The 72,089-nt window shown below is 42.2% G+C and overlaps 1 protein-coding gene and 2 long non-coding RNA genes across 3 annotated transcripts; 2 read left to right on the forward strand and 1 right to left on the reverse strand.

Annotated features, from left to right (window-relative positions):
• Window positions 1-39: 39 nt before the first annotated feature.
• LOC135497679 (putative nuclease HARBI1) lies at window positions 40-1,074 on the forward strand. Its single transcript, XM_064787511.1, has one exon. The coding sequence runs from the start codon at window positions 40-42 to the stop codon at window positions 1,072-1,074; it is 1,035 nt and encodes a 344-aa protein (XP_064643581.1).
• A 19,466-nt stretch (window positions 1,075-20,540) lies between these two features.
• LOC135498203 (uncharacterized) lies at window positions 20,541-23,615 on the reverse strand. The gene is made up of 4 exons (XR_010449019.1): window positions 23,509-23,615; window positions 22,072-22,164; window positions 21,338-21,386; window positions 20,541-20,803 (listed from the first exon to the last, which is right to left on the reverse strand). It is a non-coding gene; the product is annotated as an uncharacterized LOC135498203 (long non-coding RNA).
• An 11,484-nt stretch (window positions 23,616-35,099) lies between these two features.
• On the forward strand, window positions 35,100-41,476 carry LOC135498446 (uncharacterized). The gene is made up of 4 exons (XR_010449056.1): window positions 35,100-35,236; window positions 37,056-37,148; window positions 37,848-37,905; window positions 41,247-41,476. It is a non-coding gene; the product is annotated as an uncharacterized LOC135498446 (long non-coding RNA).
• The last annotated feature ends 30,613 nt before the right edge of the window (window positions 41,477-72,089 follow it).

Consider the following 72,089-nt stretch of genomic DNA (forward strand, 5'->3'; position numbering starts at 1 on the left):
CCCTTTTCTACAGCGTCCGTTTTGTACCTAACTTGCGCTATGTTCATGCCCGTAAGAGAAGTGAAGGTTTATAAGAGTCGGATAGATCGAGCTGAGATAAATCCAGCGACTTACCGCAAGTTATTTCGATTTGGGAAGGATAATGTTGAATGGCTTGCACAAACTTTTCTACCTGAAACCGTCGAGACTCGTGGCGGATGTCTGTCTCCAGTGGAACGCATGGAGGCAACTTTGCATTATTTGGCAGCTCCTGGATACCAGACTACTGTTGCAGAGGTGATGGGCATAACGCAGCCAACGGTATCGAGGTACGTTGCGAGTACCTTGGATTTCATATCGGAACAGCACCCAAGGTGGATAACGTTTCCTAGTTCAAATGCAGATTTGGCGCGGGCAAAGGAACTTTGGGCAGAAAAGCTTGGTTTTCCATTCACACTGGGAGCTATCGATTGCACGCATGTACGCATTGATAAGCCACACGGCCGATTTGGAGATGACTTCATCAATCGAAAGAACTTTGCGTCGTTTAATGTTCAGGCGACATGTGATGAAAAGTGTACCTTCACGAGTGTTGATGTCGGATGGCCAGGGTCTGTGCACGATTCTCGAATATTCCAAACATCGGACCTGCACAGGAAAGTTGCAAGGAATGTACAAGGGAGTCTTCTTGGCGATTCAGGATATGGAATAGCCCCATACATGATGACACCCTACAGTAACCCAAATACTGCAGCTGAGAGACATTTCAACCGAGAACATGCAAGAAATCGTGTGGTCATCGAGCAAGCATTTGGACAATTAAAACGACGTTTTCCGATACTGCGTTACGGCATTCGTCTCAAACTGGCAAACGCTCCAAAATGCATCATTGCCTGTGTTGTATTGCACAATGTCGCAAAGTCACTTAATGACTCAGATGATTTCGGTGATGATGAAGAGGAAGAGGCTGAGGATGGTGTAGAACCCGAGGCTGCAGATGCTCCTTTGGCTGTACGCCAAATTCGATTGCAAGGTCAGCAAAGGCGGCAAGAGGTCACCGTCATTCTTTACGAGAGACGTGTTCAGAACGTGTAAATAATGTTAGAAAACGGCTTAGAAAACGACGTGTTTGGGACCTCGGGATCGTTCATCCGCACTCCACGGGATCATCATGTCCATGTCCCTGTCTTAACCTACACTATAAGGACCGATAGGTTGTGACTATGTCCCTGTCTTAACCTACACTATACATAAGGACCGATAGGTTGTGACTATGTCCCTGTCTTAACCTACATTATACATAAGGACCGAAAGGTTGTTACTATGTCCCTGTCTAAACCTACACTATACATGAGGACCGATAGGTTGTGACTATGTCCTGTCTTAACCTACATTATACATAAGGACCGAAAGGTTGTTACTATGTCCCTGTCTAAACCTACACTATACATAAGGACCGATAGGTTGTGACTATGTCCCTGTCTTTACATATATTATACATAAGGACCGAAAGGTTGTTACTATGTCCCTGTCTAAATCTACACTATACATAAGGACCAATAGGTTGTGACTATGGCCCTGTCTTAACCTACACTATACATTAGGACCGATAGGTTGAGACTATGTCCCTGTCTCAACCTACACTATACATAAGGACCGATAGGTTGTGACTATGTCCCTGTCTTAACCTACATTATACATAAGGACCGAAAGGTTGTTACTATGTCCCTGTCTAAACCTACACTATACATAAGGACCGACAGGTTGTGACTATGGCCCTGTCTTAACCTACACTATACATTAGGACCGATAGGTTGTTACTATGTCCCTGTCTAAACCTACACTATACATAAGGACCGACAGGTTGTGACTATGTCCCTGTCTTAACCTACACTATACATAAGGACCGATAGGTTGAGACTATGTCCCTGTCTCAACCTACACTATACATAAGGACCGAAAGGTTGTTACTATAGCTGCGCTTACACCACGAAATATTGGTGGACCAATTGCACTTACACCACCACATTGCCGCGACAAATTGGTTCGGCAATCCATTGCCGATACAAATTGCCGAGCGAATTTGTCCACCAAGCTTGATGGTCCAAATTCGCCCGGCTTGTTAAAAGCTTGGCTTTGTCGTGGTGTACGCGCAAATGGATCGGCAATTAGCTAGTTAGATGGTTCGGCTCCAGGCGGCGCTTTCGAAATGGCGCTTTCTGCGCATGCAATTTATTGTTTGCGCGCCATCTGTAGCCGGATTTTTTAACTAGCTGCAGCGCTGGTGTAAGCGCTTGGTGGATTTTCGATGGTGCGGCATTGGTTCCCGAACCAAGATTGGTGGTCCATTTTCAGGTGGTGTAAGTGCGGCTATAGTCCCCGTCTTACCTTACGCTATACACAATGACCGATATGTTGCTAATATGTCCCTCTCTTAGCTGACGCTAAACATGACGACTGACATGTTGTTACTATGTCCCCGTCTTAGGTTACACTATATCAATGACCGATAGGTTGTTACTATGTCCCCATCTAAGGTAACACTATACCAATGACCGATAGGTTGTTAGTATGTCCCCGTCTTAGCTAACGCTATACACAATGACCGATAGGTTGTTACTATGTCCCCGTCTTGTGTAAGGCTAAACCAATGACCGATAGGTTGTTACTATGTCTCCGTCTCAGCTAATGCTATACGCAATGGCCGATAGGTTGTTACTATGTCCTCATCTTTGCCTTCGCTGTATATAAGGACCGATAAGTTATTACAATGTCCCATCTTAGGTTACGCTATACATAAAAACCAATAGGTTGTTGCTATGTCCCATCTTAGCTTACGCTATACATGGGAGCTGAAATGCTGCTCTGTCCCCAGCCCCATGCATGAAGACCGTCGAGTCTAAAGGTAAAAAGCACTAACATAAGGGCCGAGATTGTCTCGGGCCATAGTAAGTAAGACATTAACTTGAAGGTTGTGATATTATCTTTAGCTCAAGGCAGATCATGAGGACCGAGAGGTTGTTACTACGTCCCCATCGATATAAACTAACGCTCGGACACATGGGCTGACAGGTTGTTCTGTCTCCGATCACTAAGATATAAAGGTACCTAATACGATGATCGACGAGATGGCAGTTACAAGAAAGCACACGAGGACCGAGGGTTGTTACTGTTTGTCCGTCGAAGCATGTATGTTCTTACATCATGAGGGTCGATCGACAGGTGGTTTTGTCACCAGCTGCTCAGACAAGTCACTGACGAAAGGGCCTACGGGTCGTCTCTTGTTATCAAAGATTAAGCTCTGGCATGCTTGGTTTATAGATTTGTGAATCTGTCACAGGTTGTGACAAGTCACTTCCGAAATTCCTTGTGTGTCTTTTACATGCTTTGTGGAGGTCAGCTCCGGGACTCCTGGAGGTACACATTAGCAAAAGCATCCGATTTTGTAAGAAGAAAATGAGAAGATTTATTAAAAGAAAACGTTTATATATTTTAATTACGGTGTTGTTCGATGAAACTAAGTACCGGAATGACACCAGTAACAATTGGAGGTTCTACCGAGATTAATAAGATAATGATAGACTGTAAAAAGTAGACTTTGAAGGTGAAAAGGTTGCGTCGTTCTCGCGAAATGAAGTCACGATTTGCGAGCCTCGTGGGCTGTAGTGCATTTCGCCATACATTGAACTGTGTTGCTGCCGTGTAGCAGGGAAATTCTGTCCCTGTATGCTGATGTACAGTATCCATGTACATGAAGTGTGTGCAATGCCTGTGCAGTGTATGAAATCCAGGGTGATGATGGTGACTCATTGACTGACTGGATCTAGTGCTATGTTGAGATACTTGTATTGTTGTTGTTGCTGACCAGCTCGTCTTTGCTGCTGATGCTGCCTGTTGAAGTCCTGTTTGTTTACTGACCTGTTCGTTTCGACAATATCGTATAGTTTAAGCACCGTTTTGTCGTGATTTTCGAGGTCTGATCTCTGGACTCTTGTGGTGTAATAATTGTCATTGTTTGCACTGCAATCATGTCGCAGGATAACGAGGACTGGGAAGAGAATCCGGACGTCAAGGAATTCTGGAATGAGGAGGTGATTACGCGTGAGAATTTGGAATCTGAAAACGAAAAGTTACGTAGAAAGATAAAGGCCATGGAGACGGTAGAAAAGGCGTCGAGAACAAGGAGCTGCGACAACGTCTGGCGGACCTGGACAGGATCAGTGGTGGAGGTGGGGCTACAGTGTCCTCATCGTCAACACATGAACCGGATCTGCAGAAGTTGCTGAAACGAGAGTTTAAGATCCAGGGGCAGATTGGGAAACCGGGCGAAAAGGAAAAACTGTCTTTCTCAAGTTTAATCCATCAAATAGACATTGGTCTAGACAAAGGATATTCGGAGAGAGAAGTGGTCGCAGCAGTGGTCAAGTGCATTTCAGCTGGGTCAACGTTCCGTTCGTACTTAGAAGGAAAGGGTTATGTTTCTTTGTCATCTCTAAGGAAGGTTCTCCGTACATACTACAGCGAGAAGGAGCCGACAGCGCTCTACAAGGACCTGGTGAACATTTGTCAAGGTGAAAAGGAAAGTGCCCAAGAATTCATCTTTAGGGCAATGGACTTGAGGCAGAAGGTCTGTTTTGCCTCAAAGGAGGCTGATTCCTCTTTAGTTTACGATCAAAAGCTGGTTAAAAACATGTTCCTTCATGCAGTGGCCACAGGTTTACCTAACACTAGTATCAGTCTAGAGTTAAAATCCGCGCTTGAGGATCGAGACATAACTGACGAGAAATTGTTGGAAGCCCTACACCATGCAACAGCCAAGGAGCAAGAACGAGAAGCGAAAGGGGCTGGCGTTAGGCACAGTACGGGTACCGCTGGTGCAAAAGCCAAAGTGAACGCCACCACTGGTTCAAAGGATCCTGAATTTGAAAAGCTTAAAGCGGAGATGAGTCAAATCAAGGCTTTAGTCACGGAGGTCAAAAATTCTTTGACCACTCGCTCTGTTCCTGAAGCTTCTGGCACTGGTAAGAGAAACACTGAGACAGGTGCCAAAAAGTCAAATACATGTACATTTAGGCAAAATAAATTATGTGAAAAGTTTCAACAGGCCGGTCAATCTGAATGTGACCATTGCTGGGCCTGTGGTTCCGGTGAACATTTCTCCCGTGGCTGCAGGAAGGGAAACCGGAGAGGGTCTTCCCTAGGGGACACGGTGTAGGCCCGGATTCTGTTTGTAGTCAGTCCCATGTAGAAAAGAGGGAATTTACAAGTTCGACTAATAGTAGAATTTCTGACAGTGGTGCTTATATAAGTAGTGTATGTGAGTCAAGTATGAACATGTGCAATATTAAGAAGTATTCGAAATTGGTTTCATTGATAGGCAAGCAGTGCCTTATCGGATGCCAGTTTAATGACGTTGCTACGATTGCACTTTGGGTTACAGGGGCGCAGGTGTCGATAGTGTCACAAAAATGGCTAAAGGATAACCTGCCCACCACAGCAATCAGAGATATAGTTGAATTGCTGAATGAGCCTTTAGAGCTGAATGCTGCAAATGGACAGCAAATTCCATACTTGGGATGGGTGGAACTGGATTTGAAACACGTAAGGAGCACTGAACATGAGCCTGAGTCTCATACCAGTACTGATAAACCTTGCTTTCGGGTCCCAATTTTAGTCAGCACCAATGACATTAGTTATCCAATCATAGGTTACAATGTGATTGAGGAGATCCTAAAGGAATGTAATGCTGACTCTGATGAATTGAGATGTTTGTTTCCTACAGTGAAAGAGAAAACTCGGGTAGAACTTTTGTCTGTTTTGCAGCAGGGTCCTACTAAGGATAGTTTTTTTAGTCAAAACTGGTAGGAAGGACATTGTAGTAGGTCCTAAGAGCGACCTCAATGTAGTGTGTCGTGTACATGCAGGGCCAGTTATCAAGGAAACTCCAGTGCTGTTTGAGGGATTTGACGTGGTTGATGAAAGTAATGAACTCAGTGAACTTGTAATCCCAGCCTCTGTTGTGTCATTGTCTCAAGGTTCTTCATCAAAAGTTCAGATATTGGTGAATAACCCTACCAATCGCACAGTTCGACCCAGGGCAAAAACTGTTCTCGGAACTGTTAGTTTTGTCAAAGCGATTTATGAATGGGATGGGTCTTACCCATGTGATTTTGATGGTGATTCTAAGAATGCCAGAGTACACACAGTTGATCTGGGAAGTCATGTGGATGATAGGAACGATAGTAGGAATAGTATGCATGCATCCGATGATAAAACTTGGTTGCCTCCAGTGGATTTGAGTCATTTAGAACCTGAGCAGAGGGTCAAGGTCGAGGACATGCTAAGGGAATGCAGTGATGCCTTTGCTAAGGATGAGTCTGACATTGGTTGTATGCCTGGTTTGCAAATGCATATCAAACTCAAAGACCCTACCCCATGCAACCAGCATTACCGAACTGTGCCTAAGCCATTATATAAATAACTCCGTGAGCATTTAGAGGATCTCATCAGGAGGGGGATCATGCGCAAATCAAACTCTAGCTACTCATCTCCGCAAGTCTGTGTTCGTAAGCGCTCGGGAAAACTCCGAGTATGCGGGGATTACAGGTTACTCAACTCCCGATGTTACCATGATCGTCATCCAATAATGAGAATTCAGGACATTCTTGACCTTTTGGGTGGTAACTCGTGGTTTTCTGTGTTTGATTTTGGTTCTGCTTACCACCAGGGATTTTTAGACGAGGAATCGCGTCATCTTAGTGCTGTGGCCACGCCGTGGGGTCTGTATGAATACCAAAGAATCGCATTTGGTCTCCAGGGGGCGCCACCAGCATTCCAGCGTCATATGTTCACTATGCTTGATGAACTAAATTTCAAAACTTGTATCCCATATCAGGATGATGTGATAGGTTTTAACAAGACGTTCGACGACCATGCTGACGATGCACGTCAGATTTTGAAAAAAGTTATCAAGAGTGGGGGAAAGCTCAAGCCGTCAAAATGCAAGATATTTCTGCGCCAATCACGTTTCGTTGGTCGTTTGGTATCCGAGGAAGGGTATACTGTTGATCCTGCAGATACTGCCGCAATTCAGGCCTTGAAAGAGAAAACACCAGAAAACATAGGACATTTGCGAAAACTGCTAGGTTTCTTGGGGTACTATCGATCTTTTGTGCCAAATTTTGAAAGCCAAAATGTTGTATGATCTGCTGAAAGTGACTGAATCGAAAGTACCAAACAGTAGTAAAAAGACTGACTCTCAGACCAAAACTGGTCAATTACCATCTAAAACGCCCTTGAAATGGTTGCCTGTGCATCAGAATATTCTTGAAGACCTGTTAGACAACCTAGTCAAACCACCTATTTTAGCATTCGCTGATGTGGAAAAGCCATTCATTCTCAATACCGATGCTTCAGCGGATGGGCTGGGTTGTGTTTTGTACCAGGAACAGCAAGGACAGCTTCGTGTGATCGGATATGGGTCCAGAACTCTTTCCCAGCTGAAAAGAACTATCATATGCACTCGGGAAAACATGAGTTTCTTGCTCTTAAATGGGCGGTAACGGACAAGTTTCGAGATTATCTATTCTATGCGCCAGAGGTAACAGTCTTTACAGATAACAATCATCTCACGTATATATTCACTACCGCTAAGCTGAATGCGACTGGCCACGGGTGGATAGCTGAACTCTCTCAGTTTCCATTGGCATTGAAATATCGCCCAGGCAAGCTCAATATCGATGCTAATACCCTGTCTCGTTTGCCTATGGACATGTCTAAGTACATAAAACAATGTACAGAAACTGTACATCAGAAGGATGTGTCCGCTACACTGGAAGCTATGCAGACCAGTGAGAAGCTGGGATCAGATTGGGCAACTGTAGTTGCAATTAACCCAGTTCTTTTAGCTGAGCACTCACAGTCAATCTCTGCAATGTCTCGTGATGACATTAGGACAAGTCAGGAGAAAGATTTAGTCGTCGGTCGGGTACTGAATCTCATGAAAGTCGGGAAATTGCCAACTTCCAAAGTTCGCCGTCAGGAAAGTCGCAGGGTTCAGGTTTTACTCAGGAGTTGGAATAAACTTGAGGTAGACTATCACGGTATTCTGTGGCGTAAGTGGATGTAAACAGTTGGTATTGCCGGAAAAGTTTCATTCTCTAGTTTACATAGAATTGCACAAGGAAATGGGTCATTTAGGAGCCGATCGAGTTGTGAATTCGGCTAGGGACAGATTTTATTGACCTAATATGCAATCAGACATTGAACACTTCATCGCTAAAAAGTGTAGTTGTCTGGTGAACAAGCGACCTCAGTTGCCACCGAGGGCACCACTAGTGAATTTTCAAATCGTCTGCTCCTTTTGACTTGATATCTTTAGACTTTCTCCATCTTGAACGGAGCAAAGGTGGTTATGAGTATGTCCTTTTGCTCTTGGATCATTTCTGTAGATTTGCAGTTGGTTACCCTACTCGAAACAAGAAAGCTAAAACTGCAGCCGAGAAACTGTTCAATAACTTTGTATTCAGATATGGTTTTCCTCGGAGAATTCACCATGACCAAGGTGGTGAGTTCGAAAATTCACCTTTCTCTCATATACAGCAACTTTCTGGCATGTCAGCAACCAGGACTACTCCCTATCACCCGCAAGGGGATGGTCAGGTTGAAAGAATGAATAGGACTCTTTTGGGAATGTTGAGATCGCTCAATGAGAGACAGAAAAGTGCTTGGAGTGATCATTTGGACAAAGTGTTGCTCGCTTATAATTGTACAAAGCATGAATCTACCTCGTATTCTCCATACTTTCTATTGTTCGGACGGTCTCCTAGTCTCCCAATATACACTCTTTTTGGGCTAGTTGAAGACTCCAGCAAAGCATCGTATCAGAAATATGTCGAAAACTGACAAAAGCTATGCAGGATGCACATGACACAGCCAAGGACAAATGAGAGACAGCAGGAAAAAAGAGCAAAGCTCGCTATGATAAGCGCGTACATGTACATGGTAAACCTCTCGAAATTTCTGACAGAGTGCTGGTCAGGAATCTCAGCCAGAGGGGTGGACCCGGTAAACTACGAACTTACTGGGAGGATAAGATTCACATAGTCACATCCAGGAAAGGCGATCCAGACAACAGTCCAGTCTACGGTGTGAAGCCGGAGAATGTTTCAGGCAAGGAACGTGTACTTCACAGGAATATGCTCATGCCTTGTCCAGAGCTAAACCTGGACACAGAGATCTCGCGGACACTAGCAAACTGTGTAAAACTAAACAATCGAAAACTGTGTCGAAATCTGATCCTCCAAAGTCAACTTGTGCCGATCCTGAATCAGACAGTGATGATGAATTTGATGAACTATGTGATTTGGCTGCACCCTACCTTTTCAAAGCAGGGGGGGGTAGAGATAAGGTGTCTGTCACTAGAGAAATTGAAATTGACTCTGAAAATGGTTCGCAGAACGGTACATTTGAATATTAACAGGAAAATCAGCTTGTTACTGAGGATATCAATCGGTCATTTTCTGAGGAAAATCGGTCATTTTTCTAACAGTAGTAGACAGCCGTCTAGCGCTGGTTCCAGTCCTGGAGTGTTTGAACAGAATCGATCCAGTATTGAGTCTAGTCCTGGAGTCGAACAGAATCGATCTAGCACTGAGTCAAGTCTGGGGAGCCTAAGCCCGGAGGCTCAAGAATTTCAGCCTAGAGCTACCAGAAATAGGAATGTGAGAAAACCGCAGAGACTAACGCATGATGAACTAAGAAAACCGTCTGTCTCTACGGTACCAGTTAGTATGGCAGGTTCAGTCACTGGGCATGGAGTTTCACATCAGAAAACAGTTCTCATGAATCTTCAAGGAGTTCCAGTACAACAACCTGTCCTGTGGTGGCAAATGTTCAGACCACCAGAGCCGTTATGGAATCCGTCCCTAGGACAATGGGTGTATCCAGTTCGAGGCTGATTCATACACGAAATCTAGTCAGGATACGTGGTGAATGTTTGTGACAATATTTAATGAAACTTTGCGACGATAAAACCGCACCACAAGAGGTAATGTTCGAAACTTTGGGCGTGCATCGAGAAAAATTGTGAAATATGCATATGGGTGAAGTACTGGTAACCTCTCCCCATTGTGGTTGATTTCTAAAGTGTTTCTGGTGACGTTTAGATGACATTTTAGATGCTGGTTTGAGTTTTGTTTTGAAGGACTTCAGATTATGTTCATTTTGTCAGCATGTCTTTATTTGGGAATGATTTATTCCTGGGACAATCTTGCGTGAATACTGTACGGTTGCTGAAATTGGTGAAATTGGGAATAATTCTGAAGTCTAGAAAATAAAATGATTTCCAGTATAGTGTTTGTCATACAAGTATAGAGTGTGTATTGTGCAGGTATATGCTAATCTGAAGTTCACAGGTGAAGCCTACATGCACCTTTAAAAGAACTGACTCTTGCAAGCAGAAACTAGGAGCCATTATAGTCTGTGGACTTTGGGACAAGATTGATCACCTTGTTCCCTTTATTTGGTGAATAGAAAGCTTGGTGGTGTTTACACTCAGTGATGAGATATTTTGTGTTTTATCATGTCATTATAGTGGATTGAAGCGCTGTTCAGTTAATGTTCTTTGATTTTAGTGTTAAAAGTTAATGTCATAAGTGTTTTTACAGTAGTGGAGACTTTAAGTCATATCCTGTGCAGGAGATTTGAGTTTTAAGGACTGATCTTAATCATGACAAAAGTTTAGGCAACAGGTTTTGCACCACCATAGATATGCACGTGCACGATATGCACGTGGGGAAATATTTTCCTTATTTGGTCAATCCAATCCATATACCAAGAAATATTTTTTTTGTAGCACTTCTGATTTCAAAATTGCGCCGATTTCGCGGGGTAGTTACTAAACCTCGTCACCAACCACCTCGCACACTTGTCACCAGGTAGCTCCTCGGAGTCGCATATTTGATTGTCGTTGGTTGGCTGTAGGCTCTAATTATTCTTTTATTAAATTAATTAAAATTTTTGAACCCCCACCGATATAAAATGCCAACATAACTAGAAAAATCATTTGTATTTAGCAGCGTTTCATAAGCAAAATCATAATCATAATCCAAACACCGATTGCGCGAGCAAATTGGTGAGAGTTCCATGATTGAACGAATTTCTGTACCCTAGCGGACAACGACAAACTACGGTCTGTGAAGGGAGTAGTAATACTATCCTGTCTCTCTTGAGCATCATTGAACCAATTTGCCATGATTGGAACAAACAAATAAGAACTACATCTACACTACTAAATCTATAGACTTCCAAGGAAATCACGGCAACCGTGCGCACTGTCTCTTTGAAACTTCACCTAACCTTTCACTACCTTTCCGTTCACAAAATGATCGATTCTCAGTCTAAACATTTGCCGGGAATGTGGACTTTTTAGCGATTTTATTCAGGAATTTTGTCTGATCTAAAACTCACGGAAAGTGACAGACCAGTGAAGAACAGTCAATTTGCAACTTTCGCCCTGCCATCTGTTGGAGACTTCGGGAACCAAAATGTGTTGATGACGTCATCAGCGAACAAAGTGACAGACCAGTGAAGAACAGTCAATTTGCAAAGTGTCAATGTTGTCCGGCGAGTTTTGCACCTGTTTTTGGTAATTATCCGTCCTTTCTGTTACAGTTATGATTACAAAATGTTAAGATATTGGAGATTACTATATTATGCACCATGACCTGGTACTGGTTGTTTAAATTACACGGGCAGAAACATGCTCGGCAGACAGACTGACACAGAATGACAGAATGTCAGAAGCGCTGGCCTGTCATGCCTGTCGTTCGTAGGCCTACGTCACTGTGCCGGCCTGTGCATGCTGACAACTGCACATTGCGCCGGCCTGTGCATGCTGCGTGCAGAATGCTGCGTGCAGAAACATGTTCAGCAGACTGACACAGAACTTAGAGGAATTAAATAGACAGAAGCGCTGGCCTGTTGTTCGTCACTCGCACTGCACACTGTCAATGACTGTGCCGGCCTCTGGCTGCATGCTTACACAGCACACTGCGCCGGCCTGTGCCTGCTGACACTGCACATTGTGCCGGCCTGTGCATGCTGACACACTGTACACTGCGCCGGCCGGCACGACGCGTTTCAGCAGTTAAAACACCGGAAAAGAGAAAAAAAATTAATCTCTGGGAGTGAGAGTACCGAAGGCACTTTAGTGATGATTTTTCCCGGTTTTCCTATTCTTGAACTGTTCAAACGCATCCCTGTGTGTGCATGCTGCGTACATAACTGAACTGCCTGCCATGCAGTCATTTGTTGTACTCCCTGCAGTGGACATCAGCAGTCAGGAGGGGCCATCCATTTAGCCTAAGTAAGGGTCCATCCATTTAAAATTACGCATGAAAAGCAAAGCTGATTTTTGGCCCCCCCTGAATGCATGCTATAGCCTACACGCATTGGGGTACACCCCCTGCCCCCTTCCCTTACGTAAGTATGGACTGCGCCTCCTGCCGTATGGGCGGTTATTTCCTCATTAAATGATGTCCTAAAACGCGTCTTTATAACTGGCGACTCGTGTGTGTGTGTAGAGCAACCCGTGCGTACAGAGCAAAACGCGCGCATCTAACTCGCGACCCCTACAATGAACATAACGCGAATGTATAACTACTGTCGCATAAACGTGCCGTCGGATAACTAGTGTCGGATAACTAGTGTCGGATAAGTGCTGTCGGATAACTGCTGTCGCATATAAGGTTCCTCAGCCTCCCGCATCGCGGCGCTAGTTATTATTACTTTTGCTCTAAGCGACGTAATCCCGAGTTTGAGACAGAAGAAAAAATGGCCACTAATCAAGATCCACATGTGCTCCAGCGGGCATCACGCATGCTGCAAGACGTTGTGAATTTGTTGGGCAGGCCTATCCAGGACCAGGTCCCTCTTGATAATCGGGTTGATAATATTGCCTACTACATTACAGTTACCAATTGGTAAATCGTATGTCGCTTAGAGCAAAAACAATAATCATCAAGACACAAGAGCGCCGCGATGCGGGAGGCTGAGGAACCTTATATGCGACAGCAGTTATCCGACAGCACTTATCCGACACTAGTTATCCGACACTAGTTATCCGACGGCACGTTTATGCGACAGTAGTTATACATTCGCGTTATGTTCTTTGCAGGGGTCGCGAGTTAGAAACGCGCTTTTTGCTCTGTACGCACGGGTTGCTCTACACACACACACGAGTCGCCAGTTATAAAGACGCGTTTTAGGCCATCATTTAATGCGGAAATAACCGCCCATATTTGTAGGAGTGGACATATAAAGCCACAACCAGATTAGCAATTTTTAATGAAATTTTAATTCCATCCAGACCTCAGAACACACCTGTGAATAGTGTGGTCAACTCAACAACTTTTCTTATTCAAGTAATTTGATAATTTCCACCAGTGTTGTTGTCTGAGCTGCCTGTTCTATTTTCAAGCAACATGTTGTCACTCCAGGTGGTCACTATTTGTGATGTGGATGGTGCAGCACCACTTTCTAACCAGTGTTTTCAACAGCATTGAGGGGAAAACTATGGCAAACCGTTTGCTTCAAAAAGTCAAAATGATTTTTTTTCTGGTCGAAATGATTTTTTTCTAGTCAAGATATTTTTTTCAAGTCAAGAAAAAAAATTTGAAATTAATTTTTTTTTTCAAGTCGAGATATTTATTTTTCTTCTCATTTAACTTATTGAAGTTGAATCAATTAATAAAAATTTCACTGCGAGAAAAAAATTATTATAAAAATAAAAATAGTGTTTGTAAAATATAATAATGATACATAATAAATACCGAAATAGTGTCGAAAGTAAAAATTTCATACTCGAGTAAAAATTTCATACTCGAGAAAATAATCAGTCGAGCGCTTCAAAAATAAAGTCGAACATTATGACGTCATCAGTTTTGTGTACATTGCGCGCGCCGCCTACCAACGTCTCCCCAGGATATGGAGTAGCTGTGAGGACATCCACAACTGTCCTGTCAAAATTTTCATCATCAATGTCGTGATATTTGGAACCAGCCACAGTTGGCATGCCAAACTCATGTCGCCTTCGTAAGAGGGTTGATCGAGATACCATGAGAATGTGGGATATTGCCTCCCATGAAAAATGTTTCTCTTGCAAATATTCAATTATCTGGCGAGGGATCACCAGCCTTAGTCTACCTCTACTGGACAAACGTTCCAATCCAACACCTGGCCAGCCGCGATCAGGCCCGTGTGTCGTGTTATTCTGCAAACCCTTTATCGCGTGCAATACCTGATCGTTAGTGCTGTGCATATGCACCAAGACCTCCGCAAAATCTTCTGCCAAAACAGAACCGGCACCGAAGTGATCGCATGCACGTATATACAGGGCACTCAGAATTCCTAGAATGTCATCTAGTAGCCTGGAACAGTTCTCTAGTTTGTTTTGATCTAATGATTGTCTGGCCCTTTCAGATCGCCGGACCATAGCGGGACACTGACGCAGACACTCGGCAATGTCAACAACATCGCCTCCCGCCATCTTGCATACTGTATAGACTGGTCCCCTGCTATGTATATATGTTGGCATTAGAATGCGAAGTCAGCAAGAGAACGGCTGGGGACGAGTCTACATAGTGTACACGAAAAGTGATGACGTCATAATGTTCGACTTATTTTTTCTGTCTCGAATGTGTTTTTTTTGTTGAATAGGAAATTTGTCATTTACAATAAATTTTTAACGACTTGAAAAAAAAATTAAAATAATTAGAAAAATAATCAACTGATAAGTTGTATATAAAAAAATTTATGAAAAAAAATCTTTTTACTTAAAACAAAAATGTATATATATTTAAAAAGTCGACTTAAAAAAAAACTTGTAGAATTGAAAAAAAATGTGTAAACTTGAAAATACTAATTTCAACTTTTTGAAGAAATTTCTTGACTTGAAATATTTTTTCTTGACTTTAAAAAAAAATCTCGACTTGAAAAAAATCATCTCGACTTTTTGAAGCAAACGGCTTGCCATAGAAAACAAGCATTTCTACATTCTGGGTGGGTTGTAATGTAAAAACTTGACCTAGGTCTATATTGTAAATTAATTTGGGGCGTATTTTTGTACAAGTTGGACATTTTTATGGCGTTTGCATTTTAGGTGTGGTGTATAAAACAGGCACTCGAATTGTGAAATCTGCTGTAACCCAACCTTTAGCACCCTCCTTGCTAAAGAGAGGCCAGTAAACGAGTAATTTTGATCTGGACTCTCTTTCCCACTGAATCTTTAGGAAGTGTTGTGGAGAATTCATGTTTAGTCTGGACGACACAGCAAGTTTAGTTCTCCAAGTAGCTCCACCCGACACCTGGTGTCATCATATCTTGCTGAAGAAAAATTGCTAATGTGGTTGTGGCTTAAGCCATACCACGGGTAACTTTACTAGTGTACTTTTAAAAACTTGAGGAAAGGAATGGTGAACAATCTGACTGGCCGCAAGGCAAAAATGGGGGGGTGCGGCGGGTGTCCCCGAATTATATATAATAGCGGCTTACACTCACTAAGGACAATGTATTACGAAAACAAAAATGTGTCGGATGGAACTATGGATGTACCCAACATGGGGGGGGGTTGGGGGGGGGGTTCCCCTCCACTGTACTCGGTAAAAACGTTACGCTATCGTAGGGGGGTTTAGGGGTGCTCCCGACCTAAAGGGGGGCGCACTAAGTCCTTGACTTTTGATATTAGTTTTGTTCAAAATCATTATCTACAGTATAGAGAAATGTTTTTGTCAACTTGATTATTTTAAAATTGTCCAAACTTGGCCAAACAGTTGTGATCCATGGTTTTTATATGAATAACATACCTCTAGTTGACATTCAAATTTAGACAGATATTTACCGGTAGATAATCAGAGTATTTCTTTTGTTGTATTACAACGTTTAGGCCAACTGTAGACTTATTAGGGGAAGATTTTCTCTTAGAATAACTTGGCAATCCATTGCGTAATCCTAATTTGGTATTCTGATGGTGAGGATTGAGGCTGGTCCACTGCCCTCGGAGTGTAAACGCAAAGGCTCACTCAAGAAAATGTGAAAGAAAGACAACCGCTAATTGAAAGAAACTTGATCGAAAATCTGCTGTTATGTCAGTAATTCGTCACGGACAACCTGCAAAATATTCATAATTATAGTCGTGTGTAACCCTTTTGAGTTTTTAGCCGCTGCTATTATAAATCACTGTCAACATGCGCGGGTGATTTGGTTTACAAGTTGTTGGTGCGACGTGACCTGTGTACAAATGGAGAGTTCATAACTGACTAGTGACTTGTCCATGTTTCAGTTTTTGTTATCCGTAAACTCGTCCTCTTTCTGCTTCCTTAAAGGGGAACACCGTTCGTATTACTTGTGGTCCAGTTAAATAGAAATCCACTAATACACATCTGCTTAGCCCTCACCGTCGTTAATTTCAGTCCGTGACCTCGGGTATATACTGGAGGGCCCTATAATCAGATTGTTTCGGCATATCGCCTTTAAGTCATGTAACGGCATATCGCCTTCAAGTAATTCTGATGTCAGCGCTATCTATTTGAAGCCTTGTACTTCACGCCTTTTTGTTTCCCGATGAAAACCTTGCGATCTTTTATTGACGTTTGATAAAAGTTATAATCAGGCAAGATTTAAAGGAAAGAGTAGCCTAAACGGAGTTTTTATGTGAACCTGCTGCGTTTACACACCGGACGCAGTGGACCGACCTCGTTCCACACCATAAGGAGACCAAATTAGGATGATGCGATGGAGTTCCAAGGGAGTCTAGAGGAGAAAATCTTCCCCTAATTAGTCTATAGTTGGACTAAACGTTGTAGTACAACAAAAAAAAATACTCTGATTATCCAAATATCTGTCTAAATTTAAATGTCAACTAGATGTTTGTTATTCATATAAAAACCATGGATCACAACTGTTTGGCTAAGTGAACAATTTTAAAACAATCAAGTTGACAATAACACTTTTTTATAAGGTAGATAATGATTTTGAACAAAACTAACAAGCGTTTGAAGATTTTTATTCGTATTCCCATTCAAATCCTATGAAATAGAAAGGCCAGAATAAGGATGAAGGGTTTATCACTCGTTCGTTTTGGTACTTGCGCCAGGCCGAAGTGAGCGACCCTGCGAGCGGGTTACTTCGACATAAAATGACCGCCGCACGTGACCTTCGAGAAAGTATGCCAAACGAGCCTGTAAATGCCGGTGTAACATATGTGGTTGTTTCCCATGTGTCAGTGTTTCCAAACAATAGGCAGCTAGAGAGACCATGACCTTTCAATAGGGGGAAACACAGAAAAACTTGTCAATCTATATTTTAGCGTTCCCAAACAATGAGGGGAAACACTCAAAAATAGAAACACTCAAAAACATTACACCGGCTTTGCAAAATAAAAGAAATGTGTTTATTGCATCAGACTGCACTTTTCTGGCAAAAATATAATAGCTGTTGAAATAAATTGATATTTAGATGTGAAAAAAATTGGTCAATAAGATTAGTAAGTAGTTTTTGTAGTTAACGCAACGCACACCCGGTAGTGTGTCTGGTCATTTCTTTTTACGCTACATTACCATAATGTTACTCGGGCCTGGTGCCAAAGCGTTCGGGCTCGATTCATACTGGGCATGCGCTTCAAGGCCCGAGATCCGGTGCTTACCGAAGCGCGGCGCTAGAAATTGAACGCGTTAAAGGTATGCAAACGAGCTAGCCTAATACCGTTAGACCCCACGGGTGGCGCTGATTGGCCACTGCACGGATGTAGAGTGAATGATTAAGCAAAATGTGGTTCTATAGAGACCAATTACTGGTTGCTTAAAGGTAAAAGTACTTTTGGTCTGAGGTCAAACTTTGAAGAAATTGCGCCAGTAGTTTTCGCCCAGCGGCCCAAAAGGTCCTCGAAAAACCAGAGTCAGTCGTATCCTCATCCCCTCGATCGTTGGTGCCGAGTGTTGGCTTGAGGTTCAGGATGCCCAAAAGGATGTGGACATTTACTTGTAAAAGAAACCAAGAGCGCATAGTATCTCATCCTGGTACAGTAGTATTCAATATTCCACCATTCTCCAAAGCAGACAAAATAGTATAGTATATTACAGTATGATACTCGGCCTCTCGATATACTGTAGTTTCATGAAAATAACACCACTTCATTAACAGCCGGTGTCGCCGCCCCTAACTCATAGGGTGGCGAACAGAGCTGTTGAGAAGGCCGATCATTGGCTGGGATTCCAGAGAGGGTTGTCCAGGCCTCATATCCAATATACTTCAGTTTCGAGTCCGATCCTTATTGTTTGGGTTGTTGAAACCGATTCGTAGGTCTCCTATGAATGGGATAATGGGATCGGGCCTTCGGCCATTGTACTGAGTGTCCCAGAACATTTTCAACTAATCGTCATTGGTAGTGTAAAGGGTGTCCCAGTGCTAATGGCTGATAGTGTACAGGGTGTCCATGAAAAAAGTCCAACCGACATATTGGCTTCTGCTGGTTTTAGGGACTGACCTGCCCTTTCAAAGTGAGGCACTGCTCAGGGAGGTAATGGAGCATTTCTTCGGGTCTTATCATCCCTTACCAGCTTCGTGCTTTCAAAGATACTTTGCAGTGCGAAATTGGTAAGAATGAGAAGTTGTCCGTCACATATCTGGAGACAAAACCGAACATCCCTCTGAATGTACAGTCTTGTCCGAAGTGATCAGTGAAGGAATAAAAAAGAACGATGCAAATCCCGATTCAATTTTTTTTCAAACCTAAAGATACACATTATTAGATTGTCCAGCAACGTCTAACGGTTGTACGAGGGATGTGCAACCAGCAGGTACGTAATCCAGGCTGCCTCTCATGTCGCGGACTCCCGTCCGGAAGTTCTCTGTCCGGTAGACCTGATAATGATTGACGATTAACAGGAACTGGTCGGTCTCGTTGTCGGTGACGTAGGGTGATAGGACTTCATCTAACCAGTGGTGCGCCGTTTCCTCCCTCATCCAACCAGTTTCCGATGGGGTAATCTTTACATCTGCTGGTGGTTTGTCTTGGAGGGCTGCAAACACCCGGACGAAACCTGTTCTGGGGAAGGTGATGTGCGCCGGCAACTTTGCTCCAGAGGCTGCGATGCAGAGGGTGACGGTGTATCCCAGCTTGGTATTGGACCTGGATAATCGGACGTCTATGGCCTTCTCCCCGTGGTGTTGGCCGTGTACATGGTTCTCATATCAAACAGGACAAATGTTTGGTCCATATTAAAGAAGAACCGCATCTTTATATCAAGATGATCGATGCTCCCAGCAACCGCATCTCGGAAGGTCTGGATCCTTGCAGCAGCATCAGTGGGGACGGTCGTTGTATTCTTCCGTAGGGACACGTGGCGTCTCTTCATCAAGCACTCCACCCAGCCTATGGAAGCGTTGAAATCCCCTAGCTGAGGGCGACAATGCTGAATCCCTTCTCTGACACCTTGGGCTGACTCATTCCACTGCAGCTTTGCCACACTACCAACGCCTTATCTTAAATGTCGAGAACGGAGACTGCGAAGCGACGCTCTCTCATCTGCTGCAGCCATTGGTAAAGCTGGTCCTCAACCTGTGGCCATAACGGATAACGGGCTCCATCACCTTCTTCTGGCCATGCCCCTGTTCTTGCTTCTGCTCGAGGTCCTCGAGATTCCACCTTCTAAACGTCTCCCAGGGGATGTTATAGTGGGCGGCGAACTCTCTCATACTGCGCACCGTACCGTTCACAAGTGCCTCCTTCTGGTCTCTCAGGTAGGCAAGTTTTTCTGTCACGGTGTAGCGCCGGCGTCGTTTTCTCTGCAGCTCTACAGCATCCATTGTCGCACAGATTGTCTCTAATGTGGGTACCCTCAGTGGGGCTTCATTTATAGGCCTAAGATGCCCTAGAATTACTCAAGAAAACCACAAATCCTAGAAACTTCGATTCTGTTTTTCGTGTGATTCTCCCACGTAGGCCTGGGGAGTCTACATAAAAAAAAGAGGGTTGTAGAAAAACAGAGGATGAGCTCCTCGTTTTTCTTCGGAATTTCGTGACTACTATCATTGCCTGAATCTCACTTTGCTTTACTGATGCAAGCATTCGTAGATTTTTCTTCAGAGTTTCAATAAGGACTTTTTTTGTTTTAGGGGGTTTGGATCAATCTAAAAGGTGCTTCAGTTTTATGAGACAACCTGTATAAAGGGTCGGCGAGTGGCCTTACCATTTACGTCATTCCACATGCGCACTCATCGACCAGTAGGCCCACAACACTTCGAATCAATAGGGCTGCGGTAATAAGTGATTTAGCGTAACCGTGACAGCTCGGCTGAGCCATCACAAGGGCCAGCGAAGTCACTCATTGGTTACCTCTGGTGAATAGACTCGAGAGAAGAGGCCGGGCCTTGAATATCCCGAAGTGGTGTTATTTTCATGAAACTACAGTATATGTGGAACATATAGGCGCGAAAAAAACCACTGAATCATAGGACAATGATCTCTTGTCCTTAGATAAAGATGGGAACAAGTCTTACTGGTTGCAACTAATTCTTTATTTGGTATAGCAAGAAGGAAAAAAGAATAATCTTTATTGATTCTTGGTCGAAGCAATTACAGAAAAGCACGAATGTGGTACAGAAGGATGCTGTAATGTTCTATCCAAGTTATTTCATCCTTGGTACTGGTATGTTGTCTGATTATTAGTAACATTTAAAGTCCCAGCCGCAGTGGGGAATGCCACCTGAAGTGTTACAGCAAGTCCAGTTCTTGGTACAAAAGTGACCGACAGGAAAGCAGTCCGACCTGAAAGAAAGCGGGATAAAAGGGCGTTGTGAGGCTTCGCAATCCCGTTCCAAAAACCGATCAGTCCGGCATTTCCCGAGTTCCCGATCCCAAACTAGCGCCCAGATACAAGTGCATAAGGGTATATGATAAAGCACTTGGTTCACGTAGACCGGCACGAGATCGGGAAATCTTTCACGAAAACTTGGGACGTCAAACGCAGGAATGGGTTCTTTCTCGGTGGATTTCTCGGCGTTACGGTAGAGCGAAATTTCTCTCTATTAGCGTGGAGGAGAGAAGGAGAGGTCCATAAATAGGTTTACATATGATGGATCCGTTGATCAAGCTGTAACTGTCATGACCAGCGTAGTTTGATCGGCAGCGGGGGGGGGGGGGCAAATGGCTAATTCTGGTTCAAGGTAGGAGGATCCTTGGCGGACTGATTACGGGAGGATGCTGTTTGAAGCCTCTTTGTGTGTGAACAAAAGCCAATTTTACTGTGACGCCACCAATAGAACAAGCGAGAGAGAGGAACCCAAAGGCTGTGTCACCTACCGTTTTTCCAGATCCGTTTCTTCATTGAATCCTTCCTCGACGTTATCTCCTGCAAGTAACGGATAGACGGGGCATATTAATTCAGGTGTTTGGTAAGGGTAGTAAGTTTGAGGTAAAGTGAATGAGATTGCCACCGGGTATACACTGCTTTGTCAACTTACGCCACACTGCACCGAGGCAATGTACAAAATCGAATGATTTGTGAAATCCATGGAACTGAATCGCGTCACCAAATGCATTAAGACTTGTCCCATGAATTTCACTAAGCACGCGATGTTTGCATTGCTTGAGTACAGTGTCCGCTGAAAAAGCCGTGTGAAATAAAAAATGCACTGTCGCATGCGTTGTTACAATCGCATGCCAAGTAATTAATAAAACCTATACCCCGTCGAAAAAAGGCTCTCGCCTCCCGGTAAATAAAGTCGGCGCGCAATGTCGGTCCACCTTTCGACGAGCCTATAATGACATTAGAGGAAGAATTCTCCCTGAGCAGGCTACGGGGCATTATTCGAGAAACTCCTGATTTCCCAAGTATAAGGCAAGTAGGATATTGGGCTCTGAGATCGCAAAGGTTACTCGTTCATAAAATTAATGTCATGAACATTATCTCAAACCCAGCGATTCAGTACCCGTTTTAAAGGCAGGCGTGAGATCTCTTTGTCGCACATAGCAGCGATTATAATCAGAAACAGCGCGTAATCTGCTCGTTTGCGGGGCGTGTTATGTAAACCTACCAAGGACCAAGGAGAAGATCACCACCAGAACGAACAGGACACAAATGGTCTTCATCTTTTCAGTGAGAAATATTGCTAGAGAGACGTAACTTCCTGGAATGTAGCAAAAAGAGGAAACTGAGATTACTAACGACCGAACGTGTGCGAGGGGAGGAGGATACGGCTGACTCTGTTTTTTTTAGGATAACTACAACAAGGTATCTCGCTGCTCTAACTGTCGAGGTAATGCACCAGTCTCGACGCAATGGAACAGTATACACGACAGGCACGTAAAAATGAGAGCTCACCCCCCCCCTCCTCGACTGAAAAACACACCCTCAATGAGAACACACATAAAATAGTACGAATGTTGACACTGTTGTCAGTTGGGCTAGAGTTCTTATCTTCATGTACCTGTCTATGTCAAGGGATAAGGTAGGCTTTAACTGAAAGATTGCCAACTTACGCGATGTTGCAAAAAATTCCAATACAATAACTATTTCTGCACTGTATATGATGCATTGCCACTTGCGATGTCGGAATCGCATTCAGCCACTTCCAATGTTGCAAAGCATAAGCTTTTGCTGGTTCGGTTTGGGTACAGTGAAGCATAACAGAGCAAAGGCGGGCATGTGCGTTCTCGCAATCGCCTTCAGTGGTAAACTTATATATAAGGTTGTAGGAGTTAAGGTATTTTGTCGCCAAACGCGAATTTGCTTGAATCGCAGAACAAACTCGTTTGTCTGGGTGTTTGGGCGAGCAGTGGGGCGTAAAATAACAAAGCCGTATGAATTGCGTGCGTTGCTGCAATCGTGATTGCAAATGACCCTGGGCTTCGTCATTTTGCGCCCCCTTTAACAAACTGAACGGACAGAATACGACAACGCATGCAATGCTTTTTCAATTTACGCCACACTGTACTGCCCTAAAACAAATGCGAAATCTCAATACGTAGAAATTCACACGTATACTAAACCAGTTTGCTTTCATCGCCACAATAAACAGGGGATCCTTAGCAGTCAGTGGTGTGTTTACGCCTGATCAACCAATATAAAGTCACATGAAGAATTCCGCAAAGCTGAAGAACTTCGAATGCGCGAACATGCAGCTCTATAGTCCCAAATGATGGCTCGTGTTTCTAACTGCTCGCTAAGGTTTTGTCAAACCAGCCATCATACCTCAACCATTCTCCAAAGCAGTCATGCCTTCAACCCTTGCCCTGGTGATTGGCTTTTCATGCATCGTAGAGCGTGGTCTAAAGCGTAGAGCATGGATAAGATGAAAAAAGAACAAAACCACTTCTTTTTGACGTACAAAATAACATGTCGAATGAGGAATATAAAAGGGCCAGTATGGAAAAGTAGCTTGATGATGACACCTTGGTCAGGGAGAACCACCCTCCTACGTTGTTACCATCTGCTGATGTCAATGAGGGAATTTTTGGCAGAATACACTTACCTTTTGAAAAGATGCTAGCGCACTCCGCTTGGAGTCCAACGACTGAAATGGTTGTTGGTTCGGGCAAGGTTTAGTATTTGTAGCCAGGCCTAGCAAGGCTTATTCTGGATGTGCGTCGGGTTGTTTAGCACAAAGCTCTCGTGAATGCTTGGAAATTCTGCTTCGTCACTGCAATATCTGCAAAATTCCATTGACACTCGACTTCAACTTCAACCTGTTACTCCTACTCACTTGACATATTTCCAGTTGTAAGGATAGGTATGCACTCACGGTGAGAGGGCCCGGATTAGAGAAGCCAGGATTTGTAACTCACACAACGTAGTGAGTGTAATGGTTACGTATACACTGTATGTATAGTCTAAACAAAATTCATGTATCCACCATGTCCATCGAATCTGAAAAAAATGTGTGCAGACCCATGACAATTCTGATTCCGGTACAGTTTGTCGCATTCCATACGGGCCTCGCGTTGGCCGATCCTGCATTCACGACGCACCGCACCCACAGTTACTACGTCGGATTCCCATTGTTTCCTTCCTCGTGACGCAATTATTTCATGACGTCATGAGCCATTGACCATTCACACAAGTAGATTTATTCACACCGGCGCCACTGAAGTGCGGGTGTGGGACATCATGTATTTAAAAATCGTCTGCTAGGACATACAGGACAACGTCGGCGGAGACAGTTGTGACATTTCATTGCAGACAAAGAAAACGTCCTCTTCTTCTCGATTTACGTACCTTACTTCAAAAAAGTCAGTTTTAACACTACTGCACAAATATAGAGTGGTCTTAAAGTTCCATTTGGATAGAGATTTGACGGACTGATTTGGAAATTCATTCCAACCATGCAACTGTTTCAGAAATGAGAAAAAGCTCCAGGGTGTCATGACATGCATGATGTGTCTTGCCTCTGCATTTTGGTACTCAGAGGGTTTTCAACTTTCATATCATCGAAGAAATAATTCATTCCAATCTACTAGTATTCCAACCACAACTGCTCTGGAAAAAGAAATATTTCCAATGTGCCTTGACTAGAAATTTTCTTAGGGCCATACGGGGGGGGGGGCTACTTACATAATTTAAATTTACGCCAGGGGCACAGGGCCCAGCATGCCAGGGGTTTCATGCCATTTAAATCAGGATGAGCTGTAGGCCGAGGTCAGGCCCACTTTATAATGCATTTTATATATTTAGGGGTCAAATGCTGCACAAAATCATCATTCTCTGTATACTGTAGCAGTTATGGTTGGATTGGAATGAACTTTTGAATAGATGAAAACAAAACTATATAAGCCTAGTAAGAGCCTAACACTAACAGTGTTTTTAACTCCATTATTTTCATTCAAACAGATTGAGATTTCATTCAACAACAAGATAATGAACAAAAATACTCCTAACATGATGGATCATTCCTATTCTTGTCATCCAACACCTGTATTATCGCCAAATTGTCAAATTCAGACGCCTGAACATGAAACATGTTCCAACTTGGATCACTGGGACCAGCAGTATGCTCAAAGAAAAAGACAAAGTCATATGGAACAGACAGCAACAAAGACTCAAACAAAGGACAATCGATTATCAATACCTTCTGATAAACTCTCCCTGGTACGGAAGTCTTCAATGTGCAAAATGTCCCTGGGGATGGGAACTGCCTTTTTCATTGTCTCAGCCTTGCAATCCATGGATACACTTCCCATCATGGACTGTATCGCCAACTCATTTGTTGCCACATTGAACAAAACTGGGATCATTTCGAACAAGCTATATCAATTTGCCATGAGCTGCCCCAACTTACCCCTGAATGCTATCGAGAAGTGATGATTGCTGGTAGCGAATATGCTACTGTCTGTGAAGTTAATACTGCAACCAACATTCTAAAGTGTGACATAAGAGTCTGGTTACAAGGACTCTCCGGTGACAACACAATTCGATACTACCTTGAAGAGTTCACCACTGATGATCCATTGAGAACAGTCACTCTTTTACTAAGACACCATCATTTCTTGTTACTGGTAAATGATACACCACCAAATCCACCTGTTCAGCATAAAACAATTAACCTCCAGTTTAAGAAAGATCCGCCACCAGTTGATAAAAGTATCACAAGGGACAGACCAACCCAAAAAAGGAGAAAACAATCTGATAAGGCAAAAACAAGGGCAAATCAATTAAGAAAGACCAGCAAGAAGAAATAAAGTAAAGATCACAAGCACTCAAAGAGACAAAAAAAAACAAATTCAGCACTGCAATGAAGACAATATAACAGAACCTGAACCTGAACCCACATCATCCAATCATTTTAACCAAGCAAAGTTAGATTCAATTCGCAATTTTGAGATAGAGCAGATGGCCTACCAGTTCAAATTCTGCCAAATTTGCAATGAAAGAAGACTCGAAATGAAGATTTCAAAGGATCCCACAGTCTGCCAACGATGCTACAAAGAAAAAACAGCATAACACTATTCTCCTCACAAAACAACATGGATCCAGGAGTAGTTCCACCAGACCTTCAGAATTTAACTGTCATAGAGCAGCAATTAATTTCTCGAATTTCATCATCAATTAATGGCCACATGCTTAATCATGGTGGAATTGCAGCAAATGGACACTGTGTCACCTGTCCACAAGCCATTGGAGAGGTGGCCAAACTATTTCCTAGACTTCCATCAGAAATTAACATAATCAGAGTTCGCAGGCAGGGCAAAAATGAAACAACCAAGGAATTCAATGTCCGGAGAAACGTTGTTGAAAAGGCTTTGAATTGGTTAAAGAATAACAACCCTGCATATGGGGATATAACCATATGCTCTGAAAGGCTTAGCCAGTTGCCAATTGAGTGGGAGATAGACAACTTGCCAACAGTAGAGTACGATTCAACAACAGTGCATAGAGATTACAGAGGACCTGCCCCAGACCAAACAGATCCTGGAGAGACGAATGATGGGGAAACTGTTTCAGGTATCCTCCTGCGAGATCCAGCGGTTTATCTGAGGCAAAACGTCGAAAATGTTGTAAAGGATGTGCTGGGTGAAAAACATGGAAAGGTTACAGCCACCAAAAGGGGAACTGTCACCATCCCATGGCCAACCTGAGGTGATAAACCACTGTCAGAGTTCACCACCAGGAATTTCTTTACCTTTGCATTTCCATGTTTATTTCCACATGGTACAGGGGACTTTTTTACCAATCGCAAAACAACTTGCACTTCTTTGGTCGACTGGGCAGATCATCTCATGTGGTACCAGGATGGACGATTTGCTCGCCACCAGTGTTTTAAGTTCATTCTCCACAACATGATAATGAGGAAGAGAGCCCTTGAAAACTCTACGTATATTCCTTCAGAGGTTAGGTGACCAACACCTCACTGTTGAAGAACTGAAAGAAAAGATTCAAAATGGTGACAAATCTATTGCAAACAAGATACTCAACTTCAGTGCCAGCCTCAGAGGAACCTCTCAGTATTGGTCGCAAAGATTAAAAGAGGCCCAGTCTCTCATTCACTACCAAATCATGAAAGGAAAGGGTCTCCATTCACTTTTATCTACCGGGAGTTGCGCAGAATATTATTTTAAACCATTGAGGAGACTTCTAGAACTATATATCAATCAGACAACAGGAAAGGCCATTGACTTAGAAAACAAAAGTAAACTTTTCATCGCATTACAGGAACATTCTCACATTGTTGGTCATTATTTTGATCTTCGTACTAAATGCTACTTCGAAAAAGTGATGAGGCCGGCCTTTGCAGTGGAAGCCTACTGGTACAGGCAAGAATTTGCCAAAGGCAGGGGGATTATTCACTGGCATGGCCTTTGCTGGCGCGGTGATAGAGAACCACACAATCTCCTGTATCAAGCCTTTGAAGATGATATTGATGAAAAATAATAATAGTAATAAAATTGTTACTTATATGGCGCAACTTTCCAGAATTAGTCCTGTTCAAGTGCGCCCTCCCGTCGAGTTGTAGTATTGACTATAGAGTTCTGTTTTTATCTGTCCCCTGAATGCATTGTAAGTATTGTTTCTAATGTTACCGTTTAGGCTATTACATAGCCTAGGGGCACTCCTGGAGAAAGCTCGGCCTCCAAACTTATCAGCGTTGAACCGTGGTTCAATGAGGAGAGCCTGTGCTTCTGATATCAGGGGCCTGGCTGGTGAGTACAGTTTTAGCAGTTCCGTCAAGTATGCTGGCGCACTGCCATTGATACATTTGTGGACTAGTGTTAGAGTCTTAAACTCTATTCGTTTATATATATAAGTTATGTCGTGCCTATCTGTCCTGACGTCAATCATGCTCGCATAAATTATAGGTTACGTCACGGAGACTGTCTTGGAGGATTCAAGTAATGAGGTCTGAACATGTATTAACTTTAATTCAATGGCGATGCCTTTTATATTGTTGCACTATTCTCAGTTAGTTTGAGTCCCAGAACTATTCAATTTAAGAGCTACTCGGCCACGTTCACCTGAGTTCGCATATCCTCAGATACCTCCCTGGCGAGCAGCCTATGGCTGAACAGGAGCTGCGGGGGAAGGGCGCACCGAAGGAGAAGGAGTCCTAAAAGGGACTATACTGGAGGGACCAATAATATATTATAACTGTAAAGGGGTTAAATCAACGGGAAAGTTCCCTAATCTGATACACATATACTTACTGCCAAAGCAACGTACTAACTACTTGATGCAAGTGTCCTCGGTGTGAAAGTGTGCCCAAAGTACTGTCATGAAAGTCTTGGACAAGTGTTCACCCTAGGAAAGTGTGCACCCTTGTAATTAAATATTTACCCTTGCATCTATATAGTTGCAAATTTAGTTTAGTATGGCATTCAAGGAAGAGGAAAAGAAGCGAGACCGTTCACAGTGCTGTGTGAAACCCGTCTGCCGTCCCGCGCTCCCAACCGTCAACAATGGACGTCATGACGTCGGTTGTACCCCCGCTGCTGAGTGACAGATTTGTTCACAAGATAACATCAAACATTATTAATTCTAGTAATGACAAGCCTATCGGCGTCTGATTCACAATGTGGTTTGTGAGGAGTGTCATAGTCGTCAACAGTGTAGCTTACGTATTTCGAAGACCAGTGGAATTGGCGGCGTCAAATCATTAGCGAAATTTATAATTTACAAATTACAAATTACAAATCGTTTATTGAAACCGTGTAAAAAGTTACATTTTACATAAGATGAAAGTACAATGACCATAAGCATGATGAACTAAATAACTGGTGTGACATTGTTGTGGATTTGGTGGTGTGCAGCTGGAGGAGTGGACAATGTCACAACCAGGGTTCCTACATTATATACAGTGGAACCTCCGTTAGTAGACACCTCTCTATTAAAGACAACTTTTCCAATAAGGACACTAGTTTTGGTCCCAAATTGGTTGTTTCCATTCAATTTTGACTTCTCTAATCAGTCTTTGGGTGTTCCGAATGCTTGACACATTTCGAACATGTTTTGGTTGGAAACAACCCTTCAGTCTTACACTTATGGCTGAATGAATGACAGTGCATTTTCGTGTAAGCTCGGTGACGAAATGCTGCGACACTATTCGTCACCAACATGCTTGATGGGTGGTGCCATCTGCACAAAGGACGATGAATTAAATAACTGATGTGACATTGTCGCTGCATTTGCAGGTGTCCACATCGAGGAGTAGATGATGTCACTACATGTACCAGGGTTTGTACTTTCATATACAGTGGACCTACTTTTTGTGGACACCTTTCTATTGAGGACAACCTCTTAATAAGGACAGTAGTTTTTGGTTCCAAATTGGTTGTTTCCATTCAACTCGACTTCTCAGTTTAGGACACCTCTCTGTTAAAACAGCACTTTTCAGTCCCTGGGGCATTTCTGGAAATTTCATGCTATAGAGCAATTGGTTCAGCTAAGTGACAAGAACAGTACTATAAGACGGTTTTAAAAAGTTGAAAATTATTTATTTAAATGACATATGAATGGTTCAGCAGTAATTGGCAGTGTGCATTATGTAATGAAATATGATTTACATAATATAACATTTTTGTTACAAATAGTACAGATGATGGATAAATCGATACAGTGGATAGCTGTTAGAATATGCAATACATGCAATAGCATTTGTTTTTATTGAGATTTTGCGAGAACCAAGTGGTATTTTGACAAGATAATAGAAAGCCAATAACACTACAAGAACATGACTTCAATACATTGACATTGTAGTACTTGGTATACTAAAAATATTCAAAGATGGGTATCTTGAGTTAAAGTACAAGATGTATGAATGAAGGAGGCACTCAGGTAAGAAATGGTGTCGCTAATGAAAGATTAGAACAGTCCGTCTCAACCTGCCAAGCTCAAAGCGACATGCGCCTGGTTTTGCTGTGACGGGTCACATATACAAAGTTTACATAAAACAAGATTTGTATGTTTATTTAGGAGGAGTACAAAAGTTGTATATTAAATGCCGACTTCATAATGATTTATAGGACACAAAATTTGACATGACAGCATTTTATAAAATATGAATAATCTATAATGAGAATAGTTTTGTAGCACCAATGATTTGAAAATACTGAATTTATTTATTGCATGAATAGAACACAAAAAACAGGATGATTACATGATTGTCACATGCGTGAAATATATTGTCATGGATGGGCATTGGGAACAAAAAGAATTGCTGTTATCAGCTGCATTGGTAGCGATTGCTTTAGCTGATTTTCAGAAACTGACAGGAATGAGAATGTTGATATAGTGTTGAAAAAATATTTTTATAACATACATTGCATTCAAATAACACTAAGAAGTAGACGAGTACTAATTTCGCACACTTGAAAATTTATGGACATCGACTGTCACTGGTAGTGGTGGTAGAGTAATTACATGCCATCAGCAGCACTAATTCAGACAGTTTTCGCTGTGCTTCAGTAACTGACTGGAATGACTAAGTTTGATTGTGCTGAAATGATACATAATAACGTACATTGCATCAACAAAATGATTACAAGATTTGTACTGTCTTGAAATATATGGACAGGGACAGTCACTGGAAGTTTGACATGCCATCAGTTGCACTGCTCCCGACAGTTTTCACTGTGCTTCAGTAACTGACTGGAATGACTAAGTTTGATTGTTCTGTATTTGCCTCCATTTGGATTTTGTGAACAAAAGTTACTAACCTTGTGTAATTGAAGTGTTGAATTCGCCTTGGTCGAAATGATAATACAGTAAATAAATCTATTGAATGTTGCTGAAAAGAAAACATTTGCTACGTTAGAAGCCATGTACATGATAACACCACCACCACCATTATCAATATCATCACAAGTCAACTGGGGAATATGTGTGATATTTGTTCAAAACTTGCGTATATGGTATTTGCAGGTCTATTGTATTGTAACATATTTTTCACTTTCAAAATTAACTTTTTTACTAGAAATTATGAATCAATACTAACCGAAAGAAGCGTATGAAATTACAGAAGGCCTTCGTCGAAAAATGTAATGTACTTGTACTCATTTGTGTCATTAAACCTGAAAGCAGCACAGCATAACAGTGAAATTACCGTGACATCAATGGATGTCAAACTAACGTAGTGACGTAAATTTGAATTCGAAGTGCACAATTTCACAATTAAGGTTTTGAACACATTGAGAAATGAAAAACTTCATACAAATGCTTTCACACCAATGATATGATTGTGGCGCTCCTGATGAGGTATCGCCCTCTGCTAAGCAGCTTTGGTCGTAACTAGGGTAAATGTTTTTTTCAAGTGATATGAGCGATGCCATACCTTAGTTACCACCAGCGCCACGTAGCAGTCAATGAAGTTGTGCTGGTACCCCATTACGTCATGCTTCAAATTTGAAGAAATTAATATTACCTTCATCAAGTACGTAATATTACACCAGGCCTTTGTCGAAAATGTAGATCTCGAAGTCTAACTGTAATGAAAGAAAACATCAATGTGACAATATGGTCTACTAGGCCTATGTATGAGGGGGAGAACGGGTATTTTCGGGACACTGGGATGGGCCGAAAATAACTGTCGGGATTCGGGATAGACACCCTTATTTTAGCGGGATTCGAGACAAGCCGTGTTTTGCGTCACAATTCGGCTAAAATTGCGTATTGGGAAACGGGATAAGCCTTTTTTCGTAACGGGACGTCGAGACACTAGACAGTTAACCCCCCCCCCCCCTTCCCCGTTCCCACCCTCATGACATGTAGCATTGATTGTAGGCCTATTGTTACTCACAATCTATTTTTTTGTAATTGATACTTGTAGTATCAATGTGAAATATGCCACACGTTGGGAGCATGCAAGGCCTAGTACAATACACCATCATCACAATCAAATATTTCAATAATACACTGTCAACGAGAGTGAATGTTCAACCATCAATCACGTGCATTGTAGTGTTCATCCCCCATGACGGCTTGCGCCCCGCTGACAGTGACACGACGAGCACATGGCTGAGCCAATCCATCGCCTATACACTACTTTACAAAAATCGACACCTACTGAAACTTTCACTAATTATTCTCGGTAATGTACTTTATCGTTACATCAATAAATGCACATTCGAATTTTAAAACTACCACTTATTTTTGCCTTAAACTGAGTTATCGAAACACCGTCACTACGAAAAGAGGAAGAAGCAGGTCCGCATTTATCGAAATATTGCTAAATATAATTGTCAAAATGTCGACCAAATTACCAATTAAATCACAATAAACTTATCAAATGTTCACTCATGCCTTTGGGTGAAAAAATACTGATTTTTCAATCATTCTCAATTTTACAAATCACCAATCACAAAAAGAAATAATGATGCAATTACCCAAAATAGATGAGATTTGACCACTGGTATAATTCCGCCATCTTGGATATCGGCATCGTGACCACCACTTCAAATTCTAAAGTCTTATTCAGGCCTAATATGGGTCACCTGCTGTGGTAAAATGGCTTGTTTTATCAATGAATAACAAAATATGATCTTTGTAAATAAAATCGGAGATCTTCTGGTGTGTTTTTATGTGAATTTATTACGAACTATCAATGCAGCGCAGGGCAGCCATCGTGTTCTCATGCGTAGTGGCGATGCGATAGCCATCCGCGGCACTGCTTTTCAAGATGGTGGCAATTGCCCAGTGCTAGAGGCGTTGTAAGGAAAATTGAGAGCAGGCCCCTAATGAATGAACCCTCAACGATATCGATATATTTTCGTAATTCCAGCACAACTGTTCAACAATGAACGTCCACCGACAATCCCACTTAACGAATATTAATATCAATTCATATCATGTATCTTAAAACGCTTTTATTTCATTTTAAAAAGAGTTATCGAGTGAACGATGACCTCCTACCATACCCTCGAAATAAACAGCCAAAATGACCACAAAAACACCTTTTTAGAAAAAAACAGCGATTTTTACGAAATAAGTGTCATCAGAGACGAAACTAGACACTAATTTAGCTAGGTATGCACATTAATAGTACCTGAAGTGATCGATTTCAAGGAGAAAATACACTGAAAACAACTTTTCAGGAACAGAAATAAGATCACATTGTGAATAATTAATCATAAAAAATCGCCTTACGCGGCTCTAATTAACATAAGACATGTAGCACAATATTAGCTTCTGTCTGGTAAGTCACAACATTAAGTTTCAGTACATTCTTCGAGTATTTACAATGACCACTCAAGCGGTGACGAAAACAGCTAAACAACAGCCAGCCCGTCTGCTTTGATCAACATCACGTGACCATCTTGATGACGTCATCTCACGAGAGGCGATGAGGCGCATGGCGGCTTCGAAGAAAACGTGTACAAAAGAAACGTGAAACATCGGCAATTACGGACGGAATAATTATGTTAACTACCTCATATTTACAATGAACGAACCTAGCAATATGCTGGACGGACTGACATTAAACTTAACACATGGTAACAAGGTAAAACAAAGTTGGAAGCTATACAATTGTCCAAAAATGGTCCAATCAATACTTGCCGCTTACATCAACAATAACACTAACATTGTAAAATCCTCACACTAACCAGAATTTTTTCCGTGACATGGTCAATTCAACAACAGATGAAAGCGCAACCCCCAATTCACTTTGCACCAAACTACTCATGAGCACGATCAAAAGAGATATTTCAGCCACTGAAGCAGCTTACGAGTTATCATCCTTACCTCTTTATCGCTGTAGCCACCAATTCCAGAATGTCAGTATGTCAGGTGCCAGGAAACTGGAAAAATCCGGTACTACCCTAACAAAGTTGACTCCTTTAGACAAATACCTCTCTCGAGATGAAAAGGATGAATCATCGTGGTATGACTTCACCAGTCGAGGTGGAAGCGTTCCAGTAATAGCTGGTGGTCATGTCAAAGCAACATGGCCACTCTCAGAGGAATACTCCAAAACAATGTTACTCCTGCACTGGCCAAACTGGAGGGCAATTAGTAAAATCAAGCCTGGCAACACCTCCTGGCAGGATCAAATGGCACTATTCCTTTCAATGGATAGTTGTCCAAATTTCATCACAGCTGATTTAGAACGTGCCAAATCTGGAAAAGAAAATGGAATAACCGATCACGAAGAGAACTACGATGATGATGCAATTGATGGCCAAAATCCTGATGAGCCAGAATGGATGGACCTGGTTAGACCAAATCATGAACATGTCGTTCCCAGCACAGCCTTCATTTACGATGATGGTGGTCCAGAGCACAACTGTAGTGCCTCATCTAGAATATATCCAGCAGATCTTGGTGTATCCTGGCTCGATGATCTAAAAAAAGCCCAAACAGAACCAGATCACCTAATCTTACCAGAGGTCTCTATGACATCGATGAACAATGAGCAAAAAGATATACACTGAAATAGCTTGATTGATTCCCGATCAACCCAAAGTGTATCTGCACTTCCTGTTGCAATAATATTGTGAGAGAACAGGCCAAGTTCTATTTACACTGCGTCCACATATTCCATGTCTCATGAATGAACGTAGTTAGCTAGAAATGTATTCATCATATACGAAGTCCTAGAATGCTCATTCAAAATTCAAAAATTCGAAATTCCCACCAAATTTATTTAGTCTCTACAATATATGACCACGGCGTACATTAGCTGCGTATTGTGTACATAGTGCATGGGTGGTTTTAAAAGCGGAAAGATAGTCCCTCGAATCATAGAGTCCTTCAAAAATGCCTGTGAGGAATTCTAGTCCTAAATCCATGCAAGTTCATCCAGAACACAAATCCTGGCCTCTCAAATCCGGTGTGACAGCGGATATAGTCCCCCTGGAGTCACAGTCCGGTAGCATTGTATTTGATCAATTAAGCAGCATGATCTATTGTACCGCTAACCCTAACCAAAACATTTAGCAATGCGGGCTATTGTTACACGGACTATCAGCCCTAGGACTACTATCCCTTGCACACCGGGTCTTTTCACCGTGAGTGTAAACCTATCCTAACCACTTGAAATATGTCAAGTGAGCAGGAGTAACAGGTTGAAGTTGAAGCCGAGTGTCAATGGAATTTTGCAGACAGTGAAGTGACAATGCAGAATTTCCAAGCATTCACGAGAGCTTTGTGCTCAATTACCCGACGCACATCCAGAATAAGCCCTGCTAGACCTGGCTACAAATACTAAACCTTGCCCGAACCAACACCCATTACAGTCGTTGGACTCCAAGCGAAGTGCGCTAGCATCTTTTCAAAAGGTAAGTGAATTCTGCCCAACATTATCTCATTGACATCAGCAGGGGGTAACCACGTAGGAGGGAGGTTCTCCCTGACCAATGTGTCGCCAGAAAGCCATTTCTTTTAAAAAGCCAACAAACTTGTACATCGTGATGTGTGTTTCGCCACCCACTTCCAAATCGGTTTACATTGCTGAATTGGTTTAAAAATCATCACATCCACAATGCCGTGATTGTGGCGAAAACAGTCAAGAATGCGATTATGTTAGGCACAAAATCAGCATTTAACCGCCTCCATTTGAGTTCTAACCCGTTACCTTTGGAGAGGTTACTGATTGCGACCTTGCTAATGCTACCTACATGTAGGCTCTATATACCGGGGCCCTATATATATCAAAATAATCTTAATCCTCAGTTATTGCCTCCTGACATCGGTGAATGATATTTGACGCTGTTTTAGATGAAATTCACAACGCATGCGATTTTAGGGTTGTTTTCGTGCAAGTCATTGGGGTGCAGCGTAAAAGCAAAAAAACCCACCGCCTCACGCCTTGTCCAATCAGTGTTAACCTACTGTTACTATGGACGCCACAAACATCTTCTTTTCCATATGTGTGCTCTTTCCATTCCTCATTCGACATGTTGTTTCATACGTCGAAAAGAGGTGTCTTTGTTCTTCCTATTTTTTGGTCACTTTTTGGCCACGCTCTGCGATGCGTGAAAGGTCAATCACAAAGGCAAGGAGAGAAGGTATGTCTGTTTTGGAGAATGGTTGAGGTATGATCGCTGGTTTAACCAAACCTTCGAGAATAGCTCGAAACACCATCCATCCTTTGGGAGGACTATAGAGTTTCATGTTCGCGCACTCGAAGTTCTTCAGCTTTGCGGAATTCTTCATGTGACTCTATATTCGTTGATCGCTCGTAAACACACCACATACTGCTTAAGATCTCCTGTTTGCTGCGGCGATGGAAGCAAAATGGTCAAGTATACATGTATTAACTTTTACGTATTGAGATTTTGGATTTGTTTTAGGGCAGTGCAGTGTGGCGTGAAATGAAAAAGCGTTCCATGCTTTGTCGTAATCCGCGCAAGAGCTTCTGTTCGTTCGTTTTTTTGCAGGGGGCGTAGAATGACCAAGCCCAGAGGCATTTGCATTCATTGAGATTTCCACCACATGTTATTACGATTGCAATAACGCACGCAATTCATGCGACTTTGCTATTTTACACAACACCTCTCGCTAATACACCAAGACAAACGAGTTTGTTCTGCGATTCAAGCAAACTCGCGTTCGGCGGGGACCGACCTTAACCTACACCCTTATATTGTAGTTTACCACTGAATACGATTGCGAGAACGCACGTTCACGCCTTTGCTCTATCATGCTTATATGCACCCAAACCGAGACCAGCAAAAGCTTTTGCTTTGCGACATCGCAAGTGGCAATGCACCATATACAATTCAGAAATAGTTATTGCATTGGAATATTTTGTAACACTTACCTTATCTCTGGACATCGACAGGTATATGACGATAAAGGCTCCAGCCCAACTGACAACAGTGTCAACACTCGTACAGTTTTATGTGTGCTGTCATTGAGGGTGTGTTTTTCAGTCGAGGGGCGGGGGAGTTATTGAGCTCTTATAATTACGTGCCAATGGTGTATACTGGTACATTGTGTCGACAGTTAAAGCAGGGAGATACCTTGTTATAGACATCAACGAAAAACCAGACTCATTCGTATCCTCCTACCCTCGCACACATTCGGTTGTTAGTGTCGAGTGTTGGCCTGCAAGAAGCTCAAAAATCTCAGTTTCCTCTTTTTGCTACATTCCAGGAAGTTACGTCTCTCTAGCAAAGATTTCTGACTGAAATATGAAGACCATTTGTGTCCTGTTCGTTCTGGTGGTGATCTTCTCCTTGGTCCTTGGTAGGTATACATACAACGCCCCGCAATGAGCGATTTAAGCGCTGTACCTATGATTATAATCGCTGCTATATGTGCGACAAAAAGATATCACGCCTGCGGGTAAAACGGCTACTGAATCGCTGGGTTTGAGATAATTTTCTTCATCATGATATCAATTTCATGAAATAGTACAGATTTTAATCTTTGTGATCTTAGAGCCCAACATCATAACTGCCTTATCCTGCGGAAATCAGGGGTTTTTCTAATAATGCCCCCTAGCCTGATCGGGGCGAATTCTTCCTCCAATATCGGCTCAGGCTCGTCGAAAGGTGGACCGAAATTGCGCGCTGACTTTATTTACCGGGAGGCGAGAGACAGTGCTTTTGGGCGGGGTATAGGATTGATTAATTACTTGGCATGCGATTGTGACAAGGCATGCGACAGTGCATTTGTTATTTCACAGGGCTTTTTCAGCTGACACTGTATTCAAACAATGGAAAAACCGCATGCGTGTTGAAATTCATGGGACCAAGTCTAAATGCATTTGGTGACGCGATTCAGCTCCCATGTATTTCACAACTCATCCGATTTTTCGCATTGCCTCGGTGCAGTGCGGCGCAAAATGACAAAGCAGTGTATGCCCGGTCGCAATCGCAATTACCTTACCCCAAATCTACATCCCTTACCGAACACCTGAATTATCATATCCCGTCTATCTAGCACATGCAGGAGATAATGTCGAGGAAGGATTCAATGAAGAAATGGATCTGGAAAAAGGGTAGGTTACACAGCCTTTGGGTTCCTCTCTCTCGCTTGTTCTATTGGTGGCGTCAGAGTGAAAATGGCTTTTGGTCATACACAAAAAGATTTTAAACAGCATCCTCCGTAATCAGTCCACCAAGGTTCCTCCTACCTTGAACTAGAATTAGCTATTTGCCCCCTCCCCCCCCCCCCCCCGCTACCAATCAAACTACGGTAGTCATGACTGTTACAGCTTGATCAATGCATCCTTGATATATATATATATACGCAAGTACGTATTATATGCGTATATATACGCATATATGGACCTCGCCTCCTCTTATCCACGCTAATAAGGAATTTTCGCTATCCCGTACCGCCGAAAAAATCACCGAAAAAGAACCCATTCTTGCCTATGACGTCATCAGTTTTCGTGAAATATTCCCCGATCTCGAGTCGGTCTCCGTGAAAAAAGCGCTGTATCTCGGCCGCTATTTCGGGATCGGGAACTATTACTACGAACACCAACTCTCGTTATTCTCTCGGAAAACTCTCGAAATCTGCATCGGTCACGAAATCTCTCGTAAAACACTCGTAAAGTGCAGGGACGCTTAATCGGATTACACGCCCAGTGGCGATCCCTCTCGTAGAGTCTCGAGTTCTTGAATTCCGTGACCTTTCGTAAGTTTTTCGATACCTTTCGACAGTATAATCTATTAAACGGTTACTGTCATGTTGGTTTGCAGGGGGCGCGATAAGTCCGACCATTATGATCAGCGGGCTCAATATTTATGATAGTTGTCAGTTCAACAATGAAACATAGGTGGCGGATAAGTTTTGCCGTTGCCTATATTTTGTAAAAAAAAATATCTACGCGCACCACAAGCAACTGAGACAGCGTCAGTTAAAGTGCAGAGTGACATTCTGATGAGGATGGATAAGCAAGAAGTGTGTTTGCTTGTGATGCTTGACCTTAGTGTGGCTTTTGATACTGTTGATACCACTGTTCTCCTTAAAACCATGAACATGGATTTCGGAATATCTGGATCTTGCCTCAAATGGCTGGAGTCGTATCTCAACAGTCGGAATCAGCGGATTGTTATCAATGACTCAGTCTCAACTAAATTTGTCCTCAAAGGTGGTGTTCCTCAGGGCGGCTGCCTAGGGCCAATTTCATTCTTGTTCTACGTTTCGCGCCTCTATCACGTGATATCCCGACATCTACCTGACGCTCATGGATATTCTGATGATAATCAGTTATATCTGTCTTTTCGCCCACTTCCGACTTCTGTTGAATGCGATGCGGTGAAGGAGGCTGAGAACTGCGTTCGTGATGTAAGGGCTTGGCTTATCACCAACCAGCTGTTGATTAACGATGTGAAAACTGAATTTATCATCATTGGTTCCCGCCAACAATTGCTCAAAGTAAACATTGACTCAATTAAAGTTGGTGTGACTGATGTGAGCCCTGTCAAATGTGTGAGAAATCTCGGCGTATGGTTTGATTCTAATATGAATATGGAAGCCCACGTACGCAAAGTGTGCTCAAAGGCCTTTCGCGGATTTTATAACATCAGACAAATTCAGAAATTTCTGACTGAGGACACCACCAAGATTCTTGTTCATGCTTTCGCAACTGCCCATCTCGACTACTGTAATGCTGTTCTATATGGCATCACTGACAAGCAGTGTAGTCGGATGCAGAAGGTTTTGAATGCTGCTGCATGGGTTGTATGTCTTGTGCCTCGCTTTGACCATATCACTCCGGTACTTGTACATCTACACTGGCTACCTGTTAAGTACAGGATAATTTTCAAGGTCTAACTTCTAATGTTTAAGGCCCTCCAGGGTAATGCTCCTCAGTACCTGGTTGATATAGTCAAGGTCAGGCAACCATTGTCTCATCATTGATTGCGTGGTGACTCTGAGCTATTGCTTGTGGTGCCGGTTACGCGTTGCGTAACTTTTGGGGACCGGGCTTTTTGTCTCAAGGTCAGGCAACCATTGTCTCATCATAGATTGCGTGCTGACTCTGAGCTTTTGCTTGTGGTGCCGGTTACGCGTTGCGTAACTTTTGGGGACCGGGCTTTTTGCTCGGCTGCCCCCAAGCTTTGGAACAATCTCCCCAGGAGTATTAGGTTGGCAGGAAACATCGGCCAGTTCAAATCACTCCTTAAGCGTCATTTTTAGGGGGGGGGGGGGTGCGCTCGAGAATATGCCTTGCATAGCCGAGCGCTATATAAATCCTCTAATAGTATAATATTATAAGCAATTCATTTATTGAGTGTCCTTCCTGGGCGGGCTCTTCTCATATGTTGTTCATAATTATGTTGATGACAATCGATGCGGTTACTTAACGTGTTGGCCTTTGATGATTCCAAATAAACATTAAGAAATAAACATTAACCTGATTAAGAGTGTTATTGAAAAACAAAAATCGATATTTGGTCGCAATGCATGGCATGAGTGGGTCCAAATCACACCGTTGACGGTCGCTATTCAGTGTGATTCGAGTTTAGCAAAGTTCATATGTAGGACGGGCGATGGGAGACCGATTCCTCGCGTCAGTATATTGTACACTTTTTTCCGCGCTTCACGTTGGCAAGGCGGTGATAGACTGGCGCGTCGACATAGCGTTTTGCATTAGTAGCGCTGTGCTGCAGAAATTACCAGTAAAAACGTCAGTCTGTCACTACTGCAGCCTCTGAACAGACAACATCTTAAAACCACCGAATGCCACGACCTTTTTATACACATGTGAAATAAAACCGCAGTATCAACAAATGGTTCATGATATTTGTTGCTCGGGTGGTGCATTAGGCAACAAAACGGCAAAATAGCTGTCAATCACATTATCATTTAGCTATTACTGTCAAAGACCCTAATTCGTCGGTGATTATCTCGCAAATACCACATCGGATTATCACACCAAACTACTCATTTCTTTTTTGGATCATTCAACATAATAAGACTTATACGAACAACACTGAATGACCACAACTCCCTGATGTCAGGTAATGCGTGTAATGCCTTTAATGCGTGTCTATAGAAATGTTCCTTTTGAGCTAAAAATACAATCGCCCCTACAGGTTTTCTTTTTTATCTAACCAACAATAAACTTGAAAGGGCTACATACACCTTACTTTTCCACTTTTTCTTTTAGCAAACTATGAACTTTCGAGGATCTAAGTTTCATTTCATGCAATTATCAACCTAACGCTTTGCAATCATATTACATCGAAACGTAATCTTTAATTTTATATTTAGAATGTGTATTTGGTTCGTTTAGATTGGCTTGTTTCATTTGGCTCGTTTTAACATTTACATACTACCGCTTGGGGAAGCCTGTGACTAAAACGTTGATTTTACCTTTTTCAGCAAAGAGTTCCTGAAAGTCCGCAAGCGTTATGCCTGCAGTAAACATAGCGACTGCGATAAGTCAAATGGTGGACCCGGAGGAGATTGTGTTTATTGGACCTGTGCACCGGGAAAGTAGTTGTGTTCTCCAATCCATCTGCGTACAGGGTTCCATATATTATCAAACTATTGATATCATTTGTCTGTACGAATGAAGACATCTTTGGAGCAATAAAGTGTTCTGTGTGTTAGTCCATGGTCATGTCCTCTTCTTCTTTTTATCATGGTTAACAATATACAGCCTCGTCCCAGGTCATTATATGCGCCTGCGCCAATTCCTGATAGAAGGTTGGATTGTTGCCTCGTCATGAGATCTCGCAAGGAGGCTCGTGTTTTACCAGGCTGCGAAAACGTTCTTCAGTCCAATAGAACCGAAGTTCGACTGTTCAGTCCACATTTTATGATCTCGTCCTAATTTTGTTCTCTTGACGTGGAGTGGCAAGGGATACTGGAGACGCAGTAACTGGTTTTATTCAAAAGAAGATTCTCAGGTCATTATTTCTTGTTTCCTTCTTCTCGAGACCAAACTCGGTATAATTTTCTGGGTTTCTGTGAGTGAAAATTTCCCCTATGATATATCAGACATCGAATGGTTGTCGTGAATAGGGGAACAAAAAGGTTAACACTGAAATACGGGAAACACAGAGATGTTTCATGCCTGAGCTCCACTTGGCTTAGGCCTGACTAGAACAGTCGGCATATCCCAATACAGAAGAATTGCATTCGTTCCCGAACGAGAGTTGTCTTAAATTATTGTCATTTTCGCCTGTATAAGTATGTAAGCTGAGGCGGTTCGTCCATATGCCACGAGAGCCAAGGGAACACTAGCATATGCCATCTTGCAGGGCTCAGTAGAGATAGCCGCCATCGCGGCCTTCCAAAGAGCGGGTGGATAACGTGACGCACTGGAATGAAAGACCCCTCGCCGAGGACACAACCGCGTGGTGTCGCATCTTTAACAGCTTATTGTCGCCCCAATGGCCGCATGGCTGCGGGACATGATGATGATGATGAAGAAGAAGTATTGTATTCAGTTTATTTACTATTGAGTATTTTGAACTATTTCCTACTCGGGCTCGGCTACAAAACACGAAAGTTCCTCAAAAAATAAGCCAGGGCTGACATGCTCACGAAAGGAGTCATGTCTAGTAGCCTGACTCTGGTTTTTAAATTGTACTAGCTCAGTCGACCTGTCAATGGAAGGAACCGTCATAAATCTTCTGCCGCCCTGCTACCTGATATTCGTGTTATAAAACCAGTTCTCCCGAGAGCATGCAGATACCAAGGGAACTTTCAGCCGACAAGATCACAACGAAGACTACAAATTTCCAATCTTATTTCAATTTACCGATCTTGTCATTTCAAGGTAAGTTACTTAACAAACTTCCATAATCATATTTCGACTATTCTTCCGATTTAAAATACTCGATTTATAGAATATCTCCCTAAAATACATTTTTTATACAATTTATATACAATTTTCCAATGAACATTCATGCATTAACTGAAAGGTTTTATTTTAACTTCTATGCCGCGTGCATCACTTGGCAATTTCTATTATTTCTCCATCCAATATAATCTGAAGTGCTGGTTCGGTTTGGGTGAAGTGAAGCATAATAGAGCAAAGGAGTTTTTATTTTCATGTATCTGTCGAAGTCCAGGGATGAGGTGGGTTTTAACTGAAAGAATGCCAACATACGCGATGTTGCGAAAAATGCCAATACAATAACTATTTCTGCACTGTATATGGTGCACTGCCACTTGCGATGTCGGAATCGCAATTATCCACTTCCAATGGCGCAAAGCAAAAGCTTTTGCTGGTTCGGTTTCGGTGAACTGAAGCATGATAGAGCAAAGGCGGGCACGTGCGTTCTCGCAATTTCATTCAGTGGTAACCTACCATATAAAGGTGTAGGAGTTAGATATATATATTGTCGCCGAACGCGAGTTTGCTTGAATCGTTTGTCTGGGTGTTTGGGCGAGCAGTGGAGCGTAAAATAACAAAGCCGTATGAATTGCGTGGGTTGCCGCAATCGTAATTTCATGTAGTGGAAACCTCAATGAATGCAAATGACTCTTGGCATCGTCTTTTTGCGCCCCCTTAAACAAACCGAACGAACAGAAAACGCCAACGCATGCAATGCTTTTTCAATTTACGCCACACTGTACTGCTCTAAAACAAATCCAAAATCTCAATACGTTGAAATTCACGTATACTAAACCAGTTTGCTTTCATCGCCACAATAAACAGGGGATCCTTAGCAGTCTGTGGTGTGTTTACGCCTGATCAACCAATATAAAGTCACATGATGAATTCCGAGAAGCTGAAGAACTTCGAATGCGCGAACATGCAGTTCTATAGTCCTCCCAAATGATGGCTCGTGTTTCTAACTGCTCTCTAATGTTTTGTCAAACCAGCCATCATACCTCAACCATTCTCCAAAGCAGTCATGCCTTCTGTCCTTGCCCTGGTGATTGGCTTTTCATGCATCGTAGAGCGTGGTATAAAGCATAGAGCATGGATAAGATGAAAAAAGGACAAAACCACCTCTTTTTGACGTACAAAATAACATGTCGAATGAAGAATAAAAAAAAGGACCAGTATGGAAAAATAGCTTTATGGTGACACCTTGGTCAGGGAGAACCTCCTTCCTACGTTGTTACCCTCTGCTGATGGCAATGAGAGAATTTTTGGCAGAATACACTTACCTTTCGAAAAGATGCTACCGCACTACGCTTGGAGTCCAAACACTGAAATGGGTGTTGGTTCGGGCAAGGTTTAGTATTTGTAGCCATGCCCGGCAGGGCTTATTCTGGATGTGCGTCGGGTTGTTTAGCACAAAGCTCTCGTGAATGCTTGGAAATTCTGCTTCGTCACTGCAATATCTGCAAAATTCTAATGACACTCGTCTTCAACTTCAACCTGTTACTCCTACTCACTTGACATCTTTCAAATTGTAAGGATAGGTATACACTCACGGTGATAGGGCCCGGATTTGAGAAGCCAGGATTTGTAATCTGGAATAACTGGCATGGATATAGGACTAGAATTCCTCACAGGTATTTGGGAAGGTCCCTATGATTCGAGGGACTATCTTTCCGCTGACACCACCGCCCCTGAATTATGTACACAATACGCAGCTATTGCACGCCGTGGTCATATTTTGTAGAGACTAGATAAATTTGGTGGGAGTTTCAAATTTTGAATTTTGAATGAGCATTCTGGGCCTTCGTATACGTTGAATGCATTTCTAGCTAACTACGTTCATTCACGAGACATGGAATATTTGTACACAGTGTAAATAGGACTTGACCTGTTCTCTCACAATATTATGGCAACAGGAAGTGCCGATACACTTTGGGTTGATCGGGAATCAATCAAGCTATTTCATTGTATATATTCTGCCTCGAAAGCGCAGTGTTAGTCGACATCCATCATTTCTGCTCAATGTGATCGATCCATTCATCACTCACTGATCAACTTGTGCCCAGAGTTTGAACATGAACTGTAGAATTCCATAGTAATGACTCATGCAGGAATTTGGTACACTGCGGACGCTGTTGGCCGGTGTAACAGTAACAAATGCCCCCCTGGAAAAAGTGTCCGGCCCTATTGTATTCTGCAATATTGTTCTATAGAGACCCTGACCGTCAATAGCTCAGAGATCGAAGCGCATAATATAATCCTTTGTTTCCCGGGCATTCTATCCTAGGACATTTTAAACTTCTACACCGGCCTTGTTCCTCACCTAACCACTGCGACAAGTGCTGAGCTTTCTGGAAGTTTTGCAACGACGACCACAACGAATTGGCGAGTGAATGAGGTGCTGATAGTTTATCAACTGGCTGTAAGGAGCGCTGTAGTAGGAATAACATTTTGTGATCAATTTTCGCTAATTAGCACAAATAAAGTTTAAAGTAGTCTTATTCCAAGTTAGCTTAGGTAACCTGAGATTCTATAGTACAAAGATGTTTGTATTTATTCGTGTTGTTTCATGTTTATTCACAGGTACATTGTAGGTCAACAAACGATACAGCGCTGTGCGTGCGTGTACCATCTAAACCATGGGAGATATGCAGTATGGGAAAGAAGTGTATAAATATCAGCTACGCTATTAATGCCAGAGCGGTATATGTCGAATATTCTGATTCGGTGACAGAAAGTGCCCTTACAGTTTCGTTAAAGCAATGTCCATTGGCTAATCGTCCAGTTGCACGAATTCCCGCTTTTTGTGGCAGTCCACAAGCAGACCAAATTATGATGACGCAATGGATTGCCCCGGTCAGGGAGTCTAGCTTCGTTGTGAAACCGCTGAATGATATGAACCCTACCCTGAAGCTGCTGATGTTTTACAATATCTTTCACGCAATGCATGATTAATTAAAGGAAATATCAGAGTTCAGATACGTCGTCTGTCGTTATTCATGATCCTATATGGAGAGCGATGCGTCGCCGCCACACAGATGGTTCGCCAAATCCGTTTCGTGTAATATTTGGAACAAGCTTATCAAATCACCTCTCTCCTATGTCTGAGGCTGAAGAGATCTAGTGCCTCTAGCCTTTCCCAGTATACGTACGATCCCTCATTCCTGTTAAGATTTTGGTTAATCTCCTCTGGACCTAAGAGATCAAAAACGCATAATCGAATCATTTGTATTACACTTTTTCCTCGGACATTACAAACTTTTAAACCAATCAACTTTGATTTTGATACCGCATGAAAGTCATCCTGAGATCAGGCCTGTTTTACGAGGAGAGAGGTTAGTGCAAACACTGCAAAAACTGCAAGAATGCCAATTCTCCTTCGACGCTAGGAGGAGCCAAACGAAATAATGGGTACATGTTAAAAGAAAAACCAGGCTACGTCCTAAAATCCGGTGCTAAAATTTAATGGAATTACAATAATGAACAATTAGTGTTTTCACGAAGGAAGAATTGTCCAACACGCCAATGTCCAAACCGCACAACCTGGGGGAAATTAATGATATGGTTTTCAAGGTAGAGGAAGTAAGCAAGACTTATGAACTTGAATAAACAATACAAAAATCCCGGTTGACGATATGAACCCTGGGATCCTAAAAGAGATTGGCCCGGTTGTTCAAAGCCCCCGCTAAGTTAGCCGGTCGGTAGCACTAGCCGGTCGCTAAAAATGCTATCCGGCCGCTAGTTATCCGGTTGCTAACTTTGAGTTGTTCAAAATGCTTTTCATCCCCTCGCTAACTATCCAGTGGCTGAGTCCTTGCTATCTCCAATAATTGCCCAAAATCTCACTTCCCATGAAAGCAAACATGGCCGATTTAAACAAATCAACCCCCCTGAACTCTGCTCAACAAAACAAAAAAGGGCCCGATTCGAGAATTGGAGCCCTGATGAAAAAGCTATGCTTGCGGAGATGGTTGACGAAAACGCAGAAGGTGTGGGAGGGCATTGACCTTGCTGTCACTGCACTTGGGACTAGCACCAGGAACTAGGACCAGTGCAGGGACAAGTGGCACAAGATGTGTACGAGTGGAAAAGAGTATGTATCCAAGAGGAAGAGAGCGGCCAGTAAGACTGGGGGTGGCTCAGCTATGGAAGATGACACCGAGGACCCTCTTTTGGAGAAGGTAGGTGCCCTCCACAAAGACAATCCATCTTGGTGTGGCATTCGAGGAGGGAGTGAGACTGGCCCCACATCATCATGCACATCATCATCATAAGCAACAGTCCTACCAGCACCTCGTCCAAGTCCACAGGCCTCAACATCAGCCACTGCAGCAGCCAAATCTGGTGAGTTTCTTCAGGTTTTTATTAAAATTGGCCTGCAAAAGGCTAGCCAATGCATGCATTGAACACTTGAAATACATTGCCACGTACATGATGTATGTAGCATGTACAGTGCAGTACAGTGCAGTACAGTGCAGTACAGTGCAGTACAGTGCAGCACAGTGCAGCACAGTGCAGTACAGTGCAGTACAGTGCAGTACAGTGCAGTACAGTGCAGTACAGTGCAGTACAGTGCAGTACAGTGCAGTACAGTGACAAAAAGCGTCTGCTATTTTGACCCAATTAACATTGGCACAGGGCCATAACCTGGCAGACATGGCAGATGGCCGCCTCCATTTTCACAAGCATGGGCTGTTCAACTGGCATCCAAAAGTGAGCCGTTGCAGCAGACAATAAAATCATGACAATCAAGTATCAACATCACTATGATCACCTGACTATGCCTAAGAATATCCACTAAGTCATTATCCATGACCAACACCATTTGAGCAGAAATATCACTTTTATGTCACCAGTTTTGGGCACACACTCAGCCATGTTACAACTGGTCGAGAGCCGATTTTATTTCATGCATATGGGATGCCTTCAAAAAAAATGATAAAAGAAGATCTCACCATTTTTTCAGAATATGCCTACTTAAAAAAAAAAATACCAGAAATCTTTAAAAAAAAAAATCGCAAATGAATGGTATCAGGTCCCCTCCGGATCATGGGAGGGGACCTGATAACATTCAGTTATTGGTGGGGGCATGTCCTGGGAGAGGGGGGGGGGTCAAATGAGTGGCCTCTAACCTCTTTTCAACAACCAGTGTTAATGGTGCTGGAAAATCTGAATTACTACCTGGAATAATTATAGTGTAAAAGAATCGCACTCTTGGACGTAACTGGTCGCCTTGGATCGAATATTGTGGTGGTTTCAATGTTCCAAATGTTACTCTCTTTTGTCAATCACTTAAATTGTCTTGGATCAAACGGCTGATTAAGCTTGACAAGGTTACCCCCTGGAATACTTTACTGGTGTCCACTCTAGAGGATTATGGTGGACACTTTATCTGATATAGTAATGGTAACAATTCCTCGTTTTTATCCAAACTTAACCCCTTCTGGAAGGATGTTTTCGGTGCTTGGGTGTCGCTGGTCAGTAGTGAAATAGATCGCAACTCAAATAATGAGGACATTTTAAAGCAGCCATTATTTCATAACAAATATATCAAAATCAATGGGAGGAGTATATTTTACAAAGGCTGGCACGAAAGTGGTGTACAATTTATTAATCAAATTATAGATGACGATGGTAACTTTCTCACTTGGGAAAAGCTCTCACCTGAATTTACGGGTAATGTACACTTTCTGCAGCACAAGGCTCTGGTTGATGCCATACCAAAGAATTGGAAAAAGCGTATAAAGGAAGGCGGATGTAAACTGGTCGAATTTATGCCGGTAAATATTGCTGCTATCAAAAACTGTGCTAAACCAACTCAAATATATTATAAAAGGGTGATCAAAATGTATGCAACATGTCCGGATAAATCACAACGCAAATGGGAAAACTTATTTGGAGAGGACATTGATTGGTCATCAATCTATTCAATTCCATTCATTTGTACGAGGGAGACCAAATTGAGATTTTTCCAGTTAAAAATACTGCATCGTATTTTGCCCACCAATGTCCTCTTGCATAAATATGGCATTAGCGAATCCAGAATGTGCAGCTTCTGTGGCTTTTACACGGAAACTTTGGAACATGTCTTTTTTGAGTGTACCCACGCAAAGTCAGTATGGTTGCGATTGTCAGAGTGGCTCTCGGATCATGGCGAACAATTTCTACCAAATCTCCGAGAAGTAATTCTGGGAGATCCTCGTTCATCGGAACTGGTCCAGCATATCAATTTAATTGCAAAACAATTCTTGTATCACTGTAAACCCAGACAATCGCAACCATTCTTCAGAAACTTATTATCAATGATACGGTTCACGTCGAGAGTAGAAAAGATCAATCTCAGACACGATAAGTTCATGATGAAATGGGGCCTTCTCATAGATGCCCTGGAAAATATAGCATAACATACACTGTACATTTCGTCGAGTAATTGCACGCTGACCCACTTTTGCCTTGTTATCTGTGGCTTACTGGACTTTGCGCAATATTTCGCCAAAAAGTATTCTACGCAACGGTCCCCAGGTGACTTTTCCTATTCATAATACACAGCCTGTCCATCCTAGATCGTGGTTACATGGGGAGTAATCGTTGTAAAATTAGGCCAAACGCAAAGACAGTTAACCCGGGTACCACTATGTTCCACGATGCGAACAAGCCGTGTAAGTCATTATCAGAATTTTTTTCATTGAACATTTGCGGGTACAGCGTCACAGGGAGCAGCATTGAACGGTAAACAGGTTAACATCATATTCAGACAGCGGCTTGTAACGGCCATACAGGAAACGATTCGTATCAACAAAACTACGGGCCGTATCGTCTGTTTCATGTTTTTTTTGCATTACGCCCCCTGGTGCCAAACAAAGAATACTTTTGAAACGAAATTTGGTGTGAATTTGTAAACAAAGTTTTAAGTCCAGACCTCAAGCGGTTACGGGTACATACTACATTGCACTAATGCATTAAAAAGTTGAATTGGTCAAGTTTAGCGCCCCATAGATTTTTCCCAGACGTGCTGATGAAAATCAATTTCCGGCAGGTAATACAGCCCGGGGTTAGATCTTCAAACCATAGAAATTTGGTTGTGGACTGACCGTGATAATTACCGGGTTGGGGGTCTGAAGTTTTGGGGGTCATTTCCGACCATTTGTGACCGGTGAATCGACTTTTCAGCCAACGAGGGGTTAATTTGGCCATTGGGACCACAAAACTTAGGCTCCTAAACTGAAACGTCGTCATCGTTTTCTTCTAATGGAAAGGAAATTCATGACTTTGATTTTTAAAAACACGTATTCATAATGGAAAATACATCCATACTGGTGACCGACACCATGTATCGAACTTGACGTACCGGGGTAAAACATAATGGTCGCTCCCCCATTTCGCTCGTTTCGTTTCGCTGCGCAAAGTCCAGTAAGCCGTTATCTGTAGCCGCAAAAGGAATTTATTAGTGAGGTTTCGAAACCACCCGGTTAGGCCCTACGACGACGTTTATCTATTCTTCGGGTGAACTCACACAATAGATAAACGTCGTCGAAAGGCCTAACCGGGTGGTTGCGAAACCTCACTACAATACCCCGAACCGTTTTGAACAACAAGGTCGCCATCTATCGTTTTATATTGTAACAATATTATGTACTTGCATGCCCTCTTATTCTGTAGAACTTCATGTAACAGTTGTGTTTTTGGTGAATAAAATTATCAATTACAAAAAAGTTTCAAATATTGTTGATCAGAGAACAATATCCCAGTAAACTCGGAAAATTAGTTATGCCGAGAACGACAGAGGGTCCCAAAAATATGTAAGGTGTCCAAAATATGTAATATGTCAGTGGTGGTGTTGGTGGAACCACTCTCCCTCGAGCCATTAACCTCTTTTCAACTACCAGTGTTAATGGTGCTGGAAAACCTGAATTACTACCTGGAATAATTATAGTGTAAAAGAATCGCACTCTTGGACGTAACTGGTTGCCTTGGATCGAATTCTGTTCATTTTAGTTACTCATATTCATTAAGACGTATGACTATAGATCTTTACTATGGAATGCCAAAGCGGAATAAACTCAACACAAGAAAATATCTCAAGATATTCTAAATTCTCTACCAACAATCATGAACTTCAACCAAAACTTTAAAGAAACACCCTCAAAACAAAAAAAGACGCAAGAAAGAGGAAACACCTCAAGATAAAAAAAACCTCCCTCAAAGAAAAATAATTCGCCTCAACATTAAAAAAGTCCCTAAAGGCAAAAAATCCCCTCAAGATATAAAAAACTCCCTCAAGAAAAAGAATTCGCCTCAACATTAAAAAAGTCCCTCAAGATATATAATTTCCCTCAAGATATAAAAACTCCCTCAAGAAAAAAAATTCCCCTCAACATTAAAAAAGTCCCTCAAGACAAAAAATTTCCTCGAGATATAAAAACTCCCCCAAGACTCAAGTGACCAGGATCAAGAACCACGTGACACGCATAAATCCCTGATGTCAGACGTCGGCGTGCGAGCTGTCAGCTTTGACATTTTGAGGACGGCGAGGCAGCACATGCAGCAGGCTGAGCTTGATCGACTCTTCCAGGACTCTCAAATGGAGGCTCTGTTAAGAGATCTCCTATGGGCGGTTATTACCGCAAATAAAGACAAACCAAAGCAAAGACACTTGTGTAGCATATCAAGGACACGTAGATTGATACTCCTATGTGTGCCACATCAAAGACATCTGGACCATACACCACGTCAAAGATAACGATGCGAAGTCAACAGGCTCAAACCGGTCCCAAGATGAACGAAGAAGCTAAAGGTTAATTTTGTTACATTTTAATGGAAAAAAATTGGAGTGGTTCCATCTAAACTACCTCAATGTGTCAAGAATAGAATTCAGCGTAAGAGGTTGCTACATGCACTTAACTCATTTTTGACCAAATTTTCGCTTCGGCGACTCATGGTTCTCACCGCCTCAATTGCTGATGCTTTCGTGTTGTTCCTAAAGTAAAGTTCAATCGGGGTTGATCGACTTCCCAGGATTGTAGCTGACACGAGGTCGAGTTACAGTTTGTAACCGCCGCCGTATACGTACAGACGCACACAGCCACGACGAGTAACAGCACAATATGGCTTCGGATCTAGTAGACTGCAAGCCATACATGCCATAATCACATTGAAACCTTAGACATTAGATATTACGAGTATTTGCTATGGAAATGTGCTAACTCTATGTGTTAGTGTTTAAGCTAAACTTCCTACAACACACCCATTCAAACCAAACATTAACCCCTTCACACCAACACTCATACTGACACACTGACAACCATAGTTAGAAATGACGCGTTTTGTGACAAATGTTTAGAAGTAGAAAGTGTTCGGCCCTGTTGTATCCTGAGGAATTTTGTAATATGTTATGGTGGCCTCAACCGTCAACAGCTGAGAGAATAAAGCGTATAATCAAATCATTATTCCCCGAACATTCTATCCAATGACATTTCAACTTTCTACACCCTATTCAAACAAACGTATCCCGCACAGCAACCAAATTATATGCACGGGTGAAGCCTCATTCTGTTAGAAGCTACACAGAGCAATGTTTTGAAGTCTCCTCTAGCGAACTATGTTGTGAGTCAAAGCGCAGAACTAATGTAATTCCGAAAGTGGTGATTCTCTTGACCTGTGAAATATCTTTTTTTGAAGTACAAAACCATTTCGTTTGATTTCTGCCGGTGTGGTATACCACAAGCAAACCGCTCGACCCGCAGCCTAAAGGTTTTCCAAGCCAATGACCACTACTCGGGTGTGGTCTGATATATATCTCTTGAAATCGATCCCGTGCGGTTTTGTGTATGAAACCTCCGAAAATCAGAAATCAAACCATGTAAACCATGATAACCGAGTGAGCCCATAAAAAATCATACAGATTCCAGACAAAATTTCCCGCTATTTAAAAAAAGGACTGACTGAATCTGGATAGTGAGTTCTTGCCTGATACCGTAATAAGATCCAGCCCACCAATCATCAGTCTGGAAAGTGCAGATATATCTCTGGGCTACTACTCGGGAATCTCCTTTGACATGGAGGACCAGAAAAACAGAATACCTCTCGATCAATTATCTACCACGTATACCATTGGGAGAAACCAATGGTGTTTTACACTGTCACTTGGTTGCTCAAAAAGCTACACGTACCTTCTTCTGGTATACCCGTGAACCCATTTGACGACACGCCACCACCCTCTCCATACACGTGGCCTTCTTTTCACTCAGATGACAGAGAAACCGTGCATCAACGTGTAGCGCGGCTACTGTTAAACAGTCCGGATTGATACACAATAGAGCACACGCTAAAAGAGAAATAGCATCGTAAGTGCCTCCATCTGGCTGGCCGATGCCGATGTTAAAGACAACTATAGTGAACTCTACACTGTGTGCAAGCGCCGCCATGTCTACCAAAGCCACCGAACATTAAAAAAAACTCATAAATCGAGCGATCACCTAGCACTGTAAGGTAACGCTGTTAAACGTCATAATTGATCTGTTTGTCTGCAGCAAGATGTCTTAACATGCCGTATTCAATATTTTGCGACCACTGCGCTGATGATTCAGGGTTATCTAAGGCACATCGGATCGGATCTTCGCAGTCCAGGTGTGATGAATCCCATGTTTTGTTTAATTTCTTCCCTATATTAATTGGTGAGTTTATTGTGAGTCAATTGAGCTATGTAATCTAAGATCAGAATCATGTAACCATAACCATGGTCATAATGTTATCCAAGATCATAGTGATGTAATATGGAATCAGTTAGAATCAGGAATGAACATTCATGTAGGACTGGACAATAGTGCAGATCAATGACTTTACAATGACTTAACAATGACTTGACAATGGCGAGTGATTGGGTGATCTATGGTTGTTGGTGTGTGCCTTTGGCGAGGACTCAGAAAGACTCCAAGGAAAGCAGTTGGTTATGCTTGCCTTGTGATTTGAATTGATTGGAGCTCCAGAATCCCTTTTCGAGGAAGCTGTTTATCGAATCCGGACTTTTCGGTTCGGGAATTATGATCGCCTGGCGTTGGTGCCGAATGTGTCGAATTGGAGCTCCAGAATCCCTTTTCGGGGAAGCTGTTTATCGAATCCGGACTTTTCGGTTCGGGAATTATGATCGCCTGGCGTTGGTGCCGAACGTGTCGAATTGGAGCTCCAGAATCCCTTTTCGGGGAAGCTGTTTATTGAATCCGGACTTTTCGGTTCGGGAATTATGATCGCCTGGCGTTGGTGCCGAATGTGTCGAATTGGAGCTCCAGAATCCCTTTTCGGGGAAGCTGTTTATCGAATCCGGACTTTTCGGTTCGGGAATTATGATCGCCTGGCGTTGGTGCCGAATGGAGTCGTCGCTGCAGCTGTGAAACGCACACATATACGTATTCGAATCGGAACGCCTAAATTCCGTATTCTTATTGGGAACGGATAGCCTAAGTCCGTATTCTCATAATTGCCTCTTAACCCTTTACACCTCTGTGTCGCCATATCTGGGCCCTTACTCGGAACTGGACATTTTCTCAGTTATACTTGGAATTCATCTTTGGAACTGCACCTTTTTCTCAGTTACCCTGTGAACATTGCCGTGTGAACTTTGCCCTTGTGAACTGAAGGGACTGAACTGAACATTGCTACACTTTGCTACACGAACTCTCATGACTAATATATGCTTTATTTCAGCAGATGGCTATATAAATATTGTACATAATTTTCTCTTATAATAAACTCTTTGTTATTTTGATATAGGTGTTCAGCTGTTTTAACAGAGAGGTACCAGTGCCTTAAAAGCCGCTACGTCACACCAGGCTATTGTTCATATTATCAATATAGATTAATCTACACTGGATATTATATGTATGCACCACAATCATGGAGAGTCTGGCTGAAATAAAAAAAAAGAGCGTTCCGCCTGACAAAAATGTGTTAACTGTAACAAAACGATATCTCAAGTCATTTATCATCCTCACACATCAAACGAATTCAGTGATTTTGATATAATGGTACGTTTGACATCAGGACAGTTGTGTCTTACATTTCAAATGACAACTTCACAAAACTGCATCGAATATAGACATCAAGACCCCTACCTGGCTGACGGTGGTTGCAAAGCAGAAGCAGTGTAAGGTTAGTCAAAAGAGGTACTAAAAGACTGGACAACATCATCCTGCAGGACCGTGCTGAAAGCAACCGATAAAGAAGCTCTCTTCGGAGAATTTGCTGGAATGATCAAGTTCCAAATGACAGAGCACACAGGACCTATCGCCAATACTTCACCGTCATCGCTCGCTCACGGGGTAGAATGATAATGATGAGGAACCGACGATGATATTTACTTTATTAGCTCTCACTCTCATGAAATACAGAATTGGTTTCGAACTGAAAGAGTAGCACAATACAATCTACGGAACAATAACAGTTGTCAAACGGCGTGATCCTGACCGTTATGGATAGCATGGGTAAGATCGATTCTTATGACTGATGATAGCTGCTGGCTTAATGATTTTATTTATTGTTCTCCGTTACAAAACCAAACCTTAAAGGAACTCTATAGGAAGTAGCTAGGTCGGCAAGATAAAATCACAAGAAGTCGCCAATAGGAGTCTCTCACATCTCACAGTACGTCAAAACTATTCGTGCTTGTAGGAGGCATATATTTAGTGCTGAATCTAACATGACCCAGAGCCCTTACCTGCTTACCGTGTATATAGTCACCTGAAGATAGTCAATTTGACCCGCCTGCTCCTGCCTATAGTCCCCCTTTAAGCAAAACGTATATAAGTGACAACACAAACACATTAGATGAATAGTTCATCGTATGGTTGGTTTGAGTCAAAAAAACATGATATGTAATATAAAGTAAGTGTGCTGGCAAGGCGAATTTGTTAGTTATCAACTAGTAGTATCAATTAGTTGTATCAGTTTCAAATATTGTTGATCAGAGAACAATATCCCAGTAAACTCGGAAAATTAGTTTTGCCAAGAACGACAGAGGGTCCTAAAAATATGTAAGGTGTCCAAAATATGTAATATGTCAGTGGTGGTGTTGGTGGAACCACTCTCCCTCGAGCCATTAACCTCTTTTCAACTACCAGTGTTAATGGTGCTGGAAAACCTGAATTACTACCTGGAATAATTATAGTGTAAAAGAATCGCACTCTTGGACGTAACTGGTTGCCTTGGATCGAATTCTGTTCATTTTAGTTACTCATATTCATTAAGACGTATGACTATAGATCTTAGCAGTTAGGGGTATACTCCGGCCACTAACTATATTCCTTCTAGGCCAGCCAACGAATTCACCATCCTTGTTTGGATAGAGAACAACATAAAAAAGCTGGCTGGAAAGGATACCAGTAACCTCATTTAGCCACTCCCACTAGTAATAAATTTGTTTTTGATTTTAACCACCTTTTTTTCCCTCGTTACCATGGTTACCGATTTCGTACATATTTAGATACGTCCCATTCACCTCGTGTGTTTTACGAAATTGATCGTGTTTTTTTGTCAGCTTCAACTATTAGGTAATTTTTCCCAAGGGAATAGGCTTTCGTTAGATTGACACCTGAACCATACGTCATTGAAGACCTCCATCTTTGTTTTGTCGCCGATGAGAGTTGTAGATTCGGTGGTTTTGAATTTGAATTGGTACAGTAGTGTTTCTGTGATTTTATATGTGACAGTCAACAGTCAACCGGAGTGTTCAGGAAATTACAGTTCCGATGTTCTTCATGAATGCATTGCATCATCTAATTCGAAAAATAGCGCCTTTGGTTTGTTCTGCGGTGAGCTAGAAAAAAAAGAAAAATGTGCTACCCAACAACTTCTTCTTCTCGGGCGTCTTCACATTGGATGTTTCATAGTGTGCCAGTTGTACAGGCCATGTTATTTTGCCGACTGACTCATGTTTTGACGCAGAGTCTAGGCCAGCTACCGTGTACTCGTGTACTCGCTGCATCAGGAAAATGCTGCAATCTTACACAAATGTCAATCTACACTTCTCACACTTGACACAAGAATATTTTGATAGCATGGCAAACACCAACAAGATACCTTCTCTAAGTGCATGGCCAATCCTCGCTGTAACTATGATAGTTTAAATGAAGTTGTCAATTGAAATTCAATCAGGAGAAAACATTTTATTGATTCCGTGTCAAAACGTTCTAAATTTGGTGACCAACAACATGTTGCCAATTTCTGTCAGCATTTGTTATATTCGACAATATACTCGATCGTAATACAAATTTCCATAATTCTGTGTTAATTGATATCCCGGAGCACACTTCTTCTGAAAATTATAAACATATTGTAATATTCTAAAGTATTCTGATTATCGTTTAAATAAGGTTAAGCTGGTTTGGACAAGCCTCCCGTTTGTGGCCAAATACTTTTTAGCAGAAGTTCATCAAATATACCACCAGAATGAAAGAGACAGGTTTAAATAGCCATTTTGTAAAACAGCATTTAAGTTACAGGCGCATATCCGGGGACGGGGGGGGGGGGGGGGGGCTCGGTGCAGATAATGTATCGATAGGCAATTTTTTAAAATCCGCAATTGAAATGGTTGATAATTTACTAGAGAATAACCAGCAATTGTTAAAGAACAATTGATGACAACACAGTAGAAGATAAGTATGTCATTCGAATACAGTGTCATGTACGGCATTATTGCCAAGATGTTGGCATATACAATCTTGTCTAGCACGATCGATGCCATCAATTAGTAGGATATTCTGTACCTTTCCGGCCATTTCAGTTCGAAACAAAAAACATGGACCATTCCCTTGGACCATTGTTGCATGAAGCGGATGTTGTTGCGAAAAGTGGCTGACTCAGAAGTGTGACGTCATTTGTCGCCCTATAGAGAAGTGATTGGGCGGCCAGATCGCCCCATCTACAGTCTATGGTATTTTACCATCACCAGATTCAAAGAAAATTACATTGGGAAAGAGAAAACGGCGGAATGATCAGGTTTTTCAATTGTTCATTCCGAGTGAGGCCTTCGGATGTGACAACAATACGCAAACTGCATTGAAAACGATTAATTAGTAAACAATGGGATAACATCATAGGTTGCAGGACTGGCATTTATCAATACATGTTCATGCATGTGAAATAATGATGATGTTGCAAATTATTTGAACGTTTCAAGTCTCTCTCTGAATTACTTTACAATCGAAATGATTGTAATTTTGGCGGGTAATCATCACTTCATACATCAAACATCGGTTTTGCACAAATATTCCGATCAGTTCTTGTAGTTCTCCACTCACCAAAGCTACAGCATCTAGTGAGTGACAAGCGGGAGGGGGTTTACTGAAGGTGGCCTCTTGGTCCAACACGGGATGTTTTCAAGTTGTCTTTGGTTCAATATGCGTGGGCAATTCTTATTAGTACCTTTCACACACTAAGGCACGAATGTAGGTAAAAAAGGTACGGTAAAAAGGTACCAGTTATAAAGGTATCGGCAAAAAAGGTATCGGTAAAAAGGTATCGGCAAAAAAGGTACAGGTGAGAAGGTACTAGGTAAAAAAGGCATAAGTATAGTGTCTTTATTGTCAATGCTATAAATTAGCGACGGGTTAGCAGTTTTGTCGGGGGGTTACTTTCGTCGAGGCACCGGCAGATACGCCAGGTTGTTCCAACTTACAACGTCCACAGCAAATCGCGTTAAAATTGACTTGGTGCACAGGCAAAAGTTTCCGTCCAGGATAGTTGACGGGGATTAATCATGAATTTTCCATCCATGGGCCATCCATGGATAAATGATGGAGAGTCTCCAACAGCTATCCATGGAAGGAGCTCCGTGGATGGAACGTCCATTGGCCATCAGTGGATAGTTGGTGGAATACGTTATAGAATCTATGATGGACCATCATAGACTCTATGATGGAAGATATGGGTAAATTTGGCCAATTTATTTTTATTTTCCATAAGTTTGAATAATGCCACTCTAACGTGTTTATGCTTTAGATACATCGTTTCTTGCCTATTTTGAGGGTCTCACTTTCAGTCAGCAAAATCGAGTGGGTATTATAGCAAAACCTTATATACTATCAGTAAGCAACCATTTTTCTGCATTTATGATGAGAGATGAGAGTTAAGCCACCGAAATTCTACTAAAAATGGAAGATTTTCCTCGAAACAACACCAGTACATTGTATTCAACTCTTGAGTAGCAAGAAATGGGGATTCCCAAAACACCAGTGTGTCACTGGTAGAGATGAAACACCCTTCCCTGGGCCAATGGTCACGATCGTTTTCTTTTTTCACTGGTAGTGGAAACAACCTTCCGTGGGATCCTAGCCTCAATTGTCTTTCTCCCTGGTATGATAGTGGAAACAACCTCCCGTGGCCCTGGCATCTTTTTCTCTACCAGTATTATAAGTGGTAGAACACTCAAAGTACAACGCGTAATATTCACAACACTTTGTCAAAATATGAAAAATAGTTTTTTTTAACCTAACTTACCACTCTGGAACGAATTCCGAGAGTTTTCCATTGCTTATTCACCTTTTATGAAACTTTTTTGCTATAGATCTTCGCGACTAAAGGTATATGCTGGCCCCTATTCCCCCTTGGCCAGCTAACGAATTCACCAGCTTTGGTTGGAAGGATAGCATATGACCTGTCGTGTTTGGCGGTGAAGGACATCAGCAACCTCATTTGGCCACTCCCGCTACTAATTAATTTGTTCTTAGTTTTAACGAGATCATTGTCTACGTGAACGATTTCGTACACACTTAGAAACTTTCCATGCAAATCCTGTCTTTTATCAAATATTTCGATGCTATTGTCAGATTTAACTATAAGGTATTTGTTTCCAAGTAGATAGGCTTCGTTATATTTATACATGAACCATAAGTCATTGAAGACCTCCATCTTTGTTTTGTCATCAATGAGAGTTTTGCATCGGATTGTAAAAGGTCTGAAGGTAAACGAATACATGCATTCTCTATCACACTGGATATTTTTGAGTTGAACACTCCTTTCGTACAACTCTGCCTTTCGAGACTGTCCTGCTGAACCCAAGTTCTTTACATGTTTTAGCTTGAATAAAAGTCCACAGTCTTGTATCTTGAACCAGTGTAGAAATGACAGTGAGACAGCGATGGGTCCGTTCGTCTTGCTGTTGCCATATCTTCGTTTCATCGCATAAGTTAGCTCTAAGAAAACATTTTCTCCGCATGTCGCCACTCTTAACCACCGAAAACGTTTACGCCCACTCACAAGACGCGTCTTAAATTCATTATAAGGGATTTTTAGTTTCCGTATGTTACCTTCAAGTTCAAATATGGTGATTTTGACAGTCGTCCGTTCCGACACAAACCAGTTAGCTCCTGTATTACTTATTCCTACAAAACTATTCCCATACTCACCAGATATGAGGACTAGCTTTTTTACAGTGAAATGCCTAGTCAGTATATAATAAGACATTGTCTTGTTCAGGCAATAGACATACACATTTCGAGGCGTTGAGAAGATCATATCGACAGTAGCGGTCATCGCGACTACCTGGAGTCCCTGGTGGTAATAAACTCTAGCACTATGCGCTGGAAACTCTCCTTTAATTGTGATATCCTGCTTCAAGTGATATAAATGCTGAATCACAGAGAACAACATATTTAGTGAGAGCTGCAGCCGATATGTTTAGCCGAGTCGTTCGTTTGCTGCCCAAACATTATTTGCTTGCCGGTGCCACTCGGATATTGACGCAAACCTCAATTTATCTTGGTATTGCCTCAACCATCAAAGACAGAGAAAAATCAGTGACCCATTGTTCGGAACAAACCCAACTCCCGAGCCATTGCTCGTTAAGATTCGGAAAATCAGTCATTGATTCTCCGGGGGAGTCAGCTAAACATCACAAATTCTCAGAGAGCATCCTCGGTAACCTATGTTAAAATGGTATTCTGTACGGTCTTTTGAAAGGTACTACCACAGCGCATTCGAAATTGGGCTGCCAGGACAGTTTGCCGCCGGCGGATATTTGAGCACATAAAACCTGTGCTCAAACAGTTCACTTGCTGCCGGTAAAATGCAGGATCTCACACAAGGCGTTTCTCTTGGCATACAAGGTTTTAAACGGACCTCCACCAAAGTATTTCGATGGGATACTACGACCAGAGAACAATCCACAGCACACACGATCTTCAAACATTGTCCAACTTTCTGCTGCCGCGCAACGGTCTCCCCAACATGTGAAACTCTCTCCAAACAATTTCAGGACGACTTTGGTAGGGTAGCGGCTTTATCAGGTTTTGGAAAGGCGAAAAATAAATATTACTTTCTTATTACTATCATCGAAGAAGGGAGAAATAGGGGAAAGGGGGGAGGAAAAATGATTTTATGACTTTCCTGAGTCATTTAAATGTCTAGATGTGTTTCGAGGCCACTAAAGCCAAGTTGCTCTTTCAAGTGCTTTTCCATAAATAACCTATTTTCGGACAAGGTTGTCTCATCTTTTTATTTAAGGGGGTGATATATTCTGATATTCGTATCTCAGCCTATCATCAAGAGATCCCCATGTATCAGACATCGTTTTAAAGAATAAGCCAGTACCAATAGGTCAATTTCAGGAGCTTCCCCCTACAGCCTCAATTTGGCAGAGTGTGTCACATATCTCAATATCATAGTGACACAGAGACAAAATAAGGACCTTCGATCCGTTAATTTAACCATCACCCGCGTATGAGGCATAAGTTTAAGCGGTAAGAACTGGTCTACTAAATGACTTCCAATTTAAAAAAAGGTGTTGGTTCTTGGTCCTCAATATCTGAATTTTTAATGGAAAAAAATTGGAGTGGTGCCATCTAAACTGCCTCAATGTGTGAAAATTAGAATTCAGCGTAAGAGGTTGCTACATGCACTTAACTCATTTTTGACCAAATTTTCGCTTCGGCGACTCATGGTTCTCACCGCCTCAATTGCTGATGCTTTCGTGTTGTTCCTAAAGTAAAGTTCAATCGGGGTTGAGCGACATCCCAGGATTGTAGCTGACACGAGGTCGAGTTACAGTTTGTAACCGCTGCCGTATACATACAGACGCACACAGCCATGACGAGCAACTGCACAATATGGCTTCGGATCTAGTAGACTGCAAGCCATACATGCCATAATCACATTGAAACATTAGACAGAAGCTCAGTACGAGTATTTGCTATGGAAATGTGCTAACTCTATGTGTTAGTATTAAAGCAATGTCATGCAAGTTAATTCGGAGTGAACACTAGAATAAAAAAAACTGTTAATTTTGAATTAACCTTTGGTTGTCCCAGAACTTTGCAAAGTGATCTAATCTCATGGTTAACAGCGGGCTTATTCTTGTTAATAGTGTTAACCCAGAGTTTACCGAAAGATTTAACGTGGTCATTGATAGGACGCAAACTAACAGTTAATCTTTAACCTTTTTGCCCGGAGAAAGCGTTTGAAAGTTGCAACAGATTCGATGTTGCGCCCAGATTGACGCTGCGACCAGTGATGACACAACCGACGGGTTTCTGCACTTCACGTTTAATATAGGAACTCAAATAGAATAAACAGGAAACATACTAAGTAACTGGTAGAAATTTAACAACTATGAACAAGTAAACACCCCCAGCGGCAAGCATGCAATTAGCTTAACTAAATTACTAATTAATTAATTACCCGGATGGAGCTCCATACACCACACAGTACTTTGACCCGCCCATACATATACAATACCAGACGGTCATACCGGACAACACCCTGTCCTCCCACATGTACATTACCACTGTACACTTCCACAGGCCTATTACACAAAGATCTATACAAAGCTGGCTATCTACAACCAAACTAATACAAACTGGCTTATCACACCAAATTAATACAAACTGGCTAATCACACCAAACTAACTAAACAACCCAACTGAATACGTGTAACTACTTTGAAACTGGTTTCACTGAACCTAGCGATATCCACCAAGTGTACATTGTATATTACAAAAGGTTTGGCACACTTACCCTAAGCAAATTCACACCTCATTCCTTCTCCTCATTCACACCAGACAGGAAGTGCTCAGAAACCCACTGGGCAACTTCCTACAACACACCCATTCAAACCAAACATTAACCCCTTCACACCAACACTCATACTGACACACTGACAACCATAGTTAGAAATGACGCGTTTTGGGACAAATGTTTAGAAGTAGAAAGTTCCCTCCTTGAAAAGGTTTCCGGCCCTGTTGTATCCTGACGAATTGTGTAATATGTTATGGTGGCCTCAACCGTCAACAGCTGAGAGAATAAAGCGTATAATCAAATCATTATTCCCCGAACATTCTATCCAAGGACATTTCAACTTTCTACACCCTATTCAAACAAACGTATCCCACACAGCAACCAAATTATATGCACGTGTGAAGCATAATTCTGTTAGAAGCTACACAGAGCAATGTTTTGAAGTCTCCTCTAGCGAACTATGTTGTGAGTCAAAGCGCAGTACTAATGTAATTCCGAAAGTGGTGATTCTCTTGACCTGGGAAATAACTTTTTTGAAGTACAAAACCATTTCGTTTGATTTCTGCCGGTGTGATATACCACAAGCAAACCGCTCGACCCGCAGCCTTAAGGTTTTCCAAGCCAATGACCACTATTCGGGTGTGGTCTGATATATATCTCTTGAAATCGATCCCGTGCGGTTTTGTGTATGAAACCTCCGAAAATCAGAAATCAAACCATGTAAACCATGGTAACAGAGTGAGCCCATTAAAAATCATACAGATTCAAGACCAAATTTCCCGCTATTTTTAAAAAAGGACCGACTGAATCTGGATAGTGAGTTCTTGCCTGATACCGTAATAAGATCCAGCCCACCAATCATCAGTCTGGAAAGTGCAGATATATCTCTGGGCTACTACTCGGGAATATCCTTTGAGGACCAGAAAAACAGAATACCTCTCTATCAATAATCTACCACGTATACCATTGAGAGAAACCAATAGTGTTTTACACTGTCACTTGGTTGCTCAAAAAGCTACACGTACCTTCTTCTGGTATACCCGTGAACCCATTTGACGACACGCCACCACCCTCTCCATACACGTGGCCTTCTTTTTACTCAGATGACAGAGAAACCGTGCATCAACGTGTAGCGCGGCTACTGTTAAACAGTCCGGATTGATACACAATAGAGCACACGCTAAAAGAGAAATAGCATCGTATGTGCCTCCATCTGGTTGGCCGATGCCGATGTCAGAGACAACTATAGTGAACTCTGCACTGTGTGCAAGCGCCGCCATGTCTACCAAAGCCACCGAACATTAAAAAAGCTCATAAATCCAGCGATCACCTAGCACTGTATAAAGGTAACGCTGTTAAACGTCATAATTGATCTGTTTGTCTGCAGCAAGATGTCTTAACATGCCGTATTCAATATTTTGCGACCACTGCGCTGATGATTCAGGGTTATCTAAGGCACATCGGATCGGATCTTCGCAGTCCAGGTGTGATGAATCCCATGTTTTGTTTTATTTCTTCCCTATATTAATTGGTGAGTTTATTGTGAGTCGATTGAGCTATGTAATCTAAGATCAGAATCATGTAACCATAACCATGGTCATAATGTTATCCAAGATCATAGTGATGTAATATGGAATCAGTTAGAATCAGGAACGAACATTCATGTAGGACTGGACAATAGTGCAGATCAATGACTTTACAATGACTTAACAATGACTTGACAATGGCGAGTGGTTGGGTGATCTATGGTTGTTGGTGTGTGCTTTTGGCGAGGACTCAGAAAGATTCCAAGGAAAGCAGTTGGTTATGCTTGCCTTGGAATTGATTTGAGCTCCAGAATCCCTTTTTGGGGAAGCTGTTTATCGAATCCGGACTTTTCGGTTCGGGAATTATGACCGCCTGGCGTTGGTGTCGAATGGAGTCGTCGCTGAGTCGTCGTTTGATTTCTGCCGGTGTGGTATACCACAAGCAAACCGCTAGACCCACAGCCTAAAGGTTTTCCAAGCCAATGACCACTACTCGGGTGTGGTCTGATATATATCTCTTGAAATCAATCCCGTGCGGTTTTGTGTATGAAACCTCCGAAAATCAGAAATCAAACCATTTAAACATGATAATCGAGTGAGCCAATAAAAAATCATACAGATTCAAGACAAAATTTCCCGCTATTTTTAAAAGAGGACCGACTGAATCTGGATAGTGAGTTCTTGCCTGATACCGTAATAAGATCCAGCCCACCAATCATCAGTCTGGAAAGTGCAGATATATCTCCGGGCTACTACTCGAGAACCTCCTTGGACATGGAGGACCAGAAAAACAGAATACCCCTCGATCAATTATCTATCACGTATACCATTTAGAGAAACCAATAGTGTTTTACACTGTCACTTGGTTGCACAGAAAGCTACACGTACCTTCTTCTGGTATACCCGTGAACCCATTTCACGACACGCCACCACCCTTTCCATACACGTGGCCTTCTTTTCACTCAGATGACAGTGAAACCGTGCATCAACGTGTAGCGCGGCTACTGTTAAACAGTCCGGATTGATACACAATAGAGCACACGCTAAAAGAGAAATAGCATCGTATGTGCCTCCATCTGGTTGGCCGATGCCGATGTTAAAGCCAACTATAGTGAACTCTGCACTGTGTGCAAGCGCCGCCATGTCTACCAAAGCCACCGAACATTAAAAAAAACTCATAAATCCAGCGATCACCTAGCACTATAAGGTAACGCTGTTAAACGTCATAATTGATCTGTTTGTCTGCAGCAAGATGTCTTAACATGCCGTATTCAATATTTTGCGACCACTGCGCTGATGATTCAGGGTTATCTAAGGCACATCGGATCGGATCTTCGTAGTCCAGGACTGGTGTGATGAATCCCATGTTTTGTTTTATTTCTTCCCTATATTAATTGGTGAGTTTATTGTGAGTCAATTGAGCTAAGTAATCTAAGATCAGAATCATGTAACCATAACCATGGTCATAATGTTATCCAAGATCATAGTGATGTAATATGGAATCAGTTAGAATCAGGAACGAACATTCATGTAGGACTGGACAATAGTGCAGATCAATGACTTTACAATGACTTAACAATGACTTGACAATGGCGAGTGGTTGGGTGATCTATGGTTGTTGGTGTGTGCTTTTGGCGAGGACTCAGAAAGACTCCAAGGAAAGCAGTTGGTTATGCTTGCCTTGTGATTTGGATTGATTGGAGCTCCTGAATCCCTTTTCGGGGAAGCTGTTTATCGAATCCGGACTTTTCGGTTCGGGAATTATGATCGCCTGGCGTTGGTGCCGAATGTGTCGAATTGGAGCTCCAGAATCCCTTTTCGGGGAAGCTGTTTATCGAATCTGGACTTTTCGGTTCGGGAATTATGATCGCATGGCGTTGGTGCCGAATGTGTCGAATTGGAGCTCCAGAATCCCTTTTCGGGGAAGCTGTTAATCGAATCCGGACTTTTCGGTTCGGGAATTATGATCGCCTGGCGTTGGTGCCGAATGGAGTCTTCGCTGCAGCTGTGAAACGCACACATATACGTATTCGAATCGGAACGCCTAAATTCCGTATTCTTATTGGGAACGGATAGCCTAAGTCCGTATTCTCATAATTGCCTCTTAACCCTTTACACCTCTGTGTCGCAATATCTGGGCCCTTACTCGGAACTGGACATTTTCTCAGTTATACTTGGAATTCATCTTTGGAACTGGACCTTTTTCTCAGTTACCCTGTGAACATTGCCGTGTGAACTTTGCCCTTGTGAACTGAAGGGACTGAACTGAACATTGCTACACTTTGTACACGAACTTTCATGACTAATATTTATATGCTTTATTTCAGCAGATGGCTATAAAAAAATTTTACATAATTTTCTCTTATAATAGACTCTTTGTTATTTTGATATAGGTGTTCAGCTGTTTTAACAGAGAGGTACCAGTGCCTTAAAAGCCGCTACGTCACACCAGGCTATTGTTCATATTATATATATAGATTAATCTACACTGGATATTATATGTATGCACCACAATCATGGAGAGTCTGGCTGAAATAAAAAAAAAGAGCGTTCCGCCTGACAAAAATATGTGTTAACTGTAACAAAACGATATCTCAAGTCATTTATCATCCTCACACATCAAACGAATTCAGTGATTTTGATATGGTACGTTTGACATCAGGACAGTTGTGTCTTACATTTCAAATGACAACTTCACAAAACTGCATCGAATATAGACATCAAGACCCCTATCTGGCTGACGGTGGTTGCAAAGCAGAAGCAGTGTAAGGTTAGTCACAAGAGGTACTAAGAGCTGGACAACATCATCCTGCAGGACCGTGCTGAAAGCAACCGACAAAGAAGCTCTCTTCGGAGAATTTGCTGGAATGATCAAGTTCCAAATGACAGAGCACACACGACCTATCGCCAATACTTCAACGTCATCGCTCGCTCACGGAGTAGAATGATAATGATGAGGAACCGACGATGATATTTACTTTTTTAGCTCTCACTCTCATAAAATACAGAATTGGTTTCGAACTGAAACAGTAGCACAATACAATCTAAGGAACAATAACAGTTTTCAAACGGCGTGATCCTGACCGTTATGGATAGCATGGGTAAGATCGATTCTTATGACTGATGATAGCTGCTGGCTTAATGATTTTATTTATTGTTCTCCGTTACAAAACCAAACCTTAAAGGAACTCTATAGGCAGTGGCTAGGTCGGCAAGATAAAATCACAAGAAATCGCCAATAGGAGTCTCTCACATCTCACAGTACGTCAAAACTATTCGTGCTTGAAGGAGGCATATATTTAGCGCTGAATCTAACATGACCCAGAGCCCTTACCTGCTTACCGTGTATATAGTCACCTGAAGAGAGTCAATTTGACCCGCCTGCTCCTGCCTATAGTCCCCCTTTAAGTAAAACGTATATAAGTGACAACACAAACACATTAGATGAATAGTAGTTCATCGTATGGTTGGTTTGAGACGAAAAAACATGATATGTAATATTAAGCAAGTGTGCTGAGGGGGGCAAATTTGTTAGTTATCAACTAGTAGTATTAATACAGAGAACAGTATCCCAGTAAACTCGGAAAATTAGTTATGCCGAGAACGACAGAGGGTCCCAAAAATTTGAAAGGTGTCCAAAATATGTAATATGTCAGTGTTGGTGTTGGTGGAACCACTCTCCCTCGAGCCATTAAAGAGGTTGAATAGCGCCTCCAGAAGCAAGCAACAGCGCCACCCGTAGCAGAAATAAGAACTGCTTAGTGACGTCATGGTTTCCATATACGGCATCTCATTTGCATATTTTTACAACCTTATTTACTACGAGTTATAAATATGCCAGTAGCACGTGGATCATGCCGGGCGGCGCTGTCAGGTGTTTCCACTATGGGTTACATAATCGGCTACAAAGAGGCCAGTGTTCTAGTAAATGTGACCCACCACGACAAAATGAGTCGCATGTCGCACAGAAGATGAGCCTAAAATGACACCAGGACATAATAGAAGAAATTGATATGCTCCGATTTTACAAAAGGCAGACAATGGTGAAATGAACAACCAGTCTGTCTCAACCTGTCAAGCTCAGAGCGACATGCAACCTGTTTTGTCATGGCGGGTCACAAATGAAGTTAGCAATGATAGCGAAAGAATGTTAGTGTATGTTACGCAGTCAATAGCGATAGTAGTGAGTTGGAGAGAGGAGAAAATGGAAAATGGAGAGAATTGCTAGCAGAAAGTCAAGTTTTGAATTACAGTAGTTAGTAACCATAAACTGATGATCCCACGCCATGCAAACATTTCAAATCATGCTAGGTGTTCAGTGGTAGGCCTCATAATCAAGGACAACAATCACAACCAATCAGAATAACAACTCGTTTAACCCTCTTTGTAAAACATGGCAATGATAAGGCCATGATGATCTTTCTGTTACCACCACAGCCACGGTGACCGAAGGCCTGATCCAAGACTATCTATTGACTGAAGTCATTCTAAATACTAGTTGACGGAACATGTGTACTGCATAGTCACTAGTGTTTTAAATATGATTCACCTTTCTCCATGTCCTTCCTCTTTCAAGGATAAAATAACATCGCTGCTGAATACGCACGGCTTAGATTCTACAGATCCGCACATTATCCAGGCGTGCTACAGTCACAAGAAACATAGGTTTACTCAGTACGGGAGTGACCTGAAGAGAAAGGTAATTCCTCTAATTTGTATGCATCTGCCTGGGTTCATCCAGAATACAGTTACCTTGTCTTTCGGCCAAGCTATAGCAATCGAAATCAATAAACGAAATTCACACAGTATGGAACATACACATGATTAACATTGAGTGTTCACCCCGGGGTGTTCACTAAACGATCTTAAGTTATTAATTAACGGCCCCAAAACTTATGAGAATCAATTATTAGAGTCCCAGGGTAACTTACATATAGGTCGCTATTAGCCTATTAGCAGAGGTGTATTAAGTGCTTAAGTCGCTTGACCAGTCTTATGTAACCTGGTACAATCACATGCACCTCAACATCAACATTTCCACTCAACTGACAATATACTGCTCATCGTGATTATGTTGAATAGGATTGTCTGATGAGTGCTGTCTGCGTTGTTGGGCTGGAGTTTCGATATTATTCACCTTGCCCATTAACATAAATCTAAACTTATCCGATATAAAGTAAACATATCTGATCTAGATTGATCTGACCTGTTCTGCTTGATAGATTTACTGTAAGTGTATATTTCTATTCAACAGCTAAATGGAAACCCCAAGGGAGTACATCCCATGGCCATGCCGGTCGGTACATGATACATGGTTCATCCAACAGTGTGATATGTGCTTGTCATGGACCTGCCATAGAGTTACGATATATGTTTCATTACATGTATTCAGTTAGCAGCAAACATGTATCTGCAGATTGCAAGTGCACCCCTCATGTACATGGAGATGGCCAAAATTAGACTATTCATCACTACTTTATTTTGACCAGACAAACAGCCATACCCTGTGATATTGCATTCTTATTAATCGCTCGCCATTTGCATTGCAGCGCTCATTTGCCTACAGCGTCAAGCTGTTCCGTCGAGATGAGGGCCCAGCAGAGCCAGAGGAGAAAGACTTTTGGCGTGGCTATACAAATTACAGGTGCCTGGCTGTGGGTAGCCCCGACAGCTGGGCCAAGCTGTTGGAGATAGACGATAAGCGGATGGGGAAAGTCATTGATTGTAACATGTAATTATGGGGGTTAATTGAACAGAAGGGATTAATTGTACATAATTGTAAAGCGGGTGGGGAAGCCGTTGATTGTAACATGTTAATACGGGGGTTAATTGTATAGAAGGGATTAATTGTAACTAATTGTGAAGTAAAATGATTGTAAATAAGGGGCAAATAAGATTTTAATTCAAATGTAAATAAAGTGATTGTAATTAAAGGGATAAATTTAATTGTAATTGTAATTAACGTGTAAATGAAATGATTGTAAATAAGATGAAAACATTATTGTAAGGTATGGTGTAAAATGCACATTAAGTTTAATATAATAAATATGGGTTAAAAAGATTTTATTTCTTTTCTTTCTAGTGGAACTATGATGGAACTCACAGCATAGAATCTACCACGGAAGTCCCATGAACGTTCCATCCATGGAAGCCCCATGAACGTTCCACCCATGGCCCATCAGTGGATAGCTGATGGGAGACCAGTTGTTAAACGTTGTTTGCGATAATCATGAACTATCCATCCATGGGCTCCATGGATGGAACGTTCATGGGCCATCAGCTATCCGTGGACGGAAACTTTTGCCTGAGTACCAAGCCAATTTTGGCGCGATTTGCTGTGGGGGTTGGAAGTTGGAACAGCCTGACGTATGTGCCGGTGCCTCGACGAAAGTAACCCCCGATAAAACTGCTAACCCGTCGCTAATTTATAAGCGCGCAGCAGAAAGCCGAAGGCTTTTCTGCGAAGCGCTACTATGGTTAACGTACATGACGTATCCAATGTAAACAATGTTTCTCAAGTCCATGGATTCGATTCAAATGGCTTATATTTGACTTAAAATGGCCGCCAAAAGAGATAAACGTGCGAAGGAAGCAACTCGACTATTCTGAGCTCCGAGAGAGAACCACAAGAATATTCACACTATTTTTTAATCAAACTTCAATTTCAGGGGGGTTCGGGGGTTTACTCCCCGTCATAAGTGTTTTGAATTTAGTAATAATATCCAAGAGATGCTTTTAAATGGATATAATCCAGAATTAATGAAGCAAAAGACGGGCAGGCGTTTCGAGAAAAAAAAAGTTATTTTGAGGTTTCAATAAACCTTTTGAACGAATTCCATATGGGCCGTGGTGGGATCCGGAGACACCTTAAGGAGGAATGTATGTTTTTATGGGGTACCATTGGTTTTGCAGATCTTCTGTTTTTTTCTAAAGAATAATCAATATTCACTAGCAGGCTTTTTATGCTCCCAGGTATGAAGAAGGTTCTATGTTCCTCAGGTTCTTTGTTCATCAGTCTGGTGTTCCTCAAGAGTCAAGTGTCTTCCAGTCTCTTGGCCTGCAAAAACCCTTTCAAACCAATTTCTTTATGCATTAACCATTCGGAAACATGTTGGTGGGGGAAAAACCTGATCCCGACCACAAGCAATTGTCTCAAGGAAGCCACCAGTACGACCTCTTGGTAGTCTTGCCAATATCATACCAGTGAAAAGGAATGGTACTGATGGTTGAGGGTTGGAGTTAGGGTACCATCAAAGGAGTACTTCTTCCTCACTCTGGGTTAAACGTGTCAAAGGACTGCACCATCATGAAGGTTTGGGGGTTCCACTCGAGCGCCCCGGGGTAAGCAGCTCGGAAGGACTTTATGAGAGGCCAATGGGGGGTTTGAGGGGCCTTCCCCCCAATGCACTGGCTAAAACATGTCAGAAGGACGGGGGTTGGGGGGGGGGGGGGGGGGGAGGGGGGCTCTCCATGTCGACAGTTGCGCGAGTTCAATAGAGCTTGCACTTTACATTAGAATCTGCCAGAGTCCCAGACTACGATAGTCCGGACACCTTTCGGGGGGGGGGACATTTTCCATTTCTTTGCCGGCTAAAGTTCAGCCTAAAGAGATACACGGAGAAAACTGTCTATCAAAACAAAAAATTGGCAGATTGGAACTCTAACCAGGGGGTTTGGAAGGTTTCCCCCAACCTAAAGGCGCTGCGCGCTTACTAGGGCACTGTATGATAATATTAGCATTGACAATAAAGACACTATACCTATACCTCTTTTACCTAGTACCTTTTTACCTGTACCTTTTTCGCCGATACCTTTTTAACTGGTACCTTTTTTACCGTACCTTTTTTACCT

This window comes from Lineus longissimus, chromosome 13 (genome assembly GCF_910592395.1).
Source record: "Lineus longissimus chromosome 13, tnLinLong1.2, whole genome shotgun sequence".
NCBI lineage: Eukaryota > Metazoa > Nemertea > Pilidiophora > Heteronemertea > Lineidae > Lineus > Lineus longissimus.

What these genes read in the sequence shown, in the direction of transcription:
- LOC135497679 (XM_064787511.1), top strand. Translation starts at nt 40, where the DNA reads ATGTTCATGCCCGTAAGAGAAGTGAAGGTTTATAAGAGTCGGATAGAT.